We start from the raw sequence: 60,948 nt of genomic DNA, 5'->3' as shown, positions 1-60,948 counted from the left end.
ATTGGCGTAAGCTAATAAACTTGAAAGCTGTCATTAATAGTGAGATGTTGGAAAGAGCTGTTCAGAACAACAAGCTGAAGGTCAGTAAATTGTATGTCCTGCTCCTTAACAAGGATAGAGTTCCTTATGCTTCTGTGATCTGGTGTAATCTGTCCGTGCCTAAGCATCGCTTTATTCTTTGGAAAGCCACTTTGAGGCATTTGTTGACTATAGACAATTTATTAAAATGCCAGTTATGTCTGCCATCTGTTTTGTGTCCTACTTGTGAAATGCAGCAAGAGAGTCACGAACATCTCTTCTTTCAGTGCAAGTTTTCTCAGCTGTTGAGGAACAAAGTTGCTGCTTGGTTAGGCTGTGAGATCTGGCCAGTTCATCTCAGTGATTGGGTTGCTTGGATGGTGGGGAAGCCGAAGTGTTTGCAGCAAAAAATGTTAGCTGCTGGGTTAGCTGCTTCAGTTTATCTAATCTGGTGGAATAGAAACCAGTGCATTTTTAATCTTTGCTCTTTTTCAGTAAATACAGTGTTTGCTTTATTGCAAAATTGCTTGAAAGCTAGACTTGAGAATTTGCATAGATTTAAGTTGACTAGTAAAGATGTAGCTTTCCTAGAGAAAGTTAATCTTTTGTAATCATCGACTTGAGGGGCTCTTATTTGAGCTTGTTTTTGTATTTGGTTTGTGGTTCAATATACTTTTCTTTTCATAAAAAAAAAGTCCATTTGCGTTATAAAGTTCTTTACTTTAAAAGCACAATGTTAATCTTATAAAAAATCTAAAAATGACAAAATACCCATGGGCAATAATGCAATAGAAGATTAGACATAAACTTATGTATCAATATTACTTTTACTAATTAGAAGCACATAGAAAGAACATGACTAATCCTATATATTATTAGCACAAGTAAATAAAGATAACAAAATAGAGATGGGGATGAAAGAACATAAATAACTCAAATACATTACATTAAGAACATAGTAAATCAAAGTGGCAAAATAACATCACTAGCATATGGAATCATCCCTAACCTTCCTAGGAAGATTAGGTCATTATGCTCATGATTTTCACAAAATTCTAAGAAGAAAATATGAGAAGAAAGTGAGTAGAAATTTTGCTATAGTTTTTTTACTCTCAAAATTACATTCCAAATGTGAAAGAATAGTCCCTATTTATAGAAAGAGAAAATGACTAAAAAGAAATTAAATTAAAAATGGGTCTACAAAATAAATTTGAAATATTAATAATAAAATATGATTTTGAAAAATCAAATCTTAGTATTAATATTAACCTAGCTATTTTAGTGAATGGTCATTTTGCCCTTTTTCTAAAACACCACAAAATATGAGCTTAAGAGCAGAAAATGGAAAGATGCAAGACCCAAAACCCACAAAAATTGGGTTGAAAGGTGGCTGAAAGTGTTGACCAAGTGCAGCCAATAGAGGCGCGCCACGTGTCCAAGTGGTGGCAAGTATGGGCTTGGGCTTGTTTGGGCTCATTTTGGGCTTAATTCCCTTAAAAAATGCCACTTTTTCAACTTTTTTTTCTTTCAATTTTGATTATTTCTTTCTTCTTTATTTTTCTTTATGCCAAAATGCAACTTTAATTCTTACAAAATAACAATAAATTAAATCATAATCAAATATTTTCATTTTTATAAAATAAATCATATTAATTCCATGAAAATAATAATTAAAACTTAATTTATTTTGACTATTAAAATCAATAAATGTGTATTTTTCACCATTAATCACCACCTATTCTCCACTACAGGTTGGGCTGGCACGGTGCCACAGCCTGTGGAACTTGCAACCCTATGCCCCGAGGAAGGGCTTGTTGCCTCAACTGTCGAAGCTCTTCTTCTGTTCGGTGAAGTCTAGCTTCCATCTCAGCAAATAACTGTTGCCAATTCGGTGGGGCAAGTGGAAGGTTCTGACCCTGGTTTTCATCCTCGGCCCTGTTGCCGCGGAGTGTGATTTATCACCGAGGCATTCTCACATTATGCCTGCAATCAATGACGTCGCTTATTAGGCATGATAACAACATCCAAAACCACCTCCCAAATTCATCAACCATTCCTACTCAGCAAATCCACATAACACAGATGGCATACAACAATCAAGGGGCCATGCCCTAGCATCATGCATATGTCAATTCATTCATCATGCTCTATTTAAAATATTCAGGCAAACATGGAATTTTAACAAACAACCAAGCATATAATTCTATAATTACCAACCAACCCTGAGTCGAGCTTTTCACTGGCAGCAAGCGTACATGTTCGGTCAATCTCTAGGAACCATAAACCTTGGCTCGCTCTGATACCAAGTTGTAACGTCATCCTTCCTCAGAGCCATTACTAAGTGAGTTAAAAACGTGCCATTAGCTCGCTAATTGAGGTTTTAGGTTAAAAGTGTAGCTAAACTGTAATAAAGGTCACTTAAAGGCATTTGATATGAAAATGTAGTCATTCAATGAAATCATAAATAATTATACATTTGGGATCCCAAAATACTGTTCATAAAATACTTTACCTCTCAAAATACATTTAAGGTCAACCTGAGCGACAAATCAACTATTACAGTACATTTTCCCAAAAATAACCCTAGCCGTGACGGCTAGGCAGGCCGAACATGTACCCGTCGCTCCACGCTCTCCATACTCATGGTTAGTCGACCTTTCCTTTGCTCTTACTTGCACCATAGAGCACCCATGAGTTGAAGCTCAGCAAGAAAACTCAACACAAAACAGATAACATATGCATATACACCAACAACATATAACAAAATAGCCAACATGCTAAACACATAGCGGTCATGTCGTCCCGGGTGCTTTACCAGGCCCTGGGTTCGCGATCTTCACCGAGAGGATGACTCCTGCATCCTTGGAGGGTCTCATCCTAATGGCTTGCACTCCGCGTGCTCAATGCTGTTCCCGGCCCCTTGCCGTACTCGACTTCCTGCCGTTCTCAGCCTTCGCCATTTTGGCCTTTGCCATTCCCGGCCTTTGTTGTTCACTCACAAATATACATCCCATAACAAAATAACAACATATAATTAAACATATACTAAACTTAGACATTAGGGCTACGCCCTGCAATTCAGTCAATAAGGTCACGCCCCGCAATACAAGCAATAGTGTCACACCCTGCTTTATGGTTACAACAGTTTTCTTACCTTTAATCCGGGTGCTAGCAGTCAGGCAAGCAATCACGACCTCCGAGAACGATCCTCTCTTGAGTCTTAACGGTAACCTAGTCATGCACCACAAGTAACGTTCTCATTACTTTATAATTAATTCCCATAACCAATCCCGTGCTCTTGAAATCTCCCATTTCCCCCACATAGGATGGTGAAAACGTCCCCCGAGCCCCCTGGGCCTAAGCCCTAAAAACATAAAATTCAAGGCCCTAAAAATGGCCTAGCACCGCGGCACAACCATATAGGCGCTGCGACACACAGCAGGGGCTCCCTATCCTCAATCATCCCAGCACCACGGCACAGAAGAACAGGGCCACGACGATCCTACACGAACCTAGAAAACTGGGTTTTTCCACCATTTTTCCCCGTGCCAAAACTCACCCAAGCCATGCCCCGAGTGTACCCAAGTCCCAAAGGGTCCCAAAACTCCAAATAACACCACATACACAACATATATGCATCAAAACCCAATCCAATCTCACACCTACACTCAATTTCAATCAATGGTTTAAAATTCAACAGAAACTTAAACCAAACCAGAAACTTTTCAAAAACTTGAAGGAATCCTTACCTTTAGATCAGAATTCAACCTTAGGCTGCCTCTAATGCCACTCCAAGCTTCAATCCTCAAGCCTCCTCAAAACTTATTCCAAAACCCAAATTTAGAAATCAAAAGTTCAAAACTCTCAAGAACATCAAGCAATACACAAAACCAGAAAGCTCTTACTTCTTCTTGGATTTCGAATTTCCTTAGGCTTGGTAGCTGTAAATCCTCATCCACAACTTGAATCTACTCCCAATTCCTCAAACCACCAAAATCCTTAAGCTTGATCTAGCCTTTTTCTCCCTAGAACTCTTGAGAAACTAAGTGAATATGATATGAGAGTGTTTGAACATGTATAGTTTTCCTTCAGCCAAGAGTTATCTACCCAATGCCCAAAAGACCATTCTACCCCTCCTTCTAACACACTTCTTTCCTAAACCTCAAGGGCAACCTAGTCTTTTCACTCTTTGCAGGAATACCACCTTTTACTTATTATTTCAGTAACAACACTAATTCTCAGGTTACTAGTAGTGACCAGTTTCACAACTAAACACCAATTTCGTGACTCTTTGCTAACACCGCTGGACAGGATCTCCTCATGCCGGAAACACCGCTCAAAGCGCAAAATCACACCCTCAACGGGTTCAAATTACAAATATGCCCCTAATAGCCAAATGGGGCCCACATGCATATTTAATTCACCTAAACATGCATTTCTAATCACATAATCATTAAATTCACATATTAACGTAATCAAATCAATCATTGCCCTTCAGACACACTAATCAAGACCCTAAGCCTTATTTGCAAATTTAGGTTGTTACAATATGACTTTAATATAGTGGTATATGTATATTAGTTTTGTTTAATTAGTTTTTATTTAAAGTTATATTGATTTTTTAAGTTTTTTATGGGTTATTGGTATATTATTTTCCAACTAGTGTATATATTTTTTGTGGTATGATATATATATATTTATTTTATGATAGTTAGTTTCTATCTTATTATACATAATGGTAGTATATAATTTTGTATCATGGTATATATATTTTAATGGTAATATATAATTATGTTAGCATAATATATACATTTTTTAGTAATAATTTTGTAAGTTTTGTTAGTACATTATTTTTTAACTCAATATATGTATTTTGTGGTATGGTATATCATTCAACAACCCATAAAAAATGAAAAAAAAAATCAAAATATACATAAACTATAATATTAAAATATTTATAATAAAATAGTAATTTGCTAAATGACATATTTGGTAATATGTAATATTAAAAATGTAGTTAGGTTATTTTACTACAAAATTAAAAACATGGACATTTACTTACTTTCACACACCATTAATAGTCATTTTGCACTAAGCCCCAACAATAAAGCATATCCATGAAGGTGAAAGTTTTGGAATTCGTTATGTTTTCATGATTTGTAATATAATGCACTTTATATATGGTGTAATTTAACACTGTTTTTTTATTTTTTTAATGTGAGTTTAGACTTGGTACTTTTGTTAGTTTGTAGACCATAAAGTTAAGTTTTTTTTTTTTTTTATCAATTAAGTTTTATATTAAATCATGTAATTGTGTACGACATTAAAAAAACAACAAATTTTATAAAGAGGTCAAAATCTATTTAAAACCTTTGTTTTCTTTTACTTAAAAAAGTTGCAAAGATCATGTTTGTTTGTAAAAAAAAAAAGTATTTTGAAATTGATATTTATGAAAACCTAATACAAGCCCAAAACTGAATCCCACGCACTCAGAGTCTAAAGACCCATGCAAACCAACTTGAATATGATGTTTGAACCATGTTGACTGGTTTTTTTAGCTAATTGATGCAGAGTCAAAATAATTAATTAGAGAGCTTTTAATTAGACAATCAATGAACCATAAATAAGCCAAGAACCTAATAATAATGAGCAATAAATAATAAAGAACACCAGAATTTATAGAGGTTTGACCCCAATGATTGGTAATAACTTACTTCCTCTTAGATTTGTATTGATCTTAAGGGTTTACACAAGATAACCAATGAATACAAGTAGAATTCTAGGTGTAAAAGACAATACAGAATGACATAATCACTGCTAAGTACCAAGCCAGACTGCTCGGTATGTTTCTAGTGCTGGTAAGTAGGCTATTTTCGTGTACCCCCTCCACTGTGGTGGAGGGTTTGTATTTATACTGTCCCTTTCGTCCGAGGTTTGTGCCTGAGCGTAATTGATGGGGAAGAATCCCTATATTCTCGCAAGTGGTTGTTGCCCTATCCTTCAATAGCCTTGACCGAGTTTTCTGGGCTGTTAGACGTTCTTTGCGGATGGTTGGGAGATTCCTGCAGAGAGCTAACGGTGAATGTAACTACTTTCAGCTGACAGGTATATATGTCTATCATACCGTCCAATAGGCATGCTGGCGGTCCTACCGAACAGTGTTAGAAAGACTTCCCCTCAAACCTGAGAAATGTGTAAATATTTACTGTCTGTAAACTGCTTACCCCACCGAGCAATAACTCGTCGTATGCCTCGCAGATGTATACCAACCAACATGTCGGGGGGTCTGCCTAGCCTACTCCACGTGTCCAATTTTGGTGCCACGTCAGATATGTCAATTTTTGGGACAGCAAACCCAATGCCAATTCGACTAGGGGTGCTCAGGATCCAAACCATTCTAATTAGACCAAACCAATCCAGTTACTAAAAAATGGATATACAAATAAAATCCATCGAACCAATCCAATTACTTAAAAATGGATATACAAATCAAATTGGATTTGATTTTGTTGACTGATTTTTTCGCTATCAACTAATTAAACCAAAGCTTAAAGAAATGTAGTAAAGAACACATGTATTTATATGGTTCAAGTTATTAATTAACCCTAGTCCATGAGACAATTTTATTAGGAGCTTGAGGAGTCAAGCTTCTATGGAGTTTCAGGAAGCGTTTTAGCAATGCTTTGAATACAAAAAGTTCATGGGTGCCCTAGCCCTATTTATAGTGGTTGGGGACAATTAATACCTTTAACAGAGATTTATTACAAACATTCTCAATTATTTGGGAGCTAAATGCTAGTTAATACACATTCTCGTAATAAAGGTGGTAGTGGGCCCGTGTGTATCATGCAGGGCCCATTTCCGAGGTCGCAACCCACAAACTTTTAGGGAGACATGCCCTAACACTGTCAGGGGGTAGTTGCACGCTTTCCCACATCAGGCGGTGCATTGGGACATGCTGCTTGTTGACTGTACGGACTCAACACCACTACTTGAGGGAGCAGTAACTTTGTCAGATGGTTGTTGGTGGTCCAGGGTTGCACTTCACCCCAGGCCTTAAGGACTAGATGAACAAGAGAACGGGGGGACCACGATGAGCCTTACCTGAAGACATTTACCTCTGGTAGCGAATCACAACATATTGGGAAGGACCTACCTTCCGAGGAGCTCTAGGGGAGCTCTTAAGGACTTCATTAGCTTCCGTTGAGCTTAATCACTTGTCTGATGAGTTCCACGTGTCGGTTGGTGAAAACATAGACAAAAGATTTAATTTAAAAACTTAGATGTTAATTGGATTGGATTAGTTGGCAGATGAGATGGTCAAAATCCAATTTCCAACCAAACCAATCCAACTTTTATTAAGTATATATATAATTATATACTATACAGATTATAAATATATTTGATTTTGAGAGTTTTTATTAGCTCCCAGTTAAGCTACTATACACCCTTCCACACCTTAGTACGAAAATCCTAAAAGACTAATGAGGCTCTTTTCATTTTAGCGTGCCACCTCTCTTAAACAGTCAAACTCGACTATTTCCCTCTCTCCCAATTTCATATCACGTCAACCTCACACACCCCTTTCCCCTCACTAAAACTCGTCTATCTTTCCCTCTCATTTTCACCTTATTCACATCTTCAGAAGTAATTTTGTTGTAAAGTTAATGTTAATGACTTAATGTAGTATTATTACTGAATGATGTTTAGTTTTTTTTTTGTATAATTTTGTTCTTGTATGTTTTTTTTGTTAATATCTTTAATATTAAAAATTAAAGTTAAAAAAATTTGATTACAATAACCGAACCAATCCAATTACTAATTAGATTGCATGATAATTTCCATCATCCAACCTTTAACTGGATTGGATTGATCATGGGTAAACATGTTAGATCAAATCAGATAAGCATCCCTAAAGTCGAGAGTGTCTAGACAATTTCGACAACCCGATTTTTCGTCTCGAACTTGACAACCCAAAAATTTGAAAACTTTACCCTATGCACCTTTAATAATTGGTATTTTGGTGGAAAAATATATTTCACTTGTACTAAACAAGTACATTTATAATAAAGTTATATATTTTGTACTTAACTGGGTTGTCCACAATTTTCATACCATCGATGCGATGATTTATGAACCCACAACAACTTGTGCTCTCATGTAACACTTGTTAAATTTTATTAAATAATTATATTATATATTTTCAAGGAATTGGCCAGGAAGATACTTTCCCTGGACTGGGTGAGCTCGGTATATGTTGTGAACATGGGCTTGAACTTATCCACGGACTTATTCTTCTTTTGACCGTGCTGATTGTTTTCACCATTCCCCTTTCTTTTGCCACCACCAAGCTGGTTGTTCTGCGCGACGTCGTGGGTCACCATCACGATCTCCGTCCCCGTTCCAGCAGGCTTCTCGGGAACCTGGCTAGTCCCCGCGGCTGAAGCTTCAGCTTCTTCCAAGTTTATCCACTCTTGGGCTCTGTTAAGGAATTTGTTAACCGAGCTGACTCCCTTCCTCTGAATGTCTTTCCACAGGTCTCCTCCGACCAGGATTCCGGTTCTCATGGCCATGAGCTTGGAGCTATCATCTGCGTCCCTGGCTCGAGCAGCGACATTCGCGAATCTGCTCAAGTAGGCTTTCAGCGTCTCACCGGGCTGCTACCTTACGTTGGCTAGGGAGTCGGCCTGAACACGGGCGGCCTGAGAGGCGCGGAACGCCCTTTTGAAATCAGCTGAGAAGGTCTTCCAGGAGCTGATTGACTGTCTTTTACTTTGCTTGAACCACTGCCTGGCAGGTCCAGTCAGTGTGGAAGGGAAGATCAAGCAACGCAGCTCCGGGCCAATGTTATGGGCCATCATTAGGGTGTTGAACATCCCTAAATGGTCCGACGGATCTCCGTCCACGTTGAACTTTGACAAGTGAGGCATACGAAAACCAGATGGGTATGCCGTCGCTGCTATGTTGGGGGCGAAGAGTTCCATCTCGTCTCCCGAATCATATTCGTCTTTTTCTTTTTCTGATAGGAGCTTCCTCATCAGTTCCTCCATCTGAGTTAGGCGCTCGAGGGTTTGGTCCTGAGATCCTGGGTCATTCCGGGGCTGCGCAACAGCTCTGGACCCATTGTACATATCAGGTGGGTTATTGCCCCTCCTATCTTGAGATAGGTTATTTGGGACATTCCCTCCGTTATGTACTTCGGATCGGACCCCCCCCCCCCCCCCCCGAGCGAGCCTGGCTACCATCTCTAGGTGATCTCGAAGGTCATCTCCCTGGGCGGTCCGGTGGCTTTGTGCCGAACTTAGCCGCTGGCGTAGGTCTCCTCCAGAGAGATCACTCCGGCGACTACCGGTCCAATGACTTCTGCCGGATAGGCTTGGAGTCCGCCTTTGGTGGTGAGGACCTGAGCTTTCTTCGGGCGCCCTGCTACGCCGGGAAGGTCCCGCTGATGGTGGGTTTCTCCTACTACTTCCGTAAGTTGGGATGTCTCGGACGGGCCGAGGAGGAGACGGATATCTGATCGGAGATGGAGGATGCCTGACTGGAGAAGCGATCCTGGTTCCGTCTGGATGGATCAAATTTGGTGGGGGCCTTTCGGCCCTGCCAACTTGCTGGTCCCGCGCCGGGCGATCTGGACGAGGCGCAGGACGGTCTTCGGGGACGGGCTGACGTCGTGGGCCCTCCCCGGATCTCCTCCGGGAACTTCCTCGAGCTCTTCTGGGTGTCCTCGAGGATGGTTGAGAGCTAAGAGTCGACGTCCTAACCGAACGGCTGTATTGCTGCTGTCCGGTCCCAGGCATTTCCCTGAAGTTGGCCTCTCGATGGTGTGATGAAGGGGTGGAGTTGGCTGCCGGAAGTCTATCCGAACGGCTATGCCTGGACCGATTACCCCAGCGAGACTTTGGAGCCTCACCTTGCCTCTCTCCAACATTAACGTTGGTTGTGAGAGGGGGTAGTCGGGCCAGAATATCTTGGATTTGCTGACCGGCTGCTGCTAACTGGCTCCTCAGTTGAGCATTCTCCATCTCCACCGCAGTATAATAACACGGGTTCGGATTAGGTGGCCGGGGCGCCGAACTACCTGTATCGTCCTGGCCCGCCGGCTGCTTTCCTGGCCTCTGTTGGACTTCAGGAATTTGTTCATCAGGGATGGCAATATGATGAGCCTCCTGCCCATCATGCTGCTCTGTTTCGTTGCCATGCCTGGACCGAGTGGTCACCATAGTTGGATGTTTGCGGCAGCACTAATCGAACTTTCTCTCAATGAAAGCACCAAACTGTTGACGCGATTCTTCGCCAACAGATAATTAAGAGAATAAGAGAAAGGGATTAGTGCTGAATATAGAACCGTCGCAGATATAGAATCTTAGAGAATGAACTAGGTAACTTAAGACACGTTTTTAAGTGGTTCGAAGGTTAAAATCCTTCTACTCCACTAGTCAATATTATTGATATGTTCTGGGTATTTGGTTACAAAGCATATATCTATTCAGATACTATTTTTCCCAACCCTTATCAACTCCCAGGTTCTCCATATTTATAGGAGAAGGCACCTAGAAGTTGGTCAGGAGGTCATCCCGTGACCTTATTATTTGTCATATCAACTCTGTGACATTCATGATTAATTCCTAAACCTGACACATAAGTATGGTCAAATCGATAGGTAAGGAGATAATGGGCCGCACGGCCCAACCCAGCCGTGGATATCTGAACACGCACGTTCCTGCTGCGTGTCCGAGAAGTCAGGGAGATATCGAACACGTGATGTCAGATATATGCACGTTTATCTTGCGTGTGTTGACTTTACAGAGGGTCAGAGCTCCATACATAGCTCGTGCCACGAGCTGCTCCCCTGACCCGACCTTCGGCCTTCGGATTCCTTCCCCTAGTCCTGGGCAACCTTGGCGAGTCCTCAGGGATTGCTCGAGCTAAGAAGGTACGACCTTGAAACGGGAGCTCCGGTCTTGGGGATGTTAACGGGCTAATCGTGATTAGTCCGTAGCTCGGCCTGCTAATCAGCCCGTGGGAAAACCAGGGCGTACAGTTGTATTTAAATACCTAACATATTTTTTGACGGCATAATAAATACGTAACGTTTGTTTTTTGTTGCAACCGTTACTTTTTCCGTTAGGTGGCTACCAAACTTTTTGAATAGGGATATTTGCGGCATAAATACCATTTAAATATCTAATTTTTAATTTTTGTAGCATAAATAATATAAAAAGTTTAGTTTTAAAAAAGAAAATATTTAAATCCTAAATTTAATTAATACAAAATTAAAAAATATTTTATATTTAGATATTTTGAAAAAGTCAAATTTCATTACAACAATTTTCACTTTTAATGACTCTCTATGATGACTACACCAATTTGTCAGACATTAAAAGTAATCAGGGATATTTAAAGTCTAAGTGTGCAAGTCATCAAAAGTTATTGTTTATGACTAAGTGTGTAAGTCATTAAAAGTAGTGGGAGACGTTATTTATAATTAATTAAAAAATCAAAATAAAATAATTAAATATATATAAGTCTGACAATTTTAGGCTTCTAACGTCTCCCCAGGGAGGACGTGTACACTTCCAACGTCTCCCCTGGGAAGACGTGCACACTTCCAACGTCTCCCCTGGGAAGACGTGCCACATCGGACGTCTTCCCAGGGGAGACGTTGGAAGTGTGCACGTCTTCCCAGGGGAGACGTTGGAGACTTCCCTTTTATATAACCTCTTCACTCTTCTTCTTCCCCGAGCACACGAACCAGAGGCGGAAAGAGGCGATTTTGGGCGATTTTGGCTTCCGTTTTTGGTTGATTTTCATCAACAAAAATTACTTTTAGGTATGTTTTTAAGATTTAATTACTGTATAATAGTCAGAATAATGTTTTTTATTTATTTTCTTTAAATATAGTGGGTTAATGATGAGATTTTATGGTATTTGTGTATAGTGCGGTTTTGGGTAATTTTAGGATATTAGAAATATTTATTTAAAGTTTGAAAAATAATTTTAGTGAAAATTTGACATTAAGAATTGTGATATTGATATTATACCACATTATTTACTGTTTTTTTAATTTTTTTTACTATTTAATCCGAAAATTGTAGGTTTTTTAATTAATTTTTTAGGTTGATTAAGTATTAATATATATATATATATCTAAAATAAGGAAAATAATTTAATTTTAATTTACATACTAAATTGCATGTATAGATATAAGTAATTCAAATATTTATGTTTATGATTTTTTTAATTTATATTATTATTTAATTAAAAAATTATATATATTTGTATAAATATATTTTAAATATTTCATTAACATTGAAGTAGGTTGATTATATATATTATGTTTTTTTTTATTTATTTAGTAATATTCTATTTATTAATTAATTTAATTTTGTAGGTTGTGGTTTTAACTAAAGAGATTTTTGCCTCAAAATTTCTATTTCAATAACACATTTGAGATTTTTAAGTTTCTAAAATTGCAAGAATAAGTTATTGTTAATCCAATTATTTAGTGATATTTGTTTAGTAATTTCTTATTTATTAATTAATTCAATTTTGTTGGTTGTGAATTTAATAGCAAAGTGCATTGCAAAGTGAAGTAAATTTTCTAGCTAGGACTATTAATTGCAAGAAGTACGTACATTATCTTATCTCTCGTTTTAGTATTATTAAATTTTTGTTAGAGGAGTTTGAATATCTTAAATATTCATCCATAGTGAAGTAGGTTCTAAGATTAAAATTGTGTGTTGCGGTGATAACAGAAGGTTGAGAACTGTGTGTTTTAGTGAAGTAGGTTCTGGAAAATTTGTTTGTGTGCTGTGGAGCTATAAGGAATAAACTTATTGCGTGCTGTTTGAATTGTTTGACTTGTTGTTAACAGATGGTTAGATCAACATTATAGGGGAAATGCTGTCCGATTTTGTCTAGAATTATGTATTCTAATATTATATTTGAATTGTGTTGTACTTATTTGATTGGATTTGATAAGATTGACTGATGGCTAGGTTACTAATATAGAAGAAATGCTGCCCAATTTTTCATACACTCGGCCATATGCTTATGTAGTTTTTATTGTTTAATTTTTCATAGATATTGGAGAAGATATGGATAGAAAATGGATGTCAGCGAATAGGTTATCCGTGGAATATAAAAACGGGGTCGATTTATTCTTAAGATTTTGTTCGAAGAATGTGAAAGACCTAAAATTTACTCGTTGCCCATGTATTAAGTGTGGAAATGTAAGGAAAATGGATCTTAGTAAGATCAAACAACACTTATTTTTCAATGGAATCGACAAAAGTTACACGGTTTGGTATATGCATGGGGAGAGAATGCATGTCGCGCCAACTCCACCAAGTAGACCCAATGAAGTAAGGAGGAATATAGTAGAGGAGAATTGCGATGCATTAGATGATATGATTGATGACGCACATTATGGATCCGGAGTAGACCCAGATAAGTTTGAGACACTACTTAGTGATGCTGAGAAACCGATTTACCCCGGTTGTAAAAAATTTACAAAGTTATCTGCACTCCTTAGGTTGTACAATTTGAAAGCTAAACACGGTTGGAGTGATAAAGGGATGACTGATCTACTTTGTTTTTTGAATGATTTGTTGCCGGAGTGTAATGAAATGCCAACTTCATTTTATGAAGCAAAGAAAACATTATGCTCATTGGGCATGCAATATGAAAAAATTCATGCATGTCCTAATGATTGCATGTTATATCGGAATGACTTTGCAGATGCAAAAATGTGTCCTACTTGTGGTGAGTCACGATGGCAAAAGAAAAGAAATGGTGAGGATGTCAAGGAAGGAGTACCCGCCAAGGTCTTGTGGTACCTTCCTTCTATTCCTCGTTTCATCCGGTTGTTTAGAAATGCTGAACATGCTAAAAATTTATCGTGGCATGCTAATGAGAGAATAAATGATGGTAAATTAAGGCATCCAGCTGACTCCCTAGCTTGGAAGAGGGTTGATTTGAAGTGGCCTTGTTTTGGAAATGAATCTCGTAATATTCGTCTAGGTCTTTCGACTGACGGGATTAATCCACACACTTCTCTTAGTAGTAAGTATAGTTGTTGGCCTGTTATGCTTGTCATTTACAATCTACCCCCATGGTTGTGCATGAAGAGAAAATTTACCTTGTTGACATTGTTGATATCAGGACCTAAACAACCTGGCAATGACATCGACGTATATTTGTCGCCTCTTATCGATGATTTGAAAACTTTGTGGGATGAAGGGGTTAAGGTTTATGATGCGTATAGGCAAGAAGAATTTAATCTTAGAGCTGTATTGTTGTGGACTATCAATGACTTTCCTGCTTATGGAAATTTATCCGGGTTTAGTGTGAAAGGATATAAGGCTTGTCCCGTTTGTGAAGAAAAAACATGTTCTGAATACTTAAATCACTCCCGAAAAGTATGTTATATGGGTCATAGAAAGTTCTTGATTAGTACGCATAAATATCGAACTTGGAAAAAGGCATTCAACGGCAAACAAGAGTTTGAGGAGGCTCCTCAACCTTTAAATGGGAGTGAAGTACTTGAGAAGATGTCTAAAATCATGTTTAAGTTAGGTAAGCCTAAAGTTCGTACACCTACAAAGCGGAAGGGTCGTGGGAAGGCTAAGGTTGTGGAAGAGCCCAAAAGTTGTTATAAAAAGAAATCTATTTTTTTCGAGCTTGAATATTGGCAATTCTTACTTGTACGCCATAATTTAGATGTTATGCACATAGAGAAAAATGTATGTGATAGTTTGATTGGAACTTTGTTGAATATTCCTGGGAAAACTAAGGACAGAATTAAGGCTAGACAAGACTTGGCTGCAATGGGTATATGTGAAGGATTAACTCCGAAAATAGATAAGAGACGAACATACTTGCCTCCTGTTGCTTACACCCTCACTAAAGATGAAAGGAAGGAAGTTTGTTCCTATCTATTTAATGTAAAAGTTCCAGATGGCTATTCATCAAATATAAGGTCATTGGTAGACATGAAAAGTTGTACTCTGAGTGGTATGAAATCTCATGATTATCATATTCTAATGCAACACTTGCTACTAGTGGCAATTCGTTCTGTCTTACCTCAAAAAGTTCGAGAGATTATCACAAGGTTATGTTTATTTTTCAAGTCATTGTGTTGTAAGGTGATTGATCCTATTAAGTTACCCAAGTTACATGATGAAATTGCTGAGGTCTTGTGTGAGCTGGAGAAATACTTCCCACCTTCCTTTTTTGATATAATGATTCATCTTACAGTTCACTTGGTTAGAGAATTGAGATTTTGTGGTCCTGTTTATTTAAGATGGATGTATCCATTTGAACGATATATTGTGGTCCCGTTTAACAAGGGTGCCAAAATAAGTTTTTATTTGTCAATCCTAATGTTGTAGCCACTAAAGGAAGTTCATTTGAAGAGCGTGTTCAAGGTCTGTTCAAGCGCTGTCGTCAATTAAGATCAAGTGAGCAACTTATGATTGTCCCCTGGAACCATGGGTAAGTTCAAAAATTTGTTACTACCAGATACTTAGTCCTTATAACATTTGCGTTGGAGACTTATACCAAGTATTATTTTTCTTGTGCAGTGATCATTGGATATTGATTATATTGGCCCCATATGCATATTACGTTTGTTGTTGTGATCCGGTGAACTCAGAACTGGAAAACCGTGAAGAAATTGTGGCAGTAATAGTCAATGCTTTCAACATTTTTCTGACCAGTCTACCAAAACCTCCCGAGATTCCAAATAATATAGAAATTGTGCAACCGAAAGTAAGTAACTACGACTTTAATTATACTTGAATTTTACTGATATTTTTTATATTAATTGCTTGATATTTTATTTAAATATTAGTGTCCGCACCAACCAGACAATGTGGCATGTGAATATTATGTGATGAGAATGTTCAAGGATTACATTGAACATTCACGACCTGGACGTTACTTGAAGAAAGAGGTATGTATATAAATTTATACAAAGTTAACAATTTATTTATTATTAAAGTATATATAATCAAATAATTGATTAACTAATATATTTTACTTTGTATTTTTTGTAGCTAAACACTACGCCATATACACAAGCACAAATTAATGAAATGCGACAACACTGGGCGAACCATATGCTACCGATAATTCAAAGTCATCGTCCAACATATTAGGTTTTTGTCATTTACTTTTACTTTTTCTCTTTCTTACTATATGTTTAGCTAGCTAGTGTAATATTTGTTAATTTTGTATGTTTAACAACAAATATTACAATTTTGTATATTTAGCTAGCAAAAGCATATTAGATATACACATTTCAGTTTTATTAATGAAAATTCGAAATTTAAATTTGTATATAATTTAGATTTTTTAATTAATATATTTAATTCTATTTTAAAAAAATTAATATATTTAATTATATTAATTAATATACTGAAAATAATTATTTAATTTTTAAAAAAAAAAAATACAAAAACCTATGACGTCTATGACGTCTCCCAGGGGGAGACGTTGGATGTCTACAAAGTCTCCCCATGGGAGACGTCATAGGGCCACTTTAGATGGCCCCTGCAACAACGTCTCCCCTAGGGGGAGACATCAAATGTCTACAATGTCTCCCCCATATAGCCATTAAATGCCTATTTTGTTGTAGTGTTTAATTAAAAAATTATTTATAATATTTAAGATTTTTCAAAAGATCTAAATATATATAAAATATTAAATAAGATTTGTTGAAAAATCTTAGAAATTAGAAATAATTGTTTTTTAATTAAACTTGAAAATTTTAAAATATCTAAATGTAAAGATTATTTAAAACTAGAAGTATGAAAAATATTTCAAAATTATTATAAGAATTTTGGAAAGATCTTAGAGATTAGAAATTAGAAATAAAACTTTTAATTAAATTTAATTTTTTTTTAAATTTTAAAATTTTTTAAAATTTTTAATTTAATGTTTTAGGTGATAGTTTTGTATTTATTAAATTTAAGATTTAAATATTTACTTTTTCAAAATTAGATTTTTTTATTTATTAATTTATAAGATAAGGGGTTGCTTTGAAAATTTTCAGAATATAAGATCAAAATTAATATCTAGTAAAAATGGAGATAATATATTCCTAAAATATAATCCTCATTTTGGTGAATTGTGTTGTGGGAAAAGAAATATCATAGATAGTAATATTTAATATAGTGAAAAAATAAATTAATTAATTTGTTAATATTAAAAAATAAAACTTTCTGCAATTAAAGTTTCAATAATGGCAGTGATTTAGAAGGCAACAAGCTTAAAATCCAAGCTATCACCAACTCCTCTGCGTATTCCGTACTCCCGGCTCTGCTCCTCCGACGGAGGTTTCGAGTTTCGCTCCTGAGATTTCTCGACAAAGCAGGAGCAATTTCGGAAGAGAGAGACGTTTAAAATGGCAGACACTGTGGTGCCGCCAAGCCGATCGAGGGACCTCGACAAGCTCCTCCTCAGGCCTGGAAATCTCGTCGGACCCACCTTCGAACCTGGCCCCGGAGTAAAGCTCTTCTCTTTCTAACTCCCTTTTCGACATTTTCACAGATACTCGGTCTGCTTGAAGATTCTGGTTCAGGGTTTAGTTAAATTTTAGATGATTTTGACCCAATTCTTGGTGCGATTAATTTTTATGTTTTCTTTTGGGGGTTGCAGCTGAGGGAGGACCTTAAAGAGTACGTGAAAGTGTTGGTGGTAGGAGCTGGTGGATTAGGGTGTGAGCTGCTAAAGGACTTGGCTTTGTCTGGTTTTCGGGAGCTCGAAGTTATAGACATGGACCGCATTGAGGTCTCCAATCTCAATCGTCAATTTCTCTTCAGGTTCTTTTTATCTTCACATGGTGCTATGCCAATTGACACATAACATACAAGTCATTTTTTGAATAAATTTTATGAGAGAAACTAAAAATTAAGTAGGCCATATGCTATTGTTTACAGGAATTAATATTTGTTAGAATTTGTTTTTCCTTTTAGAAAATGTTTGTTGACCATGCAGTATGCACCAAATAAATATCAGCAGTTTTTAAATTATTATTATTGTTTTTTTTTATCATCATTGCTGCCATATGATAACGAGTATTCTAATCTTTTCAGTTTATGTGCTATGCAAGTATATAAGTTTCGCTGGAATTTCAGTTTCTAGTAAGCATGTTTACCTTAATAGTCCTTAATATTGTAGACTCGAAGATGTTGGTAAGCCAAAGGCTGAGGTAGCTGCAAAACGTGTCATGGAAAGAGTTAGTGGTGTGAATATTGTGCCTCACTTTTGCCGTATTGAAGACAAGGAGCTTGATTTTTTTAGTAATTTTAGTATTATTGCCCTTGGTCTCGATTCTATTGAGGCTCGAAGTTACATTAATGCTGTAGCATGTGGCTTTCTAGGTTGGTAACTTAACTTCATGATTTTCATCTCTTGGTAAATGCTAGTTTTTATTTACTAACTATGTACAAATTCTTCTTAGCAATTTAAAATGGTCTTTTGTAGACAACCCTGTTATTACTTTATCCTATTATGCTAAGGTGGTATGTGTTACTGATTTTTCCTTCCTTTTCATCTATGAGGAAATTTTAGAGTATGATACAGATGATAACCCACTAGAAGAAACAGTCAAACCTATGGTAGATGGTGGCACAGAAGGTTTTAAAGGCCACGCAAGGGTCATTATGCCAGGGGTCACACCGTGCTTTGAGTGTACCATCTGGCTTTTCCCACCTCAAGTGAAGTTTCCTTTATGCACCCTTGCAGAAACCCCTAGAACTGCTGCACATTGTATAGAATATGCCCACTTAATTAAATGGGATGAGGTGATGTTTACTGTTGGTTTATGTTCAATTTCCGTTTTGTTTTTATTTTCATTATCTTTCTAGATAAGTTGATCTAAAATTGGTTGGTGTGAGGTGATGTTTACTCGTGGTTTTATCTTTTAACTTTTGTTGTTGTTATTTTCATTATCTTTCCAGACAAGTTTATCTAAAATTTGATTGCCGTGCCATTGTAAATGCATTTCACTTGCAGGCTCATAGTGGGAAGGCTTTCGATCCCGATGACCCAAAGCATATGAAGTGGGTCTATGATGAGGTTCATAAGCAATTCTCTTGTAATTTTGCCCCCTTTTTTTCCTTAGGCCCACAATTTTAATTCTTCCACTACTGTTCTCTAAATGCTGTAGGCTGTCAAAAGGGCTGAGCTTTTTGGTATTCCAGGAGTTACTTATTCTCTTACTCAGGTATGTACATGCTGAAGGAAGTCTCTTTGAAACGCTGAATTTATAAAATAGACGAAGTTTCTGATTTGCTGATTCCTGAGGAGTTTGATCTCTTTCCTTTGCCGATATGTTACTGTGGACTTGATTTTTGTCAATTTTATGACTTAATACATGGCATTCTTTATTGAAAGGTGATTCAATTTTTTTTTTTCCGTTTTTCTTTTTGCAAGGCAAAAAAAAAAATTAAAAGTGAAGAGATTTGGAAGCAGTGAGTCTTTAAAAGGCTTTGATATCTATGGTGCTGTGCAATGTTTAAAAGGCTTTTTTGAGGCGAGCTTCAAAGGCTTTTTTTAAAGCCTTAAGGCTTACACCTTGGGGAAGAGAAGAGAGGCTTACACCTCTCTGTTTGGAGTTGCCCTTTTTAGGCTAACAGCTTCTTATTATTCTTCTTTTGGGTTTGAAGTGCTGTGCCCAACAAAACTAGTTTAACAATAATTACATTATTAAGTTTGGCGCAACAAAAGTGACTTTTGTAAGTAGTGGGCCTTACAATAGTGCTTAAAATAGTAAATAATTTATAAAATTCTAGCATTAGTTAGAAAATACCACATGAGATCACTTGAGGCTCTGCTAATTCAAACATTTAATTGAAGTGTTTTTTAGAATATTGTTTTCATTTTTAGTTTTATGATTTGTTTAATTGATTTATTAGTTTTTGATTATTAGTGTTTAGAAGTTTACAATTTAAAAAATGCATGAGATCACTTGAGTCTGCTAATTCAAACATTTAATTGAAGTTTTTTTTTTAGAATATTGTTTCAATTTTTAGTTTTATGATTTGTTTTAATGATTTATTAGTTTTTGATTATTAGTGTTTAGTAGTTTACAATTTAAAAAATACATTTTTAATATAAGATGTGAGGCTTATGCCTCGCTTCACCAAGACAAAACGCCTTGAGGCTTAAACTAGCCTTTTTAAACATTAGTGCTGTGTATCTATTTCTCTTGTGATCATGAGAAGATTTTTTATTCATGTTGTTTACAGGGTGTTGTGAAGAATATCATACCGGCAATTGCTTCCACCAATGCAATTATTTCAGCTGCATGTGCAATGGAAACATTAAAGATTGCATCTGGATGCAGCAAAACTCTGTCAAACTACTTAACGTGTGCCCTTTTTTCTCTTCTCTATAGCTTGCATTGAACTAATAAATACAGTCCTGATTTTCATATATAACTGTGATATCATACTTCTCTGTTATTTATGTCATGGGTTCTTTATATGTGAATATAATATATTAATAATTCAATCTTTCCCTTATCAATGAAGATCATGCTTTCCTTTTAGTAACTCTCTGTTCAGTGTATGTGTATAAGAGAAAATAAATGGAAGACAAGAAGAGAAAATGACAAAAGAACATGAATAATAAAACATTTTGCTCCTTGTTTTTCTCCTTTTTATTATGGATATTTAAATGATTGGCCGAACTAAGAGTTAATAACATATGGAAACAGTATTTTGATAGTTTTTGTTTTGATACCTTTCTTTTTTAATCTTACATGTTAGACTTAGAAACTTTGGTAGGTTAAGTGGATTCACATTCTCTAGAACACTCCCTGGTGATAAACCAAACATAAGCCCATGCTATGAGTTATAGTTTGTTTGTTCTGTAAGTTTAATTCTTGAGTGCCAATCTTCTGATTCAACATTGAATACTGGTACCTCCTGAAGAGTGTAGAGTTCAGCGGAGGGCTAATATTTATTTATTATCATTTTAAGATTATTTGGAAAAATGATACAAAATAATCATTTTTGGGGTTATTGGCATGATTGCCCCCTTAAAGATTTTGTGAATTGGCAAAGTGGTTCTTAATTTTTTTTAGTAATTAAGTCCTTGAATTTAATTTATTTAGCAATTACCTCCAATTTATAAAAGGTTTACAATCATAACATTTTTAAGGGGACATCTGCTAATTGATGGTGAGTTGGAAGGACTATATTGCAAATATGCAATGAATTTAAGGGGTTAAATTATAAAAAAAAATGTTACAAATTTAACAATACGAAGTTAATTGCTACAATTTATAAATTCAAGGACTTAATTGCTAAGAAAACAAAATTAAAAGCTATTTTGCTAATCTCAACAAATTCAAGGGGTAACCATGCTAAACCCTTCTTTTTTCATGTTTTTGCTTCTATAATTTTTCATTTTTTTTTGCTATGGAAATTCAAGAATAAATTGTTAACTTAAACTATACTGACAATTAGAACTTTGACTAGATACAATGGTGCGGAAGGTCTCCACACTAAAGTGACTGAATTTGTGAAGGACAAGGACTGTCTTGCATGTGGCCCGGGTGTTCTGGTTGAGCTAGAGTCTTCAGTAACATTAGAGAAGGTAACTTCCGTTATCCTATATTTGAATTTGATATCATTGTCAGTTTTTTATATTGTTCGTGACTTGCATACTATCTGGCAAGGTAAAGCGGCTTAAATTTTGAACCTACTTGATTTATTGCTGATTTCATTGAATCATGCATCACTTAAAGAAACAAATGGCTGACATGTTCCTTGATAGTTGTTGAGAATTTGTACTAATAAGCTTAGAGACACTTTTTGGCCATTTAGATCTTGGTTTACTCTTCTATTGAGGTGACCAAATCAATGGGAGCCTTGGTCGATTCGAAATATCCCCCAAAGTTTTATATCTTTTGTTCCATGTAAATTTTAGCTGATTCTTTTACGAGACTTGATTTGTTCATATTATCCCAAAAGTTGTAACATATTAGCTTCTGAGGGTGATTGAAATTCATAGTTAGAATGATTTTGAGATTGGCATGTATATTACGTGAGTTTTTCTAGAAATCTTTTTGTGTTTAACTTTCTAAGTCAAGAAGGTTTATGCTTGCTTGTCTAATGATCTTAGCATTAAAGATTTCTAAGATTCCAATGCTAATACTTTTTATTGTCATTTGCTTCCTAAATATTTTAAAAAAGTTAATTTGCTGGTGGGGTCACATTTCTCTGGAGATGCATACTAAGTCACTCTGCGTTGACTCCAAATATTTATCTGGTGTATTAAGTTGATTAAGAAATTTTTTGTCATATCCTTAATCAAAGAGGAAGAAAAAGTTCCTCTAATATTCCATTAGGCTAGGAAGCAAAATTGTCTATGTTGTGCACTGATCTGTCATGTTTTGTCTATTCCACTCTCTGCATGTTGTTAGTGTTCATCACAATTGTCTGTTGTGTCTCCATCAACTGTTACATCACAATTTCTAATTAGGGTAAAATCTGTGCAACGACAAATCCGGCTGTCATCCCTTAAACTATGTCAAGCTACAATTTTCAATTAAAGAAGTCGGTAAACATATGGTCATCATTTGTCTGTTTTTGTCAAAACAGAGTAAATGACTTATTGTTAACGATAATCCGGTACGATGGTAATTGGCGTACTGTTAATTGATAATCCGGTACGATGGTAATTTTAGCATTTGCTCGTTTCTGTGTGCAACAGTTCATAAGTTTACTCGAGGAACATCCAAAGCTGCAGTTGTCGAAGGCGAGCATCACACATCGAGGGAAGAACCTTTACATGCAGGCACCTCCAGTACTTGAAGAAATGACCAGATCAAACCTAAGCCGACCACTTTTTGAACTGATGGGTAAAATTTCCAAGGATGTTGTCCATGCAACTGGTACAGTAAAAAAGAATGACACAAAGACCTCCAGTCTAAGAAAATTACGTGTTGTTTTCAAAGGAGTTGATGGAGTTGCAGATATGGATACAGCAGGTGGGGCATAATATTTTTCCGTACCACTTCAGATCTAATTAGAAACCAAAACTTATGAAGACTTTAAAGGCATTGCACCCTATATGCTTGCTTAGGGCAGTCAGAGGGATAGGGTAAGGTTGAATTAGCTTTCTATATTTGTAAATTTTATTTTTCCCACAGATTTTCTTTGATTGCATTAAACTGTAAATTGAACACCAAGAGTTCATTTTGCAGTTTAAGTTGAACTGGATTAAAGATACAGAATTAGGTTATGAATTACCATGATTAGCATTTTTGCTGACCCTCATATTTTGAATTTTTTATTTACTTTTTGTTTTTGTTTTTGAATACCCTTCATTTATGTCAAATTGTGCTGCTCCAAAATCTTAAATACTCAAATTATGAATCCTTCTGATTCAGATGTGATCCTACCAGAGCTACCTTATGCATAGTAGGAGCCCTTATAAATTATGTTCTTACTCCAATTCAAGACTATTAATCTTTAACTTTGACATAATTGATAATTGTATTAAAGATAGGCTACTGTCAAAAAGCTATTTTGATTCTTTAATCAGTGATCTTTGTTTGTCGTGTTGATCGCATATGCTCATGTGATGAGGGCTGTTAACTGTCACGTGACACTATTTTGGAATAAAATTAAAAAAAAAATTCTTATGAAATAACATTTTTGGCTGCAAGCAAACTCTACACAAGTAAATAAATAAGTCAGATTGGAATAAGTGTCGTACTTAATTCAACTATGAAGTGTGGTGTGGTGGCCAAACTAACCAGATCTATTTACTCAGAAAAGTCAGCATTCAAATCTTGTACTAGCTGTACCAATAGCTCCCTAACTAAACTGTACCCCCATAAAATTAGCTCATATTCCTTTCTAATTTATTGTATTGTTACAAAAATTCCCATTTTTTTTTATAGCTATGATATAGTTTTAGGTGAGCTTGTGGCAATTAAAGGAGGTCTTTGTCATGCTGTGAGTGGAGTTTGAACGCCTTCTTGTGGTTATTGAATACGATTCTCTTTTGATTATCCAAGCTATATGTTTAATCCTTAGCGTGGTTCTATTATAGATAATTTGATTAAAGACATTTCTTTGTTTATTTTTTCTTTCCAATTATAATTTTTATTGTCACGTTTCTCGTATAAAAAATGTGGTATATGTTCTTTTGATGTTTCGTTCATCCTAATTTTAGTAAAATATAACATGATTTAGCAATAAATATATCTTTTTATTCAATTTTCTTTTTTTAAAAAATCTCATTTTTGTTAACCTCACTAAATATAATATAAACCCATATGGGAATTCCTATTCTTTTTAACATGCCTTGTCTAGAAACCTAGGCCAAATTTGGCTGCTTAGGGTCACACCACACCACACATAACAAATTTAAAAAACTAAAATGAGATGGCTCAAGTTGCTATCTGCAAACTAACTATCAATTCCAAGGAATGAGGATATAAAGTAATGCAATTACTATTAAGACATTTTCTTAAGGGTGAGAAGTAAAGAAGAGAGGGCCATGAAATTCCATTCTCATAGAAATATAATGGTTAAGCAAAGCATATGGGTGAGTGGGTCCCTTAGCCAGATAGCAAACCGTGTGGTAAGTGGACCACACAACACCTGTATAATTCAACTCTTTCTTTTGCAGTTAAGAGTGAAGTTCCTGCAAAAGCCAAGTTATAAAGTTTACTCAGCCAGTGGAAAAGACTCTGATAGTACGTTAGTCAATTAATGCTTATGTATATTGACCCACCCTCCATTTATCTTCATCTTTATTTTGATGCCCCTTTACTTTTTTAGTGTAGAAAAAATTAAATTAAAATAACAAAAGGGGGTTTGAAAATACATACACATAGATTCTCTTACAGCCAGAAGTTTTATACGGTACATTATAGGTATAGCTTCTTGAATCCATGCAAGAGCTAGCTGTGAAAAGAGTACCTATGGCTATGGCTATGTGTATTATAATTATGAGCTATATGGCCCACTCTAGCAAGTGTTTGACAATAGTCCACCATCTGCCCCAAATGATTCTGGCAGACATGTTGTAACAATTGAGGGGTTAAATCCAATAATAATGCCAATTACATCACTGTTATTTTCTTCTTCATCATCTCTTTGATTGCTTTTTCATTAAAAACCAAAGTAGACCCCCTCATAGTATATACACACATCATTTTCAAACCATCGTAATACTTTTGTCTTTTAACATATGTGTGCATTTGGGGACCTTAAAAGCCCCTTGTCACGAGTCACAAAGTATCAATACACACACACGCACACACTCTAGTTTATATGTATTAATTGATTATGATGTAATAATATGAAACGACTTATGCTAGCTGGTTGCTTCAACTTTCAATATATTGTTAAAATTCTTTGTGTGGACTGTGAATCTTGAACCATATACATCATTTTGCTTCTTCTTCTTCTTCTTCTTATTATTATATGCTACAAGAAGTGTTTAGAAATATGAATGAGAGGTAGAGAACTCAGTCCCAATCTCAAGTTAGCTATATGAAGATTGAGTCTATCTTTGATGAGATATCTGGATGTGGGTTGTTGCCGGCTGTTCCTCATCTCTTTTTTGGCTACTGGATAATATCATGACACACTATATGATTCTTGTGGGGTTGTGGGACTTGAAGACAGATTGGCCAACTGCCAGTTAAGGCCCCACCACCCCACATGCTCTCAATGCCCTCCCCATCTAGTTAAACTAACCTCCCCATTCCCTTCTTACTTTCCCTATTTATAGTCCTACTTATCACAAACCACAAGAGGAAAAAGAAGACATTTTTTTTCTTCTTAGAAAAGCAAAAACAAGCTAAACGCTTCTCAGGCTCACAAGTATGGAAGTTGCAGCAGGAGAGTTAGAAGATGATTTGTTCTTTAAAGACTTAAGCAAGCAAATATCTCTTCTTATCATGGATGATGATGATGAAGAGGAGGACCCACTTGCCAATTGCCCTTCAGTTTCTTTCCAGGTTCATTTCTATCATCTCTTACTATCTCAAACCATACTGATTTTTTTTTCTTTTCTGAACACTGGTGTTTGACTCTCTATATATATACTTGGCTTATCTTTTTTCAGGCTTTCTCTCATGTAATCCATAATACTATTCCACCAGCTGTTCAATCTCATCAATTTGTGTACGAACAAACTTGTAATAGAGAGAGCAGCAAAGGCACTGGTGTGTTCATTCCTCAGTCTTCTCAGCCTAGAAGAAAGCAAAGACAAGGGAGATCATTTGGCTCTTCATACTATGCAAAATCTCACAGACAATCTGAAAATAATAATACAAAGATGGTTGTGTCTCAACAAGTGGTCTCAAATGGCTCTTTTAAACCAAAATATAGCCGAGGATAGAAGGATTAGAACTCTAATAATCTCTACTAATTAATTAAATGGCCACTTCATGTGCCATATATGCCTGGGATCTTAGACAGATATATTTTTTATTATATATATAGAGACTACTTTTGTACATGGATAAGATCTATATAAGTATAGTACTCTACTACTTAGTGTGTTAAGGGGGAAGATTCACCAAAGGGGGTGAACATCTTCTATGTCTATTATTGTTGTGTATGATATAGGGTAAGCTGAATAATTCATTTGATGCTATAGATTAAATAATTCTTGTTGTTCTAGATCTGTATTGGCCTATGATTTGTTTAAGAAAATATCTTGGATTACTTATTTGGGAGGAACCATTTTCTTTAATTTTGGTTATAACCATACAAGGTGCACAAGTTGTTGAGCATAGTAATTAGTTGTGTTGGATCTCCAGCTTGGGAGAAAAGGTTTTGTCTGTATTATTATTCAAGGAATAAAGAGGAAGAACTGTGTAGATGTGACAGTTAAACTTGAAAATATTAGGATATATTTATAACTGTCTTAGTTTAGTATGCTCTTGCTTGGTTCTTCGGATTCTAAACCGTTGGAGAGCTTCCATCATTGCCAGCATCAACTTTTAAAAATCACTCATTAATTTTGATGATCATCAATTCTCCTTCTCTGACCTTTTTCTGATGATGGATCGCTTTAGCTTAAACACTATTTTTGGGTTATGGCTAATTAAAAGGAAAATGTAAAGAAAAAGAAAAAGAAAAAGAAAATCTCAATTTAATATTTAAGTGTTTGATTCATGAATATAGAGATATAACAAAAAACAAACCAAAGACAGAATTTTCTTATGGGCCCATGAAATATTCTTTTCAGAATTGGTGGATTTAATTGAAAAGTCATAACTACAATTTACATACACAGAATTTTACCTAAGATTGAACTATAAAGTATTTTTTTCAAACCAAACAGAATCTAATTAAATTTTGTTTACACAATGAACTTTTTCATAACTAGACACTCAAAACAGAATCTAAATATATATATCATATTGGAAAATTTTATGCTAGGGCCACGACCTTTGCCCTTGCCTGCCGGTAGGGTGTTTTGTTTTTAGCACATAAAAAAATTATAATCAAATTTTTTTATATGACAGGGTACATTATAGTTATAATAGTCTTCTTATTAATTTTCAAATTTTTTTTGAATAATTACTGTACCAATAAAGAGTTTAAAATAATTTGTTTCATGCGCATATAAAACAAATTTAAGAAAAACCCATCTTCGGTATATGGATAGATTATAATTCAATTTTTTTTATATGACAGTTTACAATGTAGTTATTTAGAATCCCTTATACATTTTTTGGAAAATCTAAATAATTTACCGTCCTAAAAATAAAAAATAAGTTGTTTTGAAGCTTGTTTTATATGCGCGTGAAACAAGTTATTTTGAAATTTGTTTTCGATATCGTAAATTATTCGAAATTTTTTAAAACTGATGAGAAGTCCTAAATAACTATAATATACAACGTCATATAAAAAAAATTAGATAATAATTTTCCTACCTGTCATAAATAGAGACAACCCTAACGGTGAGGGGAAAGGTCATATCCCAATGTAGTCAGGTATATATATAAATTTTCTATTAAAGTGCTCAACAAAACCATCAATCTATTATGAACTGAGATTTCACTTTCCAGCAGAGTAGCTTTTCCTATCATTTTCAGAGTCTTCTTCAAGCTCTTTGTAGACACAACATGATTTTCATCTCTCTATGGCTTCTATCTTCATTTCTTTTTCTAACATTAAAACTTTCAACAACATAGGCCTTACTAATGGTGAAAAAGCCTATCAACCTATAACTTATTCAATGTGTCTGTTATTATAGAGTAACTTTTCAAGCTAAAATAAGTTGAAACTATGAATATTTATTGAGCTAACAAACATACATACACCATTCAATGTCTTTATTGAGCTAACAAAAAAAGTAGAAATGTTTTCAAACTAATTAATGGAGGCATTATATGAGCTATTTCTAATGTCCCCCCATGTGACAAATGAGGTTCCAAGACTTTGATCAAATCTCATTTAAAACACATTATTGACATTAAAAAGAAGTTTCCTTAATCTTGTTGAGCTCAATCACCTTAGTTTGGTTTGAGCAGTGTTTTCTACAACACTATCCTTTTTTTAATGAAAAGCCATATGGGCCAAAGAATATTTGCTTTGATATGTTTTTTCTTTGAAATCTAGTACTCAAGGTCATTAAAAGATTGTGCCACACCACACGGCATAGGTGAATTATTGAAGCCAATATATATAGAGAGCAGTATGAATCTTTTTTGTGGCCACACACAAAGAGATAAGTTAGCTAATATCTTCAAAATTCAGGGGCTAAAGTGATAAAATAAGTGGTTGATTAGCTATGGCAAAGGCATAGTTTTAATATGATTGCATCATTTGAATTGAAACTCTTGACATTCCTATCCAAAGATGATTGAAAAGACCCAACTCTCCCTCCATAATAGCTAGATAATGCCTTCATTTCATATCACCATGTATATGTCCAATCAAATTGATTTGAACCTTTTTTTTTTCTTCTCTAGTGGCTTATACCTTTAAGATATTAATAATACTTCAACATGAAGACGTAGCCATGCATTTCTACTCATTACAAAACCAATCAGTTAGGAAAAAGGTTCATATCTTTGTGGATAACTAGTCAAATATATATATATTGAAATTAGGGGTCCACATCTGGTTACATGCTTGAAGTTCAATGTTTACAATAATTTACAAGTCAAATCTTTCCATACTTCTATTTTGATTATATAATTAAGACCCTGTTTGTGTGATAGATTGAGCAATTATTAGAAACGTTGATCTGGTTATAAATTGAATAAAATATCAGAGAAATTTAGAAAGAGAGTTTCTTATTATGTATTGTTCATTGCAAATTAAAAATGAGTATTTATTTACATTTTGGAGAAATTAAAAATTGTATAAACTATATATTGTGGAATCTTGATGTGACATCACAAATATAACTTTGTGTCATAGGTGTGTGCCAATATCATGCATTCCTACTTCATTTAGAAAAATATTTAGTTGATAATTATGGGAAATAAGTTAGTTAAAACAACTTTTTGGACTTTCGAAACTCATATAACCTGTTTATTTATACTATTAAATGAGATGAGATGTATAAAAATATCTATAAATAGTGCTTTCTTTTTTCTAATAAAAACATCGTCTCTGAAAAAAACTAGTTGGGGTCCCTTTCTTTTGTTTTTGTCTAAATCTATTAGGGGGAAAGAAATAATTTAGTTATGATGGGTCAATAATTATTAGGATGTTTACATCATAAATATAAAAAAAATTAATGATAGTAGCACTTATGTATTATTTTAATATTTTCACCAAAAATTTACTTTATATTTTTCATTTAGTTGCACTCGTTTATACATATTATTAACTAATAAAGTGGCTAGTCAAGTGTTACTCACTTATTGGTATACTAGATACAAATAAATATTTATATAATTTATAAATTATTTATATTAATATCATATAAATTTCAAATAAATATTTTATTTTAATTAAATAATTTATTTATTTTTGTTTAAATTTATGTTTTTTTAGTTTTTGAATTTGGGAGTGACAATTTTATACTATATATGTTTTAAAAAAGTAATTTGTTACTAATTGACAGTAAATTATATTATATGTTTAATATGATATTATTTTAATAAGTGAGTTTAAGTTTAATTAAATTTTATTTAAGTCAAAAAACGTATAATTTTATTATTTTTAAATAAATATCATTGTAAAATATCTTATTTTAATTTTTTTAATTATTTATTATTTTTAAATAATTATCACTGTAAAATATCTCAAAAATATCATATTTTAATTTGTTTAATTATTTATTATTTTTAAATAATTGTCATTATAAAATATCTCAAAAATATCCTATTTTAATTTGTTTAATTATTTATTTTATTTTATTTAAGTTTAAGTGTTTACAAACTACCGTTAAATATAAGAATATTCTGTTAAATATAAGAATATTTCGTTAAAATTAACATAAAAAAATAAAAAAACTATAAAAACCGTTAAAACCAAGAATTTCCGTTATCTACACACTTATTATATAGAAAAGATATACTGCAAATATCTCATACTTTCCTACACATTTATTAAAAATTATATGTTCAATTAACATATTAAAATAGTGTATATTTTTCATTTCTTCAAATTTTCTCCAAACAACGTAATAGCAAACTTTTATTTTTACTTTTCTTACCCACCTCTTCTAAATTTCTTATGCCTACATTCATTTATTATCACTATAACAAAAAAAGTCTATTAATATCAGTTTTGCACTGACACTAACGATGTTGACCAAATTTAGCCATTAGTGCGGGTTTAATATTAATAGCATCGATACACACACTGACACTAATAACAAAGTCTTTTAGCGTTAATTTTAAATCGATGCTAATGGGCTTATTAAAAAAAGATAAGTTTACATAAATATTAGAAAAATAAGCATAGTTTCTATATTTATGAGAAAAAAAAATTATACAAAATATGGTAATTTTTGAAAAAAATATTCAAAATATGGCAATTCCATAAAATATAAAAAATAGATTAGCATAATCGTAAATACATAAAACTCTCTCTCACACTCTCCTCTATCCCTCAAGATCTCACACTCTCTCTCACTTTCTCATTTCTTCCTCTCTCCTCCCCCATTCAGTTTCCTCATCTCACAGCCGGCGATGCCACCTTCGCCCCCGCCCTTGACAGTGACGCACCTCTGCCCCTTTGGTTCTTCTTCTTCTTTCTTCAAATCTAGTTTTATTCTTATTCTTATTCTTTTTGTTGTTGTTGTTGTTGTTGTTGTTGTTGATGTTGTGGTTCTTCTTCTTCTTCTTCTTCACATTTGATTTTGCACTTTATATTTAATTTCTTTTTCTTCTAGACCTAACTGTAACCGATTACTATCATGTTCTGCTCTGATTTGTGTTTTTTTAAGTAACCAGGTACAATGATGCCTGATTCTTTTTATTCATATATGGTTTTTTTAGACCTAACTGTAACCATTTAAGATAACGATTAATTTAGATTTTTTTTGTTTAGATTTGATTTTGTTTTCACACCTGACTAAGTGTAACGCCCTACTACCCTAGAGACATTACCGTGTGATTTTAAAACATGCAATTAACTCGCTAATCAAGATATTACACCAAAATTGTGATTAATCAAAGTAAAGATTCATTTAAATAAGAATTCTATATAAAAGGTTGGACATTCATTTAAATCATAAAAGTGTTACATTGGGATCCCAAAATATTGTTTTAAACATATTTACAATTCAAAGGTTACTTTAGAGTCGACCTAGGCGAAAAAATCAAACATTTATAACACATTTCTCAAAACTACCCCAGCCGTGGCGGCCAGGTAGGCCAAACATGTACACATCGCTCCATGCCCTCCAACTCATGCTTGGTCGGTCTTTCCTTTGCCCTTACCTACACCATAGAGCACCCGTGAGCCGAGGCTCAACAAGAAAACTTCACAGCACAACATATAATAATTTATTTCAACAAATGCATAATTAGCCAAACACAACAGAAAATCTACAAGTTTATATTAGAATTCACAACAACGCCCTACGCCTGTCAGGGTGCGTTACCAGGCACCAAGTTCACGGTCTTAACTGAGTGGGTGAGTACGACTCCCTTAGAGGGTCTCGCCCTGGCAGCCTGCATTCAACATGCTTAATGTCGATCCCAGCATTTGTTGATTCTGGCCTTTGTCGATCCCGGCCTTTGCCATTTCTGGCCTTTATAGTTCCCGGCCTTTGTCGTTTCGTCACAAACACATATTGTAATGCCCCAAATTTCCTAATAAGGTTTAGGACCTTGATTAGGAGGCCGGGAGGGCCATAATTGATTTATTATAATATTTAACGATTATATGCATGTTTACGAGAATTATATTATTATATGATGGTGGATGCATGCATATGGGAGGATTTATTATTGTGAGGGTATTTTGGTAATTTGGCCACTGTGGGCGTAATTGTATATTTTGGGTGCATGATTGTGATTAATTAATATAGCCACACTATAAGGTGGATTGGTTCGAGCTATCGGCATGAGATGATCATGAGATGTAAGTGTTCGGTCTAGTCATAACGGGTTTAAGTTCGGGGCTCGGGGTGAGTCTCGGGGTGAATTTAATGATTAGAGCATTACCGAGAATTAAAGGGTAATGAGATATGATTTATTAGTATTTGGGAATGTTGAGATTAGCGGGAATTGGAGAGCGTTAATTATGATTAACGGTATAGGTTGAAAAGGACGATTTTACCCTTTGGAGTGCTTGGAAGCCTTTAAATGACCTAGGGGCATTTAGGTCATTTGGCTTGGATATACATGAGGTTTAGTAGGCTGTAGAAACAGAGCAAAACAGAGCCCAACCTCATCCATACTTCCTTTCTCTCCCGTACAAACTTTCCTTCATCCTTTTCTTTGAATTTTGAGAGCCACCTTGAGGAGTTAAGCTTGGAGATCAAAGGGGGAAACTAGGGAACTTGTCACAGCCATTAAAGGGGATTCAAAACCGTGTTTGAGGTGAGTTCCAGTTATGAATTTAAGGTGTGCTCTGTTTTTTTGAGTTAAGTTTTGAGTTTCTTAAGTTTTTATGCTTAGAATTGGACTTTGGCAATTGTTGAGTTTTTGGTTGGTTTGAGCTTCAGGTTTTGGACCATTGGGAAGTTTGGTAACTTTGACTTGGTGATTTGGAGATGTTTAGATGGGTGTTTGGAAGGTTTTAGAAGTGGAAAAACGAAGAAAAATGGCTGGTGCGAAGTTGGGCCGCGACCTTGTTCTTAGGCGCCGCGGCCCTAGCTTGAAGAAGGTGGTGGAGGCTCTGTCAGGGGGGCGCGCCGCGGCATGGTCCATGTAGGGCCGCCGCCCTTAAGGGAAAAATTTCCCAAAAGTGTGTTTTTGTGATGGAAATTAACTCTAAGGGCCTAGGATCGATCCTACTACTTAGTTGAGTGGGATTCGATGTTCCGAAGGCTTGGGTTGGGTTTGGAAGTATTTAATTACCCATTTTGATGAGGTTTTATATTTGGTTATGACTAGGTGACTGCTAATGGACTAGAAGTTGATCGTTCTCAAGAGTCGTTCTTTAAATCGTTCTAGCTCGAATCTGAGGTAAGAAAACTGCACCTTGTGTATATGAGACATGCATGGTTATTATTGATGCATGTCGGTTGATTATTATGTATGACATGCACGGTTATTATGATGCATGTTGGTTGATTAATGAGTATGACATGCGTGGTTATTATTGATGCATGTCGGTTGTTTATTATGTATGACATGCATGGCTATTCTTAATGCATGTTGGTTGACTGTTAAACGTGACATGCATGGCTGTTATTGGTGCATGCTCGATTGCTGGATATTGCATATGATGCATGAGAAACATGTGATTAGGACATGATTTATATACTGAGTATGATATTGTTCAGAGCTTGAGCCTCTGTGTTTATGTATGGTCCTAATAGTACGAATACCTGTTTAGTAAGCATGCTGAATGCCTTGTTATGGATACGGAACATGTGATATATGATTGGTGGCATGACTTACTTGTGTATGACACTGACTAGTCAGGGACCGACTCTAAAGTCGAGAATCACGCATTGAATGGCTCTATGGCATTAATGCTAGACCGACCCTAAGGTCGATGAATCATGCATTGAATGGCTCCATGGCATTAATGCTTCGTGCATTGAGTGGCTCTAAGGCACTAATGCCAGACTGCCCCTAAGGTCGATGATCACGCATTGAATAGCTCCATGGCATTAGTGCGGGACCGACCCTAAGGTCGAAGAACTTATAAGCGCTTGCCTGGTCTATGACCAGATGTTTATAGCCAAGGTATATGACCCCGGTGACTGTTTGTCACATGGCTAAGGGACGCTGTCCATAGCACGACTCTAGAGTCGGGAGGAAGGTTGTGTTGGTGACCATTCACCATGCACCTGTCCTAATCAAACTTATGAAAGGATCACCTATCAGTTAAGCCCTGGTGACCCTATCGTCACATGGCTAGAAGGAGCGATGCTCATTACTGTGACTTTTGGCTATTGTCACCTATTTGTTTGGACTGATAGTCCTGAACAGTTATTAGGATCATTGTTGATATTATATCATGCTTTATTGTGTTTTCTTGCTGGGCTTCGGCTCACGGGTGCTACGTGGTGCAGGTAAAGGCAAGAGGAAGCTAGACCATCCTTGAGTTGGAGAGCTTAGGTGATGACGTGTACATATGCAGCTGCTCGTCCGCCACGGCCGAGGTTTAAAGTGGAACTAGGGTTGAACCCTGTTTTGCCGCTTAGAACGGCCTATTGTAAATATTTTCTGTAATAAACTTTAAAATTATATTTTCGGGATCCCAATGTATATATTAAACGTTCTAGTGAAACGTTACATCTTTACCAAAGTTTTAATCCCTAAACCGCTAATCATACTTAGTTCACGATTTTGGCCAAACGACTCGATTAGCGAGTTTAGCACTGTTTACAAGGCACACTGTAACGGTCCCAGGGGTTGGGGCGTTACACATGTATGGCGTAATAGTTACAAACAATTATACATATAACTAGGCATGATATAAGTATAGATAATCGAGTCATGCCTTGCACTACGGGTACAAACTGTAATGTCCTGGATAGCCAAGACCATTACACTGTGTATTTTAAATAGTGCAGGACTTGCTAATCAAGTCGTTTGGACATAAACATGTTACTAAGGTAATTAACGGATTAGGGTTAAAATATTTTGATCATTAAGTAGTTTTGTTTCATTAAAAAGTAAGAGTTTGTACACGGGATCCCAAAAAGGTGTTTACAAGGCAATTACAACCCTCAAAATAATTACAACTGAAGCCAGCCTAAGCGGCAAAATAAAATTTGGCTCTAGTTCCTGCCAATCCCTCGGCCGTGGCGGTCCAGCAGCTGCTGATGTACACACTGCCCCTAAAGCTCTCCAACTCACGGTTGGTCCAGCTTTCCCTTTCCCTTACCTGCACCACATAGGACCCGTAAGCCAAGACTTAACAAGAAAACTTAATTCAACAAGTACAAATAAGCAACAATATATGCATAGTGTTATCCCTAAAAAATACGAGGATGACGTGGCGAATGAGAATGGGACACGTGACATCACAAATTAGGAAAAAATGACAAAGTATTGAGAAAAGACTGACAGACAAAAAAGATAGGTCCAGGACCTATAGGGAAATCGACCAAGCCTAAACCCCCTAGGGGTGGTCGGCCTAAGCAGGCCCAAGAGCCCTAGGGGTGGCCGGCCCCAGTGTGTCCAAGAGCCCCTACGAGTGGTCAGCTTGACCCCTACCCCAGGGGTGGTCAGCCTGACCCCAACCCTTAGGGTGGTCGGCCTGACATGCGCAAGAACCACTTGGGTGGTCGGCCTAAACCCCCAAATACACTTCATTGAGAAATACTCACTCTCGTTCAAACTGAGATCAATAGGCCTAGCACCCAGAAGGTCATAGGCCTAGCACCCAGAGGATCAACAGGTCCAGCACCTAGAAGGTCACAGGCCTAGCACCCAAGCTTAGGTTGTCGGGCCTAGCGCCTAAGTCTCATATACCAACAGAGACTTAACATCTTCCCAGAGGTTTCTATCGTGCATTATCCACCACGATTTAGAGAAACAATGAGAAGACCCATGATCTCATAATCATGGGGAGGTGGACAAGTATCTCCACTACCTGATAATCATGTACCAATCCACGATCTCCAGTACTACTGATCATGTAACAGCCCCTGGGTACTATAAATAAAGGACCCAGGGTTTCATAAAGAGGACTTTTGGACTTTGCCCTGAGGGCTTTTTCTGGAATTTTTGAGATCTGAATAATATTTGGGGAGAAATTCTGGGCAAATTAGAAACGAGTGAATGCTTTTGTTCCTCAGTGTAATTGTCGAGTGATTCAATACTAAAAGCTAAGTGGATTAGGTTATTACTGTTCATCAACAGGGCTGAACCACTATAAAATTTCTGGTGTTTGTTTAAGATATTCGTACTCTGTCGTTTATTATATTTATTTCGTTCAAAATGTGTTGTATACTATACATACGTCCATTGACCAATTTCATAGGTCAACACATAGTAAACTTAGAACACTAAGTTCAATCAACAACAAAATATAAGCAATAAACTTAACAGTAATGTTCAGCTCAAACAAACACATAAACCATTCACAACAATCAATAAATTAGTTAAGTGTAAACAACACTTCTGTTTATTGTATAATGTTCAGGACCGATGCCCTTAGGTCGAGTCCTCTGGTTTTATAGCCGACCTCGGCACGCTTAGGTCGAGCTGTGTTCCGTAGGCATGCTCTCAGCCCCCGGCACCCTTAAGTGGACCTTCAAAATAGATATAATCACAAATATGCATTGCACATCAAGAAATCAGAGGCAACCTATACAAGCATGCCTATCCAGATATTCTCAAATATATTCACAATCATAACATGCTCGTTAACAGGGGTCTAAGCCCCACTCATGACCCGGGTGCATTTTTCTTACATCGAGTCCCGAGCACGATCCTCAATCCCGGTCCTTAACGGTAACCCTAGTCACAAAGCGATAATGGATAATCATTAAAATCTAAATCAATTAAAAGCTTTAGAATAATACACTAGCCTCTGGGACCTCGAATTCTACTAAACAGGGTAGTAGAATTCTTCCTGGGCCTTTAGGTTTGAGTTCCCGAGCTAAAAAAACTGTTTTGGCTAAGTCTGCCTATGCGGGCCGCGACTTGACCCTGAGGGTCGCGATGCGCCTCCAAGTCAGGGGCTCCCAGCCCCTAAATTCTCAGGGATACGCGCTGCGACTTGGCTCTTAGGGTCGCGGCACGCCTATAGAATCAGAGAGCTCCCCAGGACTTCTGGGTCACGCGGGCTGTGGTGCCCAAGAATAGGGTCGCGACATGACCCCGCGAACCCAAAATTCCCAGCTTCTACCTGCGTTTCCCCCCAAACTAAAGTCACCAAAATTCAACTGAAACATGTACTAAAGCCAGAATTGAGTCTAGAACTCTCAATAGCACATCGTAAATAGCACATATGACCTATAAACTAGCTCAAAGCTACCTCAAATCTCAAGATTAGCACTGGAGTCTTAAACCTAGAAAAACACTTAAACCATGACTAGAATTCATCAAGAAACCGAGACAAGCTTACCCAATTGAGATTTCGATCCCCCCTGAATTGCTCTACTTATTCCCCGCTTCAATCCTATAACACCCTACTACCCAGGGACCGTTACGGTGTGCATTTTACACAGTGTTATACTCGCTAATCGAGTTATTTGGCCATAATCGTGTAACTAAGTATGATTAACGATTTAGGGTTAAAATTTTTGGTTAAGATACAACGTTTACTGTATACATTGGGATCCCAAAATATAATTTAAAGGTTAATTACAATAAAATATTTACAACCAGCCGATCTAAGCGGCAAAATATGGTTTAACCCTAGTTCCTCTTTAAACCCTTGGCCGTGGCGGTCGAGCAGCCGCATATGTACACATCGTCACCTAAGCTCTCCAACTCAAGGATGGTCCAACTTTCTTTTACCTTTACCTGCACCACATAGCACCCGTGAGCCGAAGCTCAGCAAGAAAACTCAATATGCTCATGAACAAGTAATAACATGTCACTGAATCATAATAGCATGCCTATCAATAATAGCCCTATTCATGCATGCAAGCAAGTTTAAATAAGTGATTGTGGGCCTTGCTCTCCTGTATGAATGACTATCAAGTCAATCCTAAGTTAATATCAATAATGATTCTGGTAATTATGCTGGGGCTTGCAGCCCAATCAGATAAGTGACTATGGAGTCACGAACTTGGGTTCCACACCCTAACTAGATAAGTGACTATGGAGTCACGAACTTGAACTAGATAAGTGACTATGGAGTCACGAACTTGGGCTCTGCACCCTAAGCCATGTGACGTTACAGTCACCTGAGCCTTTTGGCTCTGGCTCAAAGTAACTAGCCTTTAGACTAGACAAGCGCTTTTGTTTTCATCGAACTTGAGGTCGATCAAGCATATCATGCTTATGTTGATAATGCTTATGTCGATTAGATCTAATCTTTTTGGCCATGCGTTTATTACGCTTATGCCGCTCTTGACTCATAGGTCAATTCCATACAACCAGTGCTCAGTACTACTGCCGAACTTGACTAATGAGTCACACTTCACAGTCAATACTAACACCATTGCCAATTTTGACTATGGAGTCAGTTCCACTCACAAGTAAGCAATGCAACCAAGCACATATCATATGTCCAATATCCAAATACAGGGCATTCAGCATGCTTACTCAACATTCACTAGCATAATTATAATCATGCACATTTATAGAGACTCAAGCTCTGATCAATCTCATATTCAACATTCATGCCATGCCCTAATCACATGTATCTTATGCATCACATGCATCACATACTGGGTGCAGTTTTCTAACCTTTGGTCCAAGCACAGGTTACCACTAAACAACCCTCGAGCACGATCCTATTTCCAAGCCCCTAGCGATAACCTAGTCACAACCATAAACAGTGTTTCAATGAGTTCAAGTTCCAAAAACCAAATCCCGGGACCAATCCCGTGCTCTCGGGACCTCTAATCCCACCAAACAAGGTGGTGAAATCATCCCCCGAGCCCTCGAGTCAAAACCCCATTTAGAAGACTGTGTAGCGCTACCTATGGGTGCTACAGCGCTACAAGCAGAATCAAAACCCCCAAAATAGAGCACCTAGCGCTGTAGTGCTACCAACCTAGCGCTACAACGCCCAAACCAGAACTTCGAACTTCTGGGCTTCTCTCTTCGTGTTCTTCGAGCTTCAAAGCTCCAAATCCAACCCCAACATATCCAAATCTCAAAATTAAAGTTCCCAAACCTCATAGTCTCCCAAAACCAATAAAACCCAAGCTTTAATTCATCAAAAAACTCATCGAAACATGAAATGCAATCAAAGCTTAAAAACTTTAAAAATTAAGAACTTAAAACTTGGATTACCTCTGATTATGTCGTTTCTCGCTAAATCCTCCAGCTAATAAGCTTATAATCTTCCCTAGAATCGCTATGCCTCGATCCTTCCTTGAATCCGAGTCCTAAAACTCAAGTTTCCTTCGAAAATACGATCGGGTGACGAAAATGGAACTTTGAGGGAGAGAGAGAACGTTCTGAACGTTCTTTTTATTTCTTAACAGGCTACTTCAAACTTAAGTAACCTCAAGAAAATCCTAATGCTTAGGGTCCCAAAAACGCCCCCGGGGTAAATTAGTCAAAATTCCCAGAATTTCCCCCTGATCTCACTAACTCCCAATTTATCATCAAATATTTATTCCCATTACCCAATATTCCGGTAATGTACTAAATACCCATTGACTCACTCCGAGTCAAGTATGAATCTCGTTGTGACTTCCCCACTAGCTTGCCTCCTAGGATCATCTCGTGCTGAGTAACCCTAGCATAACCAAATAATAATAAAGAACCACATACATACCACATATATGCCAAATATGTCCGAAATGGCCAAAATATGAAAATTTCCCAATTAAACAGAAATGGACCCACATGCATATTTAATACACATAAACATGCATATCACGTCATATTATGATATAACTCACATAATCACATAATGATACACATAAATATCACAAAATTCCAAAATTTGTCATCCTGGCCCCCTAATCAAGGCCCTAAGCCTTATTAAGAAATTTGGGTCATTACAAATCCCCAGTCCTTAAGCTTCTAATCCACAGCAGCTGAATCAATTCTCTAAGAATTCACTTAACTTCCACTGCACCCCAAAGGAGAAAGAGAGATAAAGTGAACCAAAGAGAGAGAGAGAGTGTGAGAATTGTTGAGAGAATGTCTTGGTGTTTTCTGGTCACTTCCTAAGGTTTCCCTAAGCTTATCCCTCACACAAAATACCAAAATACCCTCAAACTTATCCTTAGCCTCCTATTGCCTTTAAGGGAAAACCCGTCATTTCCCGCTAATCCTCAAGTGGTCCTATAAATCCTCGATTAATCCCGACATGCCCAACTAATCACCAAATAATTGTTCGTGAACCAATAAATCCCAAATACACACTAAGTCCTCGAAATACCCCTAGGCTCACCCCGAGCCATGTATTAGACCCCGTTGTGACTATTCCACTAATTCGCTCACTAGGATCACCTCGAGTCGAATACTGCAAATATATCCACATAATAATGCAGTCTCAATCATTTGACACATATAATTACATTTATACCATCAACGGGTCAAAATGACAGATATGCCCTTATTAACAAGAACGAGTCCACATGCATATTTAATACACATAAACATGCATATATATATATATTCATATTATTATATAAATCATGTATGCCAAATAGTCACACATTTAATCAACTAATTTCACGCATATATACAATTATGTCATTCTGACACACTAATCAAGACATTAAGCCTTATTAGCATTTTTAGGACGTTACACAGACAATTTTTGTAACGCCCTACTGCCTTAGAGCCATTACTAAGTGGGTTTAAAATGTGCAATTAACTCGCTAATTGAGGTTTTAGGACAAAAGTGTAATTAAACCATAATCAGAGTCATAAACTTGAAAATAAACCATTCATTGAAAATTATAAAGCATTTAACATTTGGGATCCCAAAAATATTGTTTAGAAATATTTACAATTCAAAAATATAACCAGAGTCGGCTAAACGAAAAAATTTAAGTTTAGTACAATCATCCCCCAAAAGTACCCCTGGCCGTGGCAGCCAGGCAGACCAGACATGTACGCGCCGCTCATCACGCTCACCATACTTAAGGTTGGTTGACTTTCCCCTTGCATTTACCTGCACCATAGAGCACCCGTGAGCCATAGCCCAGCAAGAAAACCCTCACAAGCAGACAATATATGCATATCAAACACTTAACATATAAATAAGCCATCATCAGGCTATATACGTACGACCATGCCGTCCCAGGCGCTTTACTAGGCACTGGTTTCGCGGTCCGCTCCATGAGGATATCCCAGGTATCCTTTGGGGTCTCGCCCTGGCAATTCGCACTCCGCGTGCTAAACGATGCTCCCGGCCCCTTGCCTTTCTCGGCCTTCGTTGTTCCCGACCTTCACCGTTTCCGGCCATTGCCGTTCATTCATTTATATGTACACATAATATAACTAAACAGATACTTAAACACATATAAATTCAATCAAAGGGCTACACCCTGCAACACAATCATATAAGGCCGAGCCCTGCAACTCAATCATAAAGGGTCGTGCCTTGCAACTCAAGCTCTATGGGAACAGTAGTTTTCTTACCTGTGTCCCAAGCTTTCCAAGCACCGATGTCCCGAGCACAATCCCCTAGTCCGAGCCTTGTCGAAACCCTAGTCACAATGCATTAAAAATTTCCACCCATCAAGTTCTAGTCCATTGAATAGCTTTGGGTCATAATTCTAGTCTTTGGGACATTGAATTCTATCAATCCGAGTGATAAAATCCATCCCGAGCCTTAACTATTGAATTCCCGAGCCTAAAACCTCTTTAGAACCCAAAAATGCATTAAGCGCCGCGACCCTAGGAACTCATGCCGCGGCCCCCAGCTCAACTTGAGGCCCTGCCTCAAATCAGCCTACACGCGCCGCGACCCTTCCTGAAGGGCGTCGTGGCGCGCCTCCAATTCCAGAAGCCCCTATGTTCTAAGGGGCCGCGGCTCAGCAAGAACAGCGCCGCTGCCTGACCCCTCGTGCCCAGAAAAACTCACCATTTTTACCTCAAAAACCAATCCAATTAACCCTAAAATCAAGCCAACACTCCAAACTAATCATCACAGAGGTTATACTATAGATTCAGCAAGAAAACCTAACAAAGAACTAGCCCTAAACCTCATCAATTCTCAAGAATGATCCTTCACCCAACACACATGCAAATTCTAAGAAAAACCAGTAGCTACTCAATACAATTCACTGAGATTAAAGCTTACCTTAAGCTGAAGTGAATCCCCAAGTCAGTTCTCTAAGCTCTAAGCCTTTAGCTCCCAAAATCCCAGCTGAAATTCCTTAGTCTTTGATTAGATTCACCAAGGTTTCCCCAAGCTTCCAAAGGATGAAACTCCAAGAGAGAGAGAGAGTTCAGAAGGGAGGGTCGGTTTCTTTTTTTTTTCTTTTCTTTTCTAAAGGCTTCTTTTGGTTTTGTTTTATTTAACTCAAGTTCCTAAGGTTACCTCAAGGCTCAGGGTACCAAAAACGTCCCCGAGGGAAAAATGTTAAATTTCCCCATGTTGACGCGGTTTTTTGCCAATAGCGAATTATATGAATAACTAGGATGGATTAATGCTTAATGATAAACAGTACTAAGAAAATGATGTGGGAAGACAAATGCAAAGAAGGTGATCACTCCCTTTTACGTGGTTCGAAGGTTAAAATCCCCCTAGTCCACGAGTCTGTGTTATTGCTATATTTCTCTCTATAATTTTACAGCATCTTGCCTTGCAGAGAAAAACCAACCAACCCTCAACACTACCCAGGGTTTTGGTATTTATAGGAGAATGATCCCTGTGTAGGTTTTGGGGTCATCCCGTGATCCTTTGATCCCTCACATCATATCTGTTACATCAATGATTAATATTTACATTTTATATTACAGTGTGGTCTAATCATTAGGTAAAACGGATCATGAGCCGCATGGTCTAATTTAGGCGTGTGACATCTGATCACGCAAGTTTATATTGCGTATTCGGGGATTCGGGATAGAACAAACACGTGATGTCTGTTCACGCACGTTTACGTTGTGTAGTCAACGTTATATAGATCCTGGGGTACGTTAGACCTCTGGCGTACCACGAGCTAGCGTATTACCAGCTCATTCCTATGGATGCTGCATTCCACAAGTGGTTCCAGGCAATATTTTGCCATGAACTCATCATCTCGCGCTATTTGTTTAGGGAATCGTGCTAAACTTCCCCGGACAAAAGGTGGACACGTGGAACACTAATTACATCCTTTTGCTTGCCAGTTGTACCCGAGCTGTCTCAAAAGGTACGTGCTGATTTTCAAGGCGTACATTTGCCCCCCAAGTCCCTACTCGTGTTCCATGACGTCACTTTTGACTCATACGTTGGGGATTTTTAAACTCCCATTGCCATCATCCAAACCCTGCCCATTACTTGAATACTGGACACGTGGAACGCCGTGATTGGCGTCTGTTCGGGTTTCGAGGATTGCATTAAATGGTCTGGCCACCTTTTTGCCGTCGTTTCATTTTTCAAATCATGACCCTCGTATCTCACATCAACTTGATCGGACGACCCTCGTTTTCCTATGCCTTTTACGTATAAATAAGGCTGGCAATATTCAGTGTTCACCACCTTTCATTCGAAAATTTTCTCCATTTTCTCTTCTGAGCCTAGAAAACTCCTCTTCTTTTCCTAATTAAATTACTCCAAAATCTTTCCACAAAAAACCCTCGGAAACCCAGGCATCAAGGATTTCCCCCGGAACTTTTTCTCTATGTCGCTTGCATCTTTCATTTGAAGAACATATTGTAAGTTTCCTGTCGTTCCGAGGCTTGTTTGTTTTGTTTTTCTTTATTGTATTACTTTTCCATGTGAATCTGCACTTTATAGTAACAAACGGTAGGCTATTTCTAAATAACTCTGGTGCATAAGTTTCGATTTTAGGCTTATTTATTAGATCCTAAAGTATGCTTAGGATTGTGATGTTCATAATTAGGAAATTTTTGGGTGACTTATGGGTAATTTCCGTGTAAGTTTAGGAAATACCCATTTGGATATGGAAGATGAGAGGATTTTAGGGTATAAAACCAGGTAGCTTAGGGGTCACGCTTCTGTTGGAAATGTGCCCTGAAAGCATATGTAGTAGACATTGATTTAATGAAATAAATAAATAAATTGAATTTGTTATGCATATATTTTATGGACTATATTATTCTGTAATAATATTAAGTAAATATCAGGAAAATTCCTATGTTCATATATGTGATCTCAAACACGTATTGATACGGGAGGATTGTGTTTGAGATAAATGAACTTGAATAGTTCGCAGTAAAATAAAGTTATGGAATCTTTAGATTAATTACTGCAAGTACGGTCCACTAGTATTATGAATACATGTGATCTAGATTCGGATCACTAGTGTGGTAGGACACTTTAGTGGAGATGCTTTATATATTAGAGAATATATATGGAACTGGACAAGATATGTTTATTAATACTTAGTTAAATACCGTTTCGAAGTATTAATTAAATATATCAACTGATGATCATATACAAATAGATCTTAATCCTGAAGTTACTATGAACTCTTGTTTGTGTTATATGAGTTCTTTGATTCACTTGTTAGGGTCTGTTAGAATGATCAGGCTAGAAACTTTTGTTTTGGGAACTCATTAATATAGATGGTTGGAGACATAGTATACAGATTGGAATCTATGCCTTCTCGCAAGAGATTGAATGATGGTTCTCTTAAGGGTTGACTTTTGGGACTGAACGGTTATTGAGCTCAAATTCATAATTTAGTTATGAATTAACTTTCACTAGTAGAGTCAATGGTACTTAAGGAAAAAAGAGATAATTAAAAGGGTAAAACGGTAATTTAATTCCCAATTAATTATGAACCATTATTAGAGGGTCAAGTTGTATGCAATGATTATATCAATGGACGCTTTATGATTATAAAGTACTCAGTAAATGAAATGTCTATAGTTACAAAAGTGCAGTCTCATATTTATAGTGGAATAATCATGAGATTAATAAATTAAGATTATTTAATTAAAGAGTTTAATTAATAATCTCAAATCTATTGGAGCTTGGAATTATAGGTCCATAGGTCTCCATAGCGGCTCTATCAACACTGTTCAAGGTAAGAGTTGATATGAAGGGAAAATAGTTTAAAGACATATATTAAGAAGAAACTTGTTCTTCAGGCCAAATATGCAATTATATGATAATAGTGATTAATTAATTAATTAGTAGTAGTTAACAAAATTAATTAATATTTAATTATTGTATAATTTTCGAAATTATATTAAATAATTAAATTAATTTTGAAATTTAATTAAATAATTAATTAATTATAATTTTCGAAATTATAATAAATTAAATATTTATCTTCGAAAATTTTGGATTTAATTAATTGGTAGAATTAATTAAATATCTTTATTTGAGTGGGAGATAATAATCTGATGAGTTCAAATTGGATTTGAATTTGAAAGATTAATATTTATTCAAATAATTAATTATATTTGATAATTAATTAAAAAGATAATTAATTTGAATTCAAATTTGAATTAGTTGTCAGGTTGTTAGATCTTATCTGACAAAGTAATTTGAATAAATAATTAAATAAAAATTAAAAAACCAATATCCCTAAAAATTAGGAAGCTACACGTTCACACACAGTCCATGGACTGTGTGTGGCGTGTAGGGCATTTTCAAGGATGAGATTTTCATTTTTATTTATTTAATTAATTAATTAATGGATAATTCAAAAGTTGGTTTTTGGATTTTTTCATTAATAGAATAATTAATTAATTAAAAAGTAAATTGTAAAATGGTTACAGATTTTTTTTTTTTTAAATTTGAATATTTTCTTTTAAGTATGACTAATCAGAAAAATATTCAGATAAGATGTGTAAGACAACTTTGAACATTCGCTCTGTGAAAAATAGAACGATAATTTTCTCTCCCTGAAAATAAAGAACCAATTCTCAGGCCTATTATCTTGATCTCATGTGTTGAGTACATCAAGTAGAATCACAAATAAACTATCCTTCATTCTCTACGTGCCCACACATTTCTTGAGGTGTAGAGAACGCGTTGGAAGATCTTGGTGTGAGTATGTGGGAGCGGCTTGGATAGGAAGATCGTTCTAAATACGAAAAGATAGCAAGGATACTTGATAGGCTTCGAGAGGTATGAATTCTATCCTTATCTTGTTTATGATTAATGTATGTATATTAATGGATCCGCATATTTAAAGGTAGTTTAAATATGTTGCAAAATTTTTGTTGTACATTGGGCCAACCACACCACCATTCCGCTGTGTATTAGGAAACTCGTTCCTAATAGCTTCCTAGGCGGTAGTTCTCTAAAAACCTGCCCCCCAAGGCAAGCAATAGCCTGAACCTCCTGACATACGGAACCCTGAACATCAGAGGTCTATTGGAAACCTAGGCGCATGTCCACGACAGCGTGTGGCATCACACCGCTGGCTGAAATTACCTCAGCTCGTGTATAAAAACCTTTGTTCTTTCTGTGGTTTTCCCTTTCATAACTTTTAGGTCGCCTGCTAAGTATTTCATCGTCTTGTTCGCTAGGCAATCAGATGGCGCCCAAAAGGAGTGTGTCCAAGAAATACGCGGCTGGCTCGTCGTCCCAGCAATCCAGCAGGGGAAAGGAGGTCGCAGTAGAGTCCCCCATCCCCCAGTTCGGTCCCATGGTGGAGAGGGAGATCAAGGGGGGACATGATGCTTACTTTGAGGCGGAGAGGATAGTCTCGAAGATCACGACCCAAGGGAGGGTCAACAAAATTATGGTCTCCCATAACATCGAGATTGGGACTGGCGTCCTTATCGCCCGCCCGACCTCCCTTTAAGGGGGAGAGGAGCTGCGCACCCATCGAAGAAGACTTCGCGGCCTGGAGTGACGAGCACTTGAGGGCCGGGGCCTTCCTCCCCCTCGACTAGTACTTTGCCGACTTCCTCAACTATGTGAATTTGGCACCATTTCAACTTCCTCGGAATTCGTATCGTCTACTGGCCGGGCTGAGGTATCTTTTCCTGAAGCAGATGTGGGAGGTCCCCACCCCTACAGATATCCTCTACTTATTTTGCCTTAAGGCCAGCCCAGATCAACGGGGCCGAGGCGACGGGTTCTACTACCTGACCCGCTTCCTGAACTCACCTGCAGCCATCGAACTGCCCAGCCATCCCAACGACTTCAAAGACCAGTTCTTTATGTCGAATGGGTTTCGCAACTGTGACTACCATTACTTCAACCGTCCTCATAAGTTTCCTTTATATTCTCAGCTCGCAAAATCATTAAAATTTTTTTTGTCTTTTCGCGTGTATACTGATTGGAGGATCACCGTGCAGCCATTTTTGCGAGGACAGCCAAATCAGTGACCCTTGGGGGTCAATATGACACTTTGGCTGGGCTTCCGCCTAGTGAGAAGGACTACTGCCAGCTCGTGTCTGATGAGACGATGTTGGCGTGTAAGTTAATCTCTACGGGCTAGACTCTAGCCTTGAGGAGGACGCGGGCTAACTACCTAGTAGCTCGCGAGTTGGTGCCTATCCCCGAGGGAGACGCCGCAGTCGACGACGAAGATGAGCAGGACGAAGAAAATGAGGTGCCGCTCGTGTGGAAAAGGCGAGCTCCTGAGGCTGCTCGGGGCCCCGATGTGGAACGGGCTCAATCGGGGGCAGCGGTCGGCCCCTCCGGCCAAGGTAACCCATACCCTTTTAGGGACCTAGATAGGGATGCCGCAGACCTTAGGCTTGTTAGGTTTAACCCAAACCAGCTCGTACACCGCCACCAAAATGACCCAGACCGTAACATAACCTTGCTCCAAAGCGTAGATCAACTAGTATTACGCCATGACATGGGCCGTTCTAGGGGTACCGTAGTAGTAGACAACACCTTGTCCTTTAGGTCGGCCTTCTTTGAGGAGTACGGGACCAACCTTAGGTCGTGGCCCTCCCTTCTTGAGGGTGTAGTCGCTCCAGGACTTAGACAATACATAGAGGAGTCTAGTCCCGAGGTAGATCCGAACCCAGAACCCCTTCTGATTCATGAAGTAATAGACTTAGACTCCCCTATAGAAGCTCCGAGGCCGGAGGTCGTGGCAATAGACTCCTCCTCTAGATCGGAGGGTAAAACTTTTTCAATACACCTTTAGATTTCCCTTGTAATAAAATAACTTTACATGTATAATAACGTCATTTTCCTTTTGTTTCAGGCGAGGAGATGGCACAGTCTAGAGACAACGACCTGCGCTCCATCTTCCAGGGGGGGAACCCTTCCTCCGGGCCATCCGGACCACTGGTAAAGAGACCCTAGCTGCCCAAGAAAACCCCTCCTGCCTCTGAGACAACCTCCAAATCCCCTGCCAAGGGGAGAAGTCAGACCCTCGCAGCCACGGAGAATATGCCTCCACCTTCCCCATGACACCTAGCCTCTGCCCGGGAACAGGTGGCACCAGCTGGAATTCCACCAGTCCCCACTCCCACCGTGCGCATCTCGGTTAATGCCCAAGATCTGGAGATAATCCCAGACACCTTCCGGGGAATGCTCTATGAGACCGCGAGCTATACGATGGAGCATTTTTGCAAGGCCAATATGAAGGACTTGAGGGAGATCGAGGGGAGGAGCCCCGAGAATGTCATAGAGTCTGCGCTGGGGATGAACCTCACGGTAAGCCTACTTAGTTAAATTTATTCTTTTGCTTTCTTCCCAGCACGTGCCTAACTTTCTTTACCTTTTTGCAGGCGGCTTTGGCCCTACACCGCAGCGTAGCTCGGTCCAGGGCCAGGAATGACGAGCTCAGGGGCGAGCTCCAGATTCCTCAGGCCACCCTCGCAATTGCTCAACAACAAGAGCAAAGTGCCAAGGCTGCCTTGACGGCTGCCCAAGAAGGCGAGTAGGCTGCGCAGGCCTCCTTGGCCACTGTGAAGGCTGAGCTCGTGGAGGCTAGGGCAAAGCAGCTGGAGGCCGAGGCTGTTAGGAAAATATTGTTTTGCCTCAATGGAAATGATTATAATATTACAACTCTATGCAATAATATTACAAGTAAATATAGATTGATTAAATAAGGTTACAACTCTATAACTGAAAATACAAATAAACTAAAGAAAGGAAGAAGATGATGATGAAGAAGAGAATAGTGAGAATACAACTCTAAGCAAAAGATTACAAGTAAAATAAAGTGTTTAGACCAAATGAAAAGATTACAACTCTTAAACAAAATATACAAGTAAATAGAACAAGAGAATAAGAAGAAAAGCAATAGAATAAAAAGAAGAACAGAAACACAATCAAACTCTCACTTACACAACCTAAGTGAAGAGGATTGGGGATCACCAACTTGAACAAGGTTTAAAACCTTTGTCCAAAAGCTTATTTCCCCATAACTCAAGTACTAAGGGATCTCTCTCAGATATTGGAAAAACTTTATGGAATTATCAAGCCTCAAGGTGTTTCTAGCCAAGTGCTCAAGTGGATAGAAAAGTTGTGTCTTACAAGTGAGCTATAGGCTCCTATTTATAGAGTTTAGAGACACCCTTTGAATTTCAAATTCCACCAACCCCCATGGCTGTTACCAATTTTTAATTGGATTAATATGGAATTAAAAAAGATATTTGGGAGTTATTTGGGTTTTTTGAGCCGTTCAACAAATATTGAAAAAAACTGAAAATTGGTCAGTTTTTTGGCCTGTGGCCGCGGCCAGAGACGATGGTGGCCGCGGCCACTGGTCTCTGTCCCACAGGCCGCGGCCACTGAATGTTGGTGGCCGCGGCCACTGGCCAATTTCAGCACAAAAAATTGTGCTGTTTTTTCAAACGGTTCCAAACCCTCCCAAATGATTTTGTAACTCCCAAACCACATTATTGGGGTTAAAATCATATCTCTAACAGCCATATCACATATGGCTTTATGAAATTCATCTCAATATTGTGTAACAACAATTTACACAGCAAAGGGTAATATTTGGAGGTTACAAATTTGTAACACTAAATATGTTACATTATTTGGATATATCTCATATATCTAAATATTGTAACTCTCTATTATATGTTACAGTATGTGACACACTTTGTCACATTTATTTAATCTAAAACATTGTATTATAATATAATATAATTTTACATTATATTATAAAATAATATAACAGAGGCTGCCACCAAGGCAGAGAAGGTGTCCTCCAGCTCCTCCATGGAGGCCATACTCTACCACTGCTGGGCCTTCAACCAAAATGACAACTTCTCTTTCCTGGCCCCCGAGGTGTGGGAGCCTTATCTCAAGAAGTTTAAGGCTCGTCTTCAACAGGAGCCACCTGCTGAGACTGGGGAGACCTCTGCTGCCGACGAGCAAGAAACCGAGGAGGTGACCTCTTCGGGGCATCCTGGGGAGTCCTAGTTTATTATTTTTTTGTTTAAAAACCTCTTTTTTTTTGTCACCTGCCATTTTTGGTTTGACACGAGGTTATTTTCCCCGAGACAATTCGTTTGTACTTTTAAATATCTATTTTTCGATTAGTCCTTGATTTTGATTATATATATATTTTTTATGTCTATAACTCGTTCATCCAAAATTAAGGATATTTTGGTCGAGATAAACACTTAGACTTTGGTCGTGACCAAAATTGATGTTGATTTACATCTTACCTGTTAATCATCAGGCCTTGGACCTAGTTGTATCCAGGGTTTTAAATTAAAACTTAGTTCGTGTTAACATTATTGATATTTTATGTGTTTTTAGGAAACACACTGGTCAATCAATTTTTACTAACTTCCAAGTTTTTTACCTGGTCGTATCCAGGATTTTAATTTAAAACTTAGTTCGTGTTAGTATGATTGATGCCTTGTGTTTTTTTAGGGAAAACACTGGTCAATCAATTTTTACTAACTTCCAAGTTTTATTTACTTGGTCATATCCATGATTTTAATTTAAAAATTAGTTCGTGTTAGTATGAGTGACACCTCGTATTTTTTAGGAAAAACCCTGGTCAATTAATTTTTACTAACTTCTAAGTTTTTTATTTCCTTCTTGGGGTATGTTTATTGATATTTTGTGTGTTTTTAGGAAATACACTGGTCAATCAATTTTTACTAACTTCCAAGTTTTTTACCTAGTCGTATCCAGGATTTTAATTTAAAACTTAGTCCGTGTTAGTATGATTGATGCCTTATGTTTTTTAGGAAAAACACTGGTCAATCAATTTTTACTAACTTCCAAGTTTTTTTTACTTGGTCATATCCAGGATTTTAATTTAAAACTTAGTTCGTGTTAGTATGATTGACACCTCGTGTTTTTTAGGAAAAACATTGGTCAATCAATTTTTACTAACTTCCAAGTTTTTTATTTCCTTCTCGGGGTATGTGCCCCCCAAGTAATCAGAAAGAGAACTTTCTCGGTTACCTTGGACACGCCATCTTTCAAATCCACATGCACACGGAAACATACAACGATATAAGAAATATACTTCTCATTTTTTTAATAAAAAAGGGTGGCTTTTATAATTAAGCCTTACAAAGGTACGATTATTGATAATATTTCTTTAGGTGCACAACGTTCCATGTCCGCGAGGCTGTTTCTCCATTAAGCCGAGCTAGTTTAAAGGTCCCTTCCTTCATAATTTCTATTATTTGATAGGGTCCTTCCCAGTTTGGTCCCAAAGGTCTGTCTTTGGGATCCTTATCGGCTAAAAAGAGTCTTCGGAGCACCAGGTCGCCTAAGTTAAAGATGGTTCTCTTGACCCTTGAGTTAAAATAACGAGTGATTTTTTGTTGATATTGTGCGAGCTGTAGCTGTGAAGCTTCTCGTTTTTCATCAATTAGGTTGAGAGACGCGCTGAGCAATTTATCATTCTGCTCTTGGCTAAAGGCCTGAACCCTGTGCGTAGTTATCTTTGTTTCGACAGGAAGGACGACCTCACTTCCGAAAGTCAGGGAAAAAGGAGTATGCCCCGTCAAAGTTCGGTGTGAGGTCCGGTACGCCCACAGCACCTGCGGGAGCTGTTCGGGCCAAACTCCCTTAGCCTCGTCCAGCCTCTTCTTAAGGCTTGCCTTGAGCGTCTTATTTACAGCCTCGACCTGCCCATTAGCCTGTGGGTAGGCCACTGAAGAGAAACTATTAATTATGCCGTCTCTTCCACAAAATTCGGTGAAGTGATCGCTATCGAACTGGGTTCCATTATCTGATATGATCTTCCTTGGCAGTCCGAACCGGCAAACGATATTCTTAACTACAAATTCGAGGACTTTCTTCGACGTTATTGTTGCCAGGGGTTCTGCTTCTGCCCACTTCGTGAAATAATCAATGGCCACTACTGCATAGCGAACTCCTCCTTTTCCTGTGGGCAGGGCTCCAATTAAATCAATTCCCCAGACCGCAAATGGCCATGGGGACAAGATCATCTTTAGCTCGACTGGTGGAGCTTGGGCGATCGTGGCAAACCGCTGGCACTTGTCACACTTTCGGACGTAGGAAATTGAATCCTTCGATAGAGTGGGCCAATAATATCCTTGCCTTAAAATCTTTAAGGCCAGGTTTTTCCCCCCAGCGTGATCCCCACAAAAGCTTCATGCACCTCCTGCAAAATAGTTTTAGCCTCCTCTGGCAGAACACATCACAGAAGAGGCAAAGAAAGGCCACGTCGGTACAACGTCCCATCTACGATTGTATACCTCGAAGCTTGATAGAGTATCCTCCTCGCGTTGTTTCACTCTTTGGTTAACTTTCTTGTTGTAAGGTATTCGACTATGGGAGTCATCCAGGTTGGCCTGGTGTCGATCATCTCAACCTCTCTTGTATTCTCCTCCACGCTTGGCCTTTCCAAGAATTCCACCGGTATTAGGCTCAAGGTTTCGACCTCCTTGGAGGTGGCGAGTTTTGCTAGAGCTTTCGCATTGGCATTCTATTCACGAGGGATCTGCTCGACTCGGCTATATTCAAACTCAGACAGTTCCTTCTTCACCTTGGCCAAGTAGGCCGCCATCTTGGCTCCTCACACTTGGTATTCCCCTAATACTTGGTTTACCACGAGCTGGGAATCGCTGTAGCACTGGATGGCCTTGGCCTTCAACTCCTTAGCCACTCTAAGCACAGCCAAAGAGCTTCGTACTCGGCCTCGTTGTTAGACGCCTCGAATCCAAACCGTAGCGTGGAGTGGAAACGATGCCCCTCTGGGGATATCATAATGATTCCAGCTCCAGACCCGTTCTCGTTAGATGAACCATCCACAAAGACTCACCACATGGCCTGCACCGGTTCTCCCAAAGGTTCCTCTTGGAATCCAGTGCATTCAGCCATGAAATCAGCTAGAGCTTGGATTTTGATTGTAGTCCGTGGGACATACAATATTTCAAATTGGCTGAGCTCAATAGCCCATTTCAATAGACGCCCCGATGCCTCAGGTTTCTGAAGTACCTGCCTTAAAGTTTGATCGATCATGACGTGGATTGAATGCGATTGGAAGTACGGCCTAAGCTTTCTGGAGGTCGTGATAAGGCAGAAAGCCATCTTTTCCATTAAAGGGTATCGTGATTCAGCTCTGAGAAGTCTTTTGCTAATGTAATAGACCAGCTTTTGAACACGACCCTCTTCTCAGACTAGCATGGCACTAGCCGCATCTTCCGTAACAGCTAAGTAAAGAAAAATAGGCTATCCTGTCGTTGGTTTAGACAACACCAGCGACTCAACTAAATGTGCTTTTAGATTGAGGAAGGCTCACTCGCATTCCTCGGTCCATTCAAATTTTTTATTCCCTCGGAGTAGGTTATAGAATGGCAAACATTTTTCGGTTGACTTAGAAATAAACCGATTAAGGGCTGCCACTCTTCTTGTCAGACTCTGGACGTCCTTTCGCGACTTAGGCGGTGCCATTTTGATCATCGATCTGATTTTGTTAGGGTTCGCCTCTATCCCTCTAGTGTTGACTATGAACCCTAGAAATTTTCCTGATGCCACCCCGAATGTACACTTTTGGGGATTCAGCCTCATACCGTACTTCCTCAGGATCTCAAAACATTCCTTCAGATCGGGAACATGGTTATCGGCAGTTTTTAATTTGACCAACGTGTCATCAACATACACTTCCATGTTTTTCCCAATCTGATTAGTGAACATTCTGTTGACCAATCTCTGATATGTAGCTCCCGCGTTCTTCAGCCCGAAGGGCATGACTTTATAGCAATAAACGTTGGTTAGATTCATGAAGCGAGTATGCTCCTGGTCCGCAGGATTCATAGCAATCTGGTTATAACTCGAGTATGCATCCACGAAGGACATGAGCTCGTGCCCCACAGTGGCATCCACCAATTGGTCAATTCTTGGCAAGGGGAAGCAATCTTTGGGGAATGTTTTATTCAGATCAGAAAATTCTATGTAGGTCCGCCACTTTTCGTTGGGTTTTGGGACCAGAACAGGATTGGCGACCCAGATCGGGTATTTTGCCTCGCGAATAAAGCCGCATTTTAAAAGTCAAGCTACTTCCTCTTCAAGGGCCGCAGCTCGAGTCGTGCCCAGGCGCCTCTGTTTCTGGGACTTCGCAGGCATGTTTTTGTCCAAGTTAAGGGTATGCATGATGATGTTCGGGCTGATTCCTATCATGTCTTCATGAGACCAGGCGAACACATCTAGATTTCCTTGTAGAAATTTCAATAGCTCCACCTTTCTCTCATTATTAAGGTTTTTCCTGAGCCTAACCACCCTCGAAGGGTCTTTAGGATCGATGTTTACCTCTTCGAGCTCTTCGATAGCCTGGAGCTCAGATCTATCTTCACCTATTCTCGGGTCGATATCATCACTCAGGGTGGTACCTACGCCACTGGCTTGCTGAGGTTTTTCTATCCCAGGATCAGTTCTTACTTCCTGGGATTCCTTGCTCTCGCCCTGAATGGCCATCATCTACTGCCCGGGTTGTGACTTTCCCTTCATGGAAATGCTATAGTATTCCCTGGCAGTGATCTGATCACCTCGGACTGTACATACCCCCATAGAGGAGGGGAATTTGACTACAAGGTGGCGTACAGAAGTTATGGCTTCGAATGCCATCAACGTAGGCCGACCCAAAATTGAATTGTACGCAGTGGGACAATCGATGACCACAAACTCGAGGAGTTTGGAAACAGTTCGTGGTCTCTCACCCAAGGTTATTACTAATTTGATTGTTCCTATCGCTGCCGACCCTTCGCCAGAAAACCCATACAACATGACGGAGGTGGCCTTCAGCTCGGCTATAGACAACCCCATTTTTTCTAGCGTGGGTCGGAACAACAGGTTCACCGAACTACCATTATGACTAGAGGATCATTATGCGGGAACTGGAGATGACTAGCGTCCTCTTCGGTAAAACTGATTGGTTGCCTCCCCAATCGGTGCTGTTTAGGTAGATGCTGCTCCGGGATAAACTCAACTTCGTTATGAGACCTCAGTTCATTGATGTATCTCTTCTGGGCACCTCTGCTTGTGCTTTCCAGATGAGGGCCTCCGGAGATGGTAGTTATCTCTCCCCCTATTATGAGAGGAGGGGTATTGTGATTCACCTGGGCCCCAGGCTAGTTTATGGGAGCCTCTGGAGCTTGCAAACTGGTAGGGACTCGATTCCGCGCATACTAAGCCAAAGGTCCAGCTCTGATGAGTGTCTCGATCTCGTCCTTCAAATGCCTATAATCATTTGTGTTGTGACTGATGTCGTTGTGGAATTGACAAAATTTGGAAGGGTCTCTCTTAGCCTTCTGATTTTTCAAGGGCTCTAGCTTTTTCCAGGGAAGGCGGGCAGAATTTTCTAGGAAAATGTGCTCCCTAGTGTTTGTGAGGTCGGTATAAACCGTGTAACGCCCTGGATAGCCAAGACCGTTACACTGTGTACTTATAAAGGTGCAAGACTCGCTAATCAAGTCATTATTTTAAAAACGTGTCACTAAACATGTAAGAGCTAGGGTTAAAAAGGTTTTGGTCTCAAAAGACTCATTTCATATATTTAAACAATTATAAACACGGGATCCCATAAGAAAACAGAGTTAAAATAAGTGTACAGACTCCCAAAAGTACATGAGTAATCACTAGCCATATTAAGGCAAAATAGACAGTCTTCAGGTCTCGCGTCCCTGCCTAAACCTCAACCGTGGCGGCCGGGCAACTAGCTATGTACATTCAGCTCGCTGAGCTCTCCAATCAAGGTTGATCTAACTTGCCCTTGCCTTTACCTGCACCACGTAGCACCCGTGAGCCAAGGCCCAGCAAGGAAACATCTTATACAACTCAATCAATGATAACAGACAATTAACTCATTATGCATATATTCCCATCAGATAATCCACAATAGATATTCAGCACATACATTCAAATTCAAGATACAATCTATCACATATTACACTCATATCACATAATATTTAGGGCCGACGACTTAGGCTGCACCCTCTGTTTAACCCACTGACTCCAGCCCGCTTAAACCGAGCTCAGTGCATAATAAGCTGTCCTCGGCTACCAGTGGCCAAGCCGCGCCCTGTGTGCTAGTGAAACCCTTGGCACCCTTAGACCATTGGTTCACTAAATGGCTTGCATGACATAATACCATCTTTTCAAGCGTTTACAATAGGGAGCCCTTAGTCCCGTCACATATATTCAACCAAGTGCAATTTTCTTACCTTTAGTCTGTGCAGTTATTGAATTACGAGCAACGCCCCTCAAGCACGATCAGTTCCCGAGCCTAAGCCTTTATCACCTAGTCACAACCAAAGTATAGGGTTCCATTAATACTCAAATATAGGTTTCCGGTTACAAAACTAACTCCCGAGAATCTGAATTCCACCAAGCACGGTGGTGAAACCAATCCCGAGCACACTAGACTACATTCCCGTGCCTAAAACCCTCAAAAACTCATGCGCACACCCAAGGGCTGCGACCCTTGAAGCTTAGCCGCAACCCTAGCCTCAAAATAGAACCAAGCCCATCCTGAACAAGACACGCGCCGCGGCCCTTGCCTTGGGTGCCGCGGTGCCCTCCCATGGCTGAGCCTCCTTGGCCCTTTTTCATCCTAGGGTCGCAGCGCTCTAGAACAGAGCCGCGACCCTCCCCTTCGTGCCCAGAAAACCCATCATTTCTAAGCTTGAAACCTCACCTTAAACCATCCCAAAGCTCCCCAACTCATAACCAATTAATCCCAACTCCTTTGGCATGACTTAAACAATATAATTCCACAGAAAACACAGCCTATCACACACTAATCTTCTCTTTTCAATTTCTGAAACTCAAGAGCTATAAACACTTAAACTAGCCATTCAAATCCAATTTAAAACTTCTAAACCATGAGTTGAAACTTACCTCTTCTGCTGAACCACTTCACCAAGCCAAAGCCAAGCTAAGTCCCCAAGTTTCCTCCTCAATACTGCCTTAAAACATCAAAACCATGTTTGCCTCTAAACTTAACCAAAACCCAGAATTTCCAACCACAGAAGAGAAGATTAAATTGCTTACCTTAACCCTGACTCAGTTCTTGATTAATCCCTGAGCTAAGCCTCCAAATCCCCACCTCAATCCTCAGAAATTCCAGCTTGATTCCCTTAAGTTTTCTGTGTTTTCCTTCCCTTTGTTTTCCTTGAGAGTGAGAGAGAACTGAGGTAAAGAGTTTTAGTCGATTTATCCTTCTTCCAAAAGTTTCCTTAAGTCTATCTTATTGCTAAGTCAATCCCAAGGCTCGGGGTGCCGGAACTGTCCCTGAAGCCAAAACGGTAAAATCCCCCAATATTCCAGCCTAGACATCCTAACCTCAAATATATCTCCATATATTTATTTTTGTAACCCAATAGTCCAAACCACTAACCGATACCTAAAATACCACTGACTTGCCCAAAGTCATATCTTAAATACCGTTGTGACTTTTCCCACTATCTGACCCTAGGATCGTCTCGAGTCGTGCTCTGCGAACCTGCCCACATAATAATGTGGTTCTCACATATATCACATATTATCACATAATATTCATCAACTATCATATAATCAACATTAATCACATATTCACACATTTAAGTCAACAATATCCACTTTAATCCCATTTATGCCCTCCCAGCATGCTAATCAAGGCCCCTAAGCCTTATTAGCGAATTTGGGTCGTTACAAACCGTGTATACTGGTTTGAAATTTTCCACGGGCTTGTTCTTTTTTGGACCGTGTTGGCCGCCCTCACCGTTCCCCTTTCTCTTGCTTCCACCCCCTTGGTTATTCTGGGCAACGGTCTGAGTCGTATTCATAACGTCCGTTTTCGCTCCAACGGGCTGGTCAGGGATTTGGCTAGTTCCCGCAATCAATGCTCGTGCTTCTTCCAAGTTTATCCATTCCTAGGCCTTGTTCAAGAATTCATCCACAGTGCTGACACCTTTCCTCTGGATTTCTTTCCACAGCTCGCCCCCAACAAGGATTCTAGTTCTCATAGCCATGAGTCTGGAACTCTCATCCACGTCCTTAGCTCGGGCCGCAACGTTTGCGAACCTGCTCAGATAAGCTTTTAAGGGTTCCTCGGGCTGTTGCTTCACGTTCAGCAGGGTATTCGCTTTGATATGAACCGCTTGAGAGGCTCGGAATGCCCTATTGAAATTGGCAGAGAAATTCTTCCACGAGTTGATCGACTGTTTCTTACACTGCTTGAACCATTGCCTAGCTGGCCTGATCAGAGTCGAAGGGAATATCAGGCATCTTAGCTCGGGGCCAATATCATGGGCCATCATCAGGGTATTGAACATCCCCAAGTGATTTGACGGATCCCCATCCCCATCGAATTTGGATAGATGGGGCATCCGGAAACCCGGCGGGTATGCCGTGGCTGCGATGTTGGGGGAAAAAAGCTCGAGCTCGTCTCCTAAGTCATATTCGTCTTTGCCCTTTTGTGATAAGAGTCTCTTCATTAGCTCCTCCATCTGAGCTAACCTTTCGAGGGTTTGGTCCTTGATCCCTTGGTTGTTCTGGGGCTGTTCAACAGCTCTTGCTCCATTGTACGCGTTAGGCAGGTTATTGTCCCTCCAAGCTTGAGCTTGGTTTGGTGGGACATTCCCGTTGTCACGTATTTCAGAAGGACCATCCTCTCAGTGAGTATGACTTTCATTTCTGGTCGGATCCCCCTTCTGCGAGTTGAGGTGATCTCGAAGGTCAGTCCGTGGATCGGCTCGAGGACTTTGTGCCGAACTTAGATGATTTCTCAGTGCTCCACCAGATCTGCCACTTCGATGGCTTTCGGTCCAATAACTCCCATAGAGAAGCTCGGAGCCTTCGTCGAGAGTGAGGATCTGGGACATTTCTGCGCTCTCGCGGGGGGTGAGCAAGAGCAGTGGGAGGAAGATTCCTCCTACTGTTTTCGTATATAGGAATGTCTCGAGCACGATGAGGAGGAGATGGATATCTTATTGATGAAGGAGGATGTCTGATTGGTGAGGCAATTCTAGTTCCGTCAGGTTTGACCAAACTAGCTCGCGATCTCTCTTCTCCACTGCCTCCAACCCTTTGCGTCTGGCGATCTGATCGTGGTGCGGGAGGGCTAGTTGGAGCAGGTTGGCCACGCGAGCTTCCCCCACACCTCCTCCGTGAATTGTCGTGAGCTCTCCTGGGTGCATTCGGAGGTGGAGCCTAACTTGGGGTTGAAATTCTGACTGATTAGCTGACTTGTTGATGGTTCTTGGGAAAATCATCAAACATAGTTTCCTGGTGATGGTGCGACATGGGCGCAGAACTCGGGGTTGAGGTTCTAACCGATCGACTGGGCCTGGGCTGACTATCCTAGCGGGACTTGTGAGTCCTGCCTTGCCTCTTTCCGACATTAACATCGGTTGCAAGATGGGGTAGTCGGGCCAAGACTTCCTCGATTTTCTTATTTGCTTTGGCTAGATGGCTCCTCAACTGCATGTTTTCCATCTCCACCGCCGTCAGGTAACCCAGGTTCGGATTTGGCGGTAGGGGCACTGAACTTCCGGTATCATCATGGCCCATCGGCTGTTTTCCCGATCGTTGCTGAATCTCTGGGTTTTACTCGTTGGACACAGCGGTATGGTGAGCCTCCTGCCCACCAAGCTGATCTGTTTTAGTACCATGTCTTGAACGAGTGACCACCATGATGAATTTTTTGTGATAGCACTAATCTAAACCCTCTCAATGAAAGCACCAAACTGTTGATGTTGTTTTTCGCCAACAACAAATTATATGAATAACTAGGATGGATTAGTGCTTAATGATAAACCGTACTAAGAAAATGATGTGGGAAGACAAATGCAAAGAAGGTGATCACTCCCTTTTACGTGGTTCGAAGGTTAAAATCCCCCTAGTCCACGAGTCTGTGTTATTGCTATATTTCTTTCTATAATTTTATAGCATCTTGCCTTGCAGAGAAAAACCAACCAACCCTCAACACTACCCAGGGTTTTGGTATTTATAGGAGAATGCTCCCTAGGTAGGTGTTGGGGTCATCCTGTGATCCTTTGATCCCTCACATCATATTTGTTACATCAATGATTAATATTTACATTTTATATTACAGTGCAGTCTAATCATTAGGTAAAATGGATCATGGGCCGCATGGTCTAATTTAGGCGTGTGACATCTGATCACACACGTTTATATTGTGTATCTGGGGATCCGGGATAGAATAGACACATGATGTCTATTCATGCACGTTTACTTTGCATAGTCAACGTTATAAAGATCCTGG

The 60,948-nt window shown here is 38.4% G+C and overlaps 2 protein-coding genes across 2 annotated transcripts; both read left to right on the top strand.

Annotated features, from left to right (window-relative positions):
* Positions 1-17,257: 17,257 nt before the first annotated feature.
* On the top strand, positions 17,258-23,315 carry LOC133819244 (NEDD8-activating enzyme E1 catalytic subunit). Its single transcript, XM_062252442.1, has 9 exons — positions 17,258-17,530; positions 17,683-17,846; positions 18,205-18,407; positions 18,598-18,830; positions 19,042-19,104; positions 19,196-19,252; positions 20,277-20,398; positions 21,513-21,630; positions 22,750-23,315. Exons 1-9 carry the CDS (start codon positions 17,429-17,431, stop codon positions 23,035-23,037), a joined length of 1,350 nt encoding a protein of 449 aa, XP_062108426.1. The 5' UTR covers positions 17,258-17,428; the 3' UTR covers positions 23,038-23,315.
* A 2,167-nt stretch (positions 23,316-25,482) lies between these two features.
* LOC133819243 (uncharacterized) lies at positions 25,483-26,733 on the top strand. The gene is made up of 2 exons (XM_062252441.1): positions 25,483-26,017; positions 26,125-26,733. Exons 1-2 carry the CDS (start codon positions 25,883-25,885, stop codon positions 26,398-26,400), a joined length of 411 nt encoding a protein of 136 aa, XP_062108425.1. The 5' UTR covers positions 25,483-25,882; the 3' UTR covers positions 26,401-26,733.
* Positions 26,734-60,948: the final 34,215 nt, after the last annotated feature.

This window comes from Humulus lupulus, chromosome 2, assembly GCF_963169125.1.
Source record: "Humulus lupulus chromosome 2, drHumLupu1.1, whole genome shotgun sequence".
NCBI classification, from domain to species: Eukaryota; Viridiplantae; Streptophyta; class Magnoliopsida; order Rosales; family Cannabaceae; genus Humulus; species Humulus lupulus.
Note: the sequence above shows the minus strand (reverse complement) of the source record. Positions and strands in the feature narration are given on the sequence as shown.

What these genes read in the sequence shown, in the direction of transcription:
- LOC133819244 (XM_062252442.1), top strand. Translation starts at nt 17,429, where the DNA reads ATGGCAGACACTGTGGTGCCGCCAAGCCGATCGAGGGACCTCGACAAG. An exon ending in TGTAGCATGTGGCTTTCTAG is followed by an intron (nt 18,408 to 18,597) that starts GTTGGTAACTTA and finishes AGGAAATTTTAG; the next exon opens with AGTATGATACAGATGATAAC. An exon ending in ACTCTGTCAAACTACTTAAC is followed by an intron (nt 20,399 to 21,512) that starts GTGTGCCCTTTT and finishes AACTTTGACTAG; the next exon opens with ATACAATGGTGCGGAAGGTC.
- LOC133819243 (XM_062252441.1), top strand. Translation starts at nt 25,883, where the DNA reads ATGGAAGTTGCAGCAGGAGAGTTAGAAGATGATTTGTTCTTTAAAGAC. An exon ending in GCCCTTCAGTTTCTTTCCAG is followed by an intron (nt 26,018 to 26,124) that starts GTTCATTTCTAT and finishes ATCTTTTTTCAG; the next exon opens with GCTTTCTCTCATGTAATCCA.